Source organism: Dipodomys merriami, unplaced genomic scaffold (genome assembly GCF_024711535.1).
Source record: "Dipodomys merriami isolate MVZ:Mamm:240054 unplaced genomic scaffold, mDipMer1.0.p SCAF_153, whole genome shotgun sequence".
Classification (NCBI taxonomy): Eukaryota; Metazoa; Chordata; class Mammalia; order Rodentia; family Heteromyidae; genus Dipodomys; species Dipodomys merriami.
In genome coordinates, this window is record NW_027202860.1 from 1,872,243 (window position 1) to 1,936,537 (window position 64,295).

General features: G+C 45.3%; 2 protein-coding genes across 2 annotated transcripts; one reads left to right on the forward strand and one right to left on the reverse strand.

Moving 5' to 3' along the window:
- Positions 1-25,797: 25,797 nt before the first annotated feature.
- On the reverse strand, positions 25,798-43,070 carry Hhipl2 (HHIP like 2). Its single transcript, XM_070022744.1, has 9 exons — positions 42,750-43,070; positions 37,126-37,778; positions 36,128-36,271; positions 32,903-33,234; positions 31,373-31,499; positions 30,574-30,719; positions 28,972-29,053; positions 27,399-27,481; positions 25,798-26,268 (listed from the first exon to the last, which is right to left on the reverse strand). Exons 1-9 carry the CDS (start codon positions 43,068-43,070, stop codon positions 25,988-25,990), a joined length of 2,169 nt encoding a protein of 722 aa, XP_069878845.1. The 3' UTR covers positions 25,798-25,987.
- Positions 43,071-46,683: 3,613 nt separating this feature from the next.
- Positions 46,684-58,320, forward strand: LOC138827274 (alpha-1,3-mannosyl-glycoprotein 4-beta-N-acetylglucosaminyltransferase-like protein MGAT4E). The gene is made up of 7 exons (XM_070022756.1): positions 46,684-46,734; positions 48,070-48,240; positions 50,147-50,243; positions 52,147-53,297; positions 53,991-54,028; positions 55,945-56,009; positions 58,163-58,320. The coding sequence occupies exons 1-7, from the start codon at positions 46,684-46,686 to the stop codon at positions 58,318-58,320; spliced, it is 1,731 nt and encodes a 576-aa protein (XP_069878857.1).
- Positions 58,321-64,295: the final 5,975 nt, after the last annotated feature.

Genomic DNA, 64,295 nt, shown 5'->3' on the forward strand with positions numbered 1-64,295 from the left:
TTTTCTTTGTTGTTGTTCTTTTTTAATGTACTGTGGATTTTTTTCTTTCGTATGTTCTTCCTCCTATGGTATATCCCCTGTTGTCACTGTATTTGATTTTGGTACCCTGCCTCTTGTATATACATTTATCTAATTTGGGAAGGGGAAGAGAATAACAAAATGCTGAAACAAGGACACAGGGTGACCCATCGCAACAATGATACTCACAAGACACTATGTTAGAAATGAACTTTACAACTTTGCAGTGGGGGAGGAGTAGGGAAGGTGGGGAAAGAGAAGGAATAGTAGGAGAAAAACAAAGTAGGGAGTAACAATGCTCAACAAGAAATGTACTCATTACCTTACTCATGTAACTGCATTCCCTCTGTACAGCATCTTTACAATAAAATAAAGTTAAAAAAAAAAAAGAATGGTATTAAAGCCAAGCACTGGTGACTCACACCTGTAATCCTAGCTACTCAGGAGGCTGAGAACTAAGGACTGCAGTTCAATGCCAGCCTAGGCAGGAAAGTCTGTGAGACTCTTATCTCCAATTACCAGAAAAAAAATGAGTGGAGCTGTGGCTCAAAGTAGTAGAGGGCTAGCTTGAAGCAAAAGTACTCAGGGACAGCACCCAGGCCCCAAGTTCAAGCCCCATGACCAACAAAAAAAGAATGTTATTGAAAACTGGAAGTGGGGCTCTAATATTAGAACACAAACCTAGGACTACAAGGCACCAAGTTCAAACCCCAGTATCACCAAGGGGAAGAGGGATGAAGAATGGGTTAAAACTAGTATTGTTCAATACAAACATAGCATAAGGAACTTCGAATCTTTTAACCATTTATTAAACGAAGAAATAGCTAATATATTTTAACACTATAACAAATGCAATTCAATGGAGGTAGAAATAGTGATATTTATTTTGATTTACAATAAACATAGACTTTTGTTTATTTGGTCAGTTATGGGGCTTGAATTCAGGGCTTGAGTGCTGTCCCCAAGCTCTTTCGCTCAAGGCTAATGTTCTACTACTTTAAGCCACAGCTCCACTTCCATTTTTCTATGGTTAATTCAAGATAAGAGTCTCACAGACTTTCCTGTCTGGGCTGGCTTTGAACAGTGATTCTCAGGTCTCAGCCTCAATAGCTAGGATTACAGATATAAGCCACCAGCACCTGGCCATAGAAATGATTAATAAGACAGTTTACATTCTTTTTATATTAAGACCAAGACTTAGAGATATAGACTAGCCTCGTTTCAAATGCTAAAAAAAAAAAAAATAAAAACAGCAGGTTTTAAGACATCTACTCACTCCATGATGCAATTTTAGGAGGTAAAATGCAAATAAAGGGCATTACATATTAAATGTCATAATTGGGCATTAACAGGTCAGCAAAGTGAGTTCTTAGAATTTTATTTTAGAAGAGAAATTCAGTTGATTTAACAGTCAAAGCACAAGCTTTTAGGATAAAGAAAATGTTTATATTTTATTCACCTTACATAAAGACAAAACAAATTTGGGGAATAAGTTATCATTCAAATCTTATGGTTAAAGAATATTAGCAAATCAGAACCCACTTCCTCTCCTCCCTCATCTAAAGAAGCTTCCATCACACCTTGCCTCCTGTCTTTCCAGATATAACTGATACTCACAGGTCAGTCTTTCCCCAGGAGTTTCATTCCATCCCTACTGTATGTCTTCATGGTACATTTTCTATAAAAGCATCAGAATTTAAATAGTGGATTAACAGCAGGGCTAAAGTAAGAAGACACAGGCTTGCTGAAGTCATGCCCCCAGGCTACTCAGTAATAGGCAGCAGAGTGACTGATAGATATGGTTCTCACTCTGATAAATGAGGCCCATTAAGCCACACCCATTCAAGTCAGAGAGCAGACAGGAGCAGAAATTGTGCAGGAAAATACGGTACCATTTGATTCTTAGGATGAAAGAATATTAGAGGATTGAAATCACTTGCTCTCCAACCTCACCTAAGGAGAGAATAAAGTCCAACAAAGTCTCCTGGAAGGTCCTTGGAATCACTCTGACATCACACCTGCCTTCACACCTGCAATTCACCAAATGATGGTGTAATCTTTGCTTAGCACAAGTGGCATGGAAGACCATGTTCACAATCCTAAAAACACTAATATGTCCTAAAACAAAAGTCACCTGGGAAATTTATGGAAATGAATTAGAAAGAAGAGTTGGCTGAGTAGCTAGTTCTGCATTCCATGTTGGGAGGAAAGCAACTCCCTGACATCTTCCCTTTAAAAAAGGTAGTTGTACTCCACTCAGAATCTTTTTTTCTAGAAAAGTATTCTGCTGTAGGCAATGTAAGAGACTTCCATAAGCAAATCAGTCCATTCAACAGCTATGTCAACTTTTATTTCTAGCTGACTTTCAAACTAACATACAGGAGAGTGGGCTACTATATATATATATATATATATATATATATATATATATATATATATATATATATATATATATATATATACTGTCTGACTGGACTCAGACAGTAGTCAATCAGCAGGTTGATTTTAGGTAAAGGCAACTGTATGTAATCGAAGTCAAAGTAAAATTAGCAAGGTAAAAAGAAGAGTAGAGACTGACAGGTAACATCTCCTCCTACTGAAACAGGGGCACTGCCTGCTGTTGGTTGTGTGCTGTCAGCTCTGGGCCTTTCTTCCAGAAAGAGAGAAATAGAGAGCAATCCAGAGAGGCAGAAATACAGAGATAGAAAAGGAAACACAGAGGAGAGTTTATACAAATACAAGCATGTGATTTAAGAAACCCACTGAGAGAAAAAGCATTGTTTTTTTTTTTCATTTGGGATTTTCTGGTGTCTCCCTGTGGTAGTACCACTGAGACATGTTAAATCCAGTGATAAGTGTCACCCAAAATCTGGGGCTGGGAAGGTGGCTCAGTGGTAGAGTGCTTGTCTTGTATGCATGAGGCCCTGGGTTCGATTCCTCAGCACCACATAAGCAGAAAAGGCCAGAAGTGGCTCTGTGGTTCAAGTGGTAGCGCTCTCCTTGAGCTGAAGAGCTGAGGAACAGCACCCAGGCCCAGAGTTCAGGCTCCATGACTGAAAAAAAAAAAGAGTCACTAAAAATCATCCTTGACTCACTTAAGAGCCTATTTTGAATCCATCATTCATTCATTTGCCTGAGGTCTTGAACTTTTTTAGCATTTCATTCAGTGCTACATTTTAGAAAATTAATGTCCTACAAAATAGATTGGATGGAGGCTTTCCTCCTGTTTACTCTTATGCTGCCCATCTCAAGCTTCAAGGAATGCCTATAAACTCTGTGATGATGAGATCTGAGATCAAGTGTACATTCATGCCAAGTCCGTCCTAATCTTCTAAACTTCTAATTTATTTTCTTAACCTCTATGGACAGGAAAGCCAGAAAACAAGCAAGACTGAACTAGCTCTTATTGTCTCTGCCTAGGAAGTTATACTCATTCTTTGTTGTTACTCCTGTACCAACAAACTCATAGTTTGGTCAGTTAGGAAGGCCAAGATCAAGGCACCAGTAAATATGACCTCTACTGAGGGCCTACCTCCCGAGTTCAGAGATGGCCACCCTCTTGCTGTGTACTCACATGGTGAAAATGGGCAAACAATCTCAGCTCATTTATGAGGGATCCACCCTCATGACCTACTCACCTCCTAAAGCTCCTCCTCCTCTTAATATTGTTATTTTAGAGTTGGGGGATTAACTAAGAATTTGGGAGACACACCAACTTTTAACCCAGTGAGTTATTTTCCACTAGAAGTGACTTTAAGGATGTTAACTTTGCTGACTTCACTGTCAAGTAGGTTTATAAGACACTTCCAACAAGAAAAATGGAATGCAAAAGTGTTGACCAGAAGTGAAGGTGTGGTTCAAGTGGTAGAGTATCAGTTTTGAGGGGGGGAGCAGAGGAAGAACAGCAACATGTCCCTAGGAAAATAGCGCCTATCCAAAAAATTCTTCACTAAACCCTAAGTTCTTTGTCTTCTCCCTATTCATCATTTAATTTAAAAGCAAGTATTGCTTTTGGCAGAAAGCTCCATGACCCTCCAGGTTTGGGTTATATGCCTTTTTAGCCACACACCATAATTGCCTTTGTTCCCCAAACCAGATCATAACTCCTACAGCAGCCTTGCTCTTGAATATGTGCCCAATACCTAGCACAGAATCCAGAATAGCACAATAAATATGCAAAGAATGTACAGATGAGCTACCTAAATAATATTTTTTACCGACAAACCAAAACTATATAATATGCAACCTAGTGATTTTATAGTCTATTTGTGACTCAATCCCATAGAAACCTCCATCCTACCACAGTGGTAGCAGGACTTGCCACTTCCTACACCCCAGAAATCAATTCATCCCACTTCATAGTCATTCGGAAAAAAAGAAAGAAAAAATACTGAACTGATGATGTTATGGAAAAGCAAGGAAGTTTATATTCTTGCAAAACTCTGCTGTATACTTTGTTCTTCCCCATGAAATGTTCCCTCTTCTCCCATCACAACCCTCTCTCTGTAGCCTTGGAGCCCCCTGAACACAGTCCCTCCTTCCCACAGGCCTTCCCTACCTCTTGCCAGTCTCACATCCTATGGAGAGATATTTCACTCTCCCTTAATCTGTCCTTCTTCATCCAGTCTTATAAACTCTTCTGCTTGTATTTGCCCTTGTCAAATCTGCTCTTGTCCAAAAACAAAACTCTATATCTAAAATAAGGAAGTAGTCCATGATATATTAAGTGAGGGTAAGGGTCATGTCCACTTAACAAGCCAGACCAATTCCATAGGCAGTCTACTTTCTGATCTTCCAATCCTAAAGGATTAACTTTAAAAGATTTCATTTTATTCTGAGAGTTCTCTATCACCTATTTCCTCAGAAATGGAGGTGGGAGGGCAATAGTTTGAGCAAATATTATTTTAAAGCATGTTTCAGAAGAAAAAGAAAAGAACCAACCCTCTGGAGGTATGGCCCAGTTGATAGAGCACTAGCCAGTGAGTGAAAATGGCAGGTACTGAGTTTGAGTCCCAGTCTCGAACCTAAAACAAAAACAAAACATGTTTGAGTCACCTTGAAGTATCTCCTGCCATGTGGATATAAATAGCAGGCACTCTCATTGCCCTAGTAAAGACTCAACCAAGGGAGCAGAAGTAATAGGGGAAACATTTTGAAGGAGATTTATAATACAGGAATTGCTTGTGCACTTGTGGAGGGAGCTAACCACAACTGATATTGCTAGGACAAGGGATTAGCAAGGAAAGATCTTGATCAGGTTGGAACCCTAGACCAGAATCAAAGGTTGTGCTACTATCTGATCTGGAATATTCCCCAAAAGTTCATATGTTAAAGGCTTGGTTCCATCTTAGCACTTTGGGGATGTATTATGACATTTAAGAGATGGCACCAAATGAGAGATTGGTCACTGGGGCTTGCCTTTGGAGGGACTTATGGAACTTTATCTCTTCCTGTTACCTCATGCTATGAGGTTAGCAGGGTGGTTGTTTGTTCTGCCATGTTTTTTCCTATCATACACTGCTGCCTCACGATAGGCCCAAAGGAATGGGGCCATTAATTTATTGACCGAATCCTCCAAGACAAAGCCAAAAGAAACCTTTCCTCTTCATAAGTCAATTATCTCCAGTATTTGCTGCAGTAAAGGAAAGCTGCCTTATCATCTATGACCTGAATTCCTCCTTTTCACCTAAGGGAGCCTCAACCCATTACTCAAGGTTCCCATCTGTTTCAGGCTATTCATAATTCTCTCTTCCCTGAAATTGCCTAACTATCGGCACCAAGTATAGTTGCAATATACTGGCAAGACTTAGCTGAGCACTTGATTAAACAACTGAGTCAAGAGCCTAAGCAAGTTAACACATCAAAATTACATAAGGCTGAGTAAAAAAAAAAAAACATAAGGTAAAGAAGCACTTAGGAATCTTCCATGCTAAATGATCACTTATGTCGATTCCTTGACTTGTCATGATCATTGACTGAATATTATATGATGATCACCACTGTATACATTTCTTCAGCTTTTGTTGCTTTTGTTTTTCTTTGTTAAAGTACTATTTGAAGTAACCCCTCTGTACAGTATTTTCACAATAAAAAAGTACTATTTGAAGCAGTAGCTTCTATCTTAACCCATGTTAGTCATTAACCAATTGTTCTATATGAATATCTAGAGGACCCTGAATGGAGAAGAGAAAAATCTATACTCTAATACCTAGCAAGCATACCTGAAAAAATAGACTGACTGGGGCCTCCTTATCCCATCCAGCCCAGGGGGATGTACCTCTCACTTCCTCCCGAAATGCTCACCCAAGGACTCCAGAAGCCACACATTCGGTAGAAATATAGTGCAGGCAAGCATTTCTCAGTAGCACCATTGACATTCAGGGTAAATAATCCTTTGTCATCAAGAGCTGACTTGTGCATTGCTAAGATAGTTAACAAAAAAAAATTCCCAACTGGTACCCACTAGATGCCAGCCACACGCCCAACCCTTCAGATGTAGATATTGCCCAATTCCATAGGAAGGAGGTGGGGGTGAGCAAAATGCTCCAGTTGGGAACCACTGGTATAGATTAAAGAGTTCAACAGATCGTTTCTAAAGAAAATGATCAGGACTTACAGAAAGGTTATTTAGAAACTGAGGACCTCCAGTGGCCTCCCTCCAGTAGCCTCCCTCCAGTGGCTCCCTCCAGTGGTCTCTGTTGGGATATGGTGTTCTCTTCCTCACCTTCAGGCATGTGAGGTTCTCTCGTTTCCCTTCCTCTTGGCCTGGATAATATCTGTTTATCCTTTGGATCCCCTGACCCTCTCCAGTCTGGGAAAAGCTCTCTTCCTATGTCTTCTGAGGAATCCAGAGCATGGCTTCCCTGCCTATACCCCCCACCTGATGTTAGTTCCACAGCAGAGCGAGCTGCAGCCTACCTGCACTCTACTTTCTGCATCTCTTCCAGCACCTAAGGCTCTTGCTCACTGTGTGTGCTTTCTAAAATAATAAAAATCTAATTTATATTTGGTACGTACCATTTACCAGGCATTGGGTTAGGAGTGAAAATATAAATGATGACTATTGAGTGAAAACATCAATTAAGCTATATATTATCCATTATGTCCAGAATTGCACTAATTTTCTTGAGATTGAAAGTATTATGAAATGCATATGTAAACACCAGAAATTTTTTAATGTTATTGTATGGAATGCATTTTACATTAAAACTTTCATGAGTGTCATGTGTACATCTGTGATCTACAGGGGCCCCTGTAAGACATTTCTACCTTTAGGAGTCATTTGGAGAATCGACTCGCACATATCATAGATAGAGGAAAGATGGCTTGACATTCAGTACTTGACACAGCAGCAGATACCCATGCCTTTTCTGTGGCATAGACATGGTTTTAACATACAAGGAATCACTTTCAAAGCCCCAAACCATAGTTTAAAGGTTTCATTCCCCCGGGATTGGACTACAGTGAGCCCAGACAGTCATTTTTCTGTTACTTAGACTGTATTTGTAACCCCAGGGATTAAAATATTGTGGTATATGAGTCAAATCCAACCTAACTGATGAATCCTTTGCACTTTATGGCCATCATAGGCTATGACCAATGACCCTAGGAGCCCTCCCAATTCCTCCCACCCACTCATGCTTCCTTAACTTTCTACAAACAGCTCTGCATTTCTATGCAGATTCCCAGGCTGGAGTCAGTTCAGATGGCTTCTCAGAGCAATCTGGAGAAGGGAAAACAATCCCAAGCACAATTTCTCCAGCACCCTCTGTTCCTAGTCAGCCCAGTCCTTTGGTGGTAAAGAACTGACCTAGAAGAAGGGAGCCAGGCTGGATTGCATTCAGTCCTCAGTGGCTATTTTGAAACCACAGAAGGAGAACAGATGGAAAAGTAACCTCACATGAATATTCATAAAGAGAAAATCAATTATCTACCTTCTGTGCCACCTGCCCTTTCAACCCAACTTAGCCCACAGCTCTGAGAGGCAGGGAGGGAGGGAGCAAAATACACCCCAATCACCTCCAAGGCATTCAGAGGCCAAGAGTTCAATGCCAAAGCTAGAATTTGGGCACTCTTGACTTGAGAAGGTGGAATGTTTTGTGCCTGTGACCTTTGCATAAAAAAGAAGAAAGAAAAAAGAACTAATGCCACCGAAAGATGGCATGGGGTGGTAAAATTAACAAAGCTTTCCAAGTTGTGCTGGCCTGGGCTCAAATCACAGCCTTTACTCTTGCTTGACTCTTTAGCTCTGATGGCAATGGGCCTGTCACTCCACTCAGAGCTCATTCGACTTTACCAAACACAGGAAGAATAAGACTTGGGTGTATAAGGGTTATAGGACCTTAACAAAGGAACTGGGACTGCACATAGCACTTACACATGGGGCAAATGAAGATTTGTTCCTCCTGCCTCCACAGACGAAGTGTCAAAGGGAAGAAACCACACGTACAAAAACCAAGTCTTTTTCAAGAAATTGCCTAGTGACAGACAAAGATTTGTGATTCCTAGGGCCTTGCCTTTTGTCTTGCCTTAGGGTCGCAGTTGCATTCATAAGAAAATCCTTTGGAGTGGGGGAATTTATGACCTGATCCCAAGCTGAGGCTCCAATCCCATACTATCCCCAGGCCTTGGAGCCAAGAGAAACTATCACCTAGACCTTATGAGACTGGATATTTATCTGCAGCCACCCCTCTAGGTTTTAGGGTCAGAGTGTGGGTCCATCGTTAGGAAGCTAGAGCAACCTTGATTCGGTTTTAATGAGTCCAACCCTAGATCTACCTTCAAACAGCTATCTTGATGTGAGCAGAACTTGATATCTTTCCAGGGTGGGATCAAGTTCTTTATCTTTCTCCTAGGCTCTGGGGCGGGGGGGGGGGGGGGGGGGTGTACGCCAGTTCTGAGGCTTGAACTCGGGAACTAGGCACCGTCCCTTAGCTTTTGTGCTCAAGGCCAGTGCTCTGCCATTTGAGCCACAGTGTACTCTGGCTATTTTGGTATGGGAGATGAGTCTCACAGGCTTTCCTGCCCAGCTATCATCCACATGAAATTTGGTTAACCCGGGAAGGATTATGTACTGGGTCTTTCCTCTCCTCTGCTTTCTTTAGGCTTAGGAGTTTACAGCTCCCCCTCACTGACTTGGAGACACCTATCCAAAAAAAAAAAAAAAATGCCTGGAAGAGCTAATCACTTGTGGCTCACAAGTGTAATCCTAGCTATTCAGGAGGCTGAGATCTGAGGACTGCTGTTCAAAGCCAGCCCAGGTAGGAAAGTGTATGGGATTCATCTCCAATTCATTACCAAAGAGCCAGAAATAGAGCTCTGGTACACGTGGTAGAGCACTAGCCTTGAGCAAAAAAGCTCAGAGACAGCACCCAGGCCCTGAGTTCAAGCCCCAGGACTGGCATGTTCACAGACACAAAACAAATTAATGGACCATTCACTCACTCACACTCACACACACACACACACACACACACACACACACACACAGAGGTATCCACATGTGTGAATAATAAAGTTTTCATTTAGACATGTAAAGTGTGTCTAAAAAGTGAGAAAAAATCAAAATCAGCAGTTACTAAGTTAGAGTATTCTCAGACATGTACCTCAACATTCTCTCCAACAAACTCTATGGAGACTGCCTCCTTACCTCCACTTCTCAGTTTCCCTAGGCTTAGAATTCTTGTCCATTTTCAGCAGGTCTCTGTGACTAAGTTTTCCTATGTACTCAACACCCTCCTCAATTACAGGTTTTTGTGCACCCATATTATACTGAACCCTCTCCCGTACTGGAGATCCTTTGCACTATCCAATATCACTTCCTCCATCTCCAGTGTTTCATTCTTGAGAGAACAAAACTGGATGGAGACTCTGCTCTCACTCCACATCTAGGACACATCTCAGTCACATACGCACACACTTGACCCACTGGAAAACACCCAACCACCACCAATACAGTACTTAGAGCCTGATTTTTCCTCCCTTGGCCCATGAATGAAGTTACCTGGTTTATTGGGGTCCCTGCTTGGGCCCCTTCCCGTCATTGCTCACTAACCTTCGATTTTGAGTCTCTTGTCTGCCACAAGGGAATGCAGGTTTAGTCCAGCCTGAAGGCTGATATAACAGGGCAGCAGAAAGTACCTCCTCCTGGGGGGCTGGAGGTGACATAAATGATTCCAGATGATTTCTCCAAGCGACTGGAAATGTCTCAGGAAGTTGGGGTGTCCGGTAGGGAGAAGAACACCAACTTGAAAAGAACTCAACAAGCAAAGTTTACTTGTACGGAAGAGCATGCTACTGACAGGAAGCCAAGTAAGCAAGTACACAGGTGGTGTGCCTCAGTTTTAATCCCTAACCACATTACTGCTCTTCCTCTGATTGGTCAGAGTCCCAGTCCTGCATGTTTGTCTAATTTGAAAGGGATTTCGCCTGAGCAATCAACTAAAACCATGACACCTTTCCGAAGCATGAACTCAGGAAAACAATTCTTCTTCAGCTGATGCTCTACCACTTGAGCCACACCTATGGCCCCTAGAAAAATAATTCTCATAGCAGGATGTGGCTTAAAACAGTTTCTTGTAAGATGGTGCTACCCTTAACATGGAGGTGCTTGTGTCAAGCAACTACTTGGACAGAATGGATTCTAACTTCTACAAACAGCGGAGCCAAGATCAAGCACAAGGACCCTGATTCGCACACAGGCCTACTGTCTGTGGCTACACACTTAGTCACACACTGATGTATCTGCCGTTTTTTACCTTAGAGCCCCAGGCCCAGTGAGAGACAATGGAACCAGTTTCCACTTTGCTTCCCCAGGCTTATATTCCTTGGCCCAACCATTTCATAAATCCATCCCAAAAGCTGGACTACAGCTTCCTACGATGAACTCAGGTTTTCAACCTAGTCCTCTTCCTATGGGAAGGGGGCAGAGGTGGAGAGAGTGGCAGTTTAAAAATTGGGGTCCTCTTCTTTGGAAGAAAACCATTTCTATTCTTGAGTGCTCCTGATTTTCCTCTAGGCAATCTCCTTTTTTCTGTCTATTTTCTTTTCTTTGTAACTCTGAGTGTGTGTTTGAAAAGCAGAAGGTAAATGGAAAAGGAGGAAACATGTATGTGATTGACTGTCCCATCAGATAAACACTGGGGCCAAGGCCTCTTGATTTAATTGTGCAGAGAGAGAATTGAAATATTGTAGGGAATCTGTTTTACAGATTCCCTAACCAAACTGCAAGCAGGAAGAAAATATTGGAGTCACCCAGGTCCCTTTCTACCTTTCAGTCAATCAGGTGGCCATCTACAAGCAAGGACATGACCTAACATTCCAGAGCCATCTGCCACAGGGGGTTCTGCTTCAACATCACAATATCTCTCCTTCACAGACTATGGGACAAAGCTTGACCGTATTGCAAGCAACGTACCTGTATTCCCTCCTAGCCAGTCTACCATCACACTCCACACTGCCTCACAACCCTCAGGCAGACCCAGCCCTCTGCAAGTAGAGACTGATGTCTTAGAAGAGAAAGGACAGACAGGAAAATCAGGAAGCCATTCCCACAAGCCTCCCTAACCTCCATCAATTACATTCCCCATTTCACCTATCAGAAACACCTGCCCGACCCAACATATTCAAAAATTCCCACCTTAGCAGTCTTGAGAATGACCTCTAGACAAAGCCCAAGGACAAATCCATTAAGCTTCCAAGCTGGTGTTTGCCAGCATCACACCTGGGTCTCTTCCATTATATTTCCTTACAGTCAGGCCATCGAAACCACCCTGAAGAAAGCCATAGAGCGCTTAAGACAAATAGGGGAAAAAATGAAAATAAAGGCAAACAAGGTGCTGGGGGATGCTAGTCAGAGTGCTTGAAAGGCTTTTCCTGTGCCCCACTGACTCAGGCCCAGTATTTCTCAGCAGCACTGGCCCTCTGGAGTGTCAATGAGAAACTGGAGGATTATACAAGGGAGAGATGAATTGCCCCCTGAGAGCCATACAGAGGTCAGCGAGTTACTTTGTCCAGCTTTAAATCTATGGGGTGTGACATCTTGGCAGACAGGGAGATCTCCCTTATTTTCTTTTTGATAGCAACCCTGGACATATTACAGCCTGGCTCGCTGTATGTATTCAGGCCTCGACAGCTCTGCAGAATGTCTCTCTCTCTCCACACAACTAGGGCATTCTCCCTTGCAGCAGGCAACCTGAAGCTGGACACAGCTCGCATTCAGGCTCCAAGAGAAAGGCCCCTTAACCACAGCTGGGGGGGAAAAAAGGTTCATTTTTCTGCTTGTGAAGATTCTAGAAGTAAGGACTCTACCCACCCCCCACATCTACAGAGTGACTGGTTAAGAGGGTGAGCAATTGTGTTCATGTCCAACGTCAGAGGCTGGCACTTGGCTTTGACCGAGGTGACTAGGGACCCCATCAGCCTATCCCTAAACTGTCATTCAGGGAAAACAGATTGGGGGATTGAATCCAGCCCAGGGTGCTCTCCCAGACATAGTTTGCTCATCTGCAGAGCGACTGAAGGAAACATGTACAATTCTCAAGGTAGTCAGGCCTGCAGAAATGTTTCTCCCAAGCTCCTGTATGCATTACTGGCCTCAAGGCTTCCTTTCTCCTTTTCCTCCCCTACCATCAGCCGTATGGGGAGCCTAGTGATTTCCCTCTGATGGGAAGCTCCTCCCTAACTCTCACTAGCTATGGAAATCTCATAATTGCCTTTGCACGCACTATTACCTCTGCTTGGAATGTCCTCTTCCTCGCTGCCCTTCTGTCCAAAAAGACATCCTCAATTCTGTGCTCAGTTACCAAGCCTCTCAGGCCTCCAAGGTCCTGTGGAATCCACTGTCCCCACCCCACCCCTGCCCACCCTACCCAGTAAGTCCTTCTCACGAAGCCTTTCCCGCACTTATTTGCAACTACATGTTCATATGAGTCCCCCCAAGAGACCAACCCTATTCATTTCTGGAGTATTCCGTTCTATTCATCTTGATTTTTATGAGTCTCTGAACCTCGGCCAGTATAAGCATTTCAGCTGAACTGAAGGCACTAACCAAGGCCATATTCTCTCCACTGAATTCAAATCTCTCCAGAGTCCAGTATCTTTCAGCCAGGGGGATGTTCCTACCCCTGCTTGTCAGCGTGGAGCTGATGAAGGGTGCCCATAACCCCTATTGGTTTCCTGTCAGACCTCTCTCTTAGTTAAATGTCTTGAATAGGCCACATAAAGAAAACTTTTTTTAATCATGCTGTGAGGCCAGGATTTGGGGACAAAGCCCTTTGTAACACTGGGAATGCCGAGAACATGCTGGAAGAGAATCAGAAGACTCGGCAGGTCAGCCTCGGGGTTGACTCTTGGTAAGTGATGTCCTCAATGCTCTAAGCATCAGCCTGGCATCCCCATCTTCAGATGCTACCATGAAGCCTAGGTCGGCCCTAGCCCCTGACATCTCCTGGGCAGAAGTATTTCTCATGGGGGGAACTGGGAGGGAGGAGCAGAGATTGCCAAGGAAGTAGGGTGCTTCATCAGACATTTTCCCCTTGTGGGATTCTATTGGCAAAGTATTTTCTGGCAGAAAATACCCTCCAGAGTATCAACTGATAGAAAAGAGGTAGGAGAATTGCCTAAAAGGGGAGTACTAAGCTAGGCACTGGTGGCTCACGCCTGTAATCCTAGCTACTCAGAAAGCTGAGATCTGAGGATCGCGGTTCATAGCCAGCCCAGGCAGGAAAGTCCTTGACACTCTTATCTCCAATTAACCACCAGAAAACCGGAAGTGGTGCTGTGGCTCAAGTGGTAGAATGCTTGCCTTGAGCTGAAGAGCTCAGGAACAATGCCTTGGCCTAGAGTTCAAGCCCCATGACCAGCAAAAAAAAAAAGGGGGGGCAAGGGAAGGGAGGGGAGAACCATAATAAAGACTAGGGGACTCTGTTACTCCATCTAAACGTCACTGGACTTCAAGCCCAGTCAGCTCTTCATCACAATCCTCCCAGAATTTATAGGGTCTGGCCACTTTTCAAGCATTTCTCTTGGCAAAGATCCCTACAAGGTAGATGATCTTGACTGTATCTACAGGAGAGAAAAAGAATATTCAACTTGCACCTGACTTGACAAATCCCCTCCCACCCCTTCTGTGCCTCCTTGGTTAAAAATGAGAGAGGCATTATGAAGTGTGAAAGAGAAATCTGATCTGTAGTTACACGGATCTGAACCAAGGTTCAAATCTCAGCCCCACTATTGACTAGTTGTGTGACCTTGAGCAAGGTCAGGGAGTTTGTTTAAGCCTCAGTCTCTTCATCTGTACAATGAGCAGGGGGGAAAAAGGCATAGTTCAGGAAGCTCACATAAGAAAGAGTTCAGATCATGTATATATAGCCTTTAGAGAGGTTCAATGTATGACTCTCCAAGGGCCTTATAGTCTAATAAGCCTAGAAAGTCCTTAATTAAGCAAATTTAAGTCTCCTCCTTCTTGCAGTACTTCTCAGAGGCTTTAACCTGCTAACATGATCTATAAACTTTCATGAAGTAATTAAGTCTTCAGGTTTCCCAGACCAGTGTGACCACAGACTCCTCCTCATGAACAATACATAGGGGCCAAGTTCCTTGTTTTTTAGGAAATGATGCTTCACCTGAAGAAGAATATGCCATCTCGGATGATGCCCTTATGTGGAGTCTCTGTGCACATTGTTCCCATTTAGGAAAACTATAAGCAAAAGGAAATTAAAACCCTCTGATCATATATCAGAATCAACTCCAGGAAATGAAAACAAGAGGCTTTTTTTCTTGCTTATTGCTTTTGTTTGCTTTCTTTTTTTGTTCTGTTTACTTGTTTATATGTTTTGGGGAGTGTAAGGGGGGTGCAGAATGGAGGGACAAAGTGTGAGCAAATGAAGCGAAGGTACACTAGACTCTAGGTTAAAAATGAACTATACAACTTCTGTGTGGGAATGGGAGGGAAAAACTGGGAGAGAACAAGGGAAGGGGTGACATTGTCCAAAAAGAAATGTACTCTTTACCTGACTTATGTAACTGTCACCCCTTTAGAATAACAATAAAAACATTAAGCCCAGTGTATCCTAGACATGCAGCATCCAGCATTACCCCTGCCTCAGTCTCCACAGTTCACCTCCCTGCTGATGGTCTCAGCACTTGCTGCTCTGGAAAGAACTAAAGCCAACACTAAGTGGAGAGCAGGGAATTGTAAGGCCTTGGTTTAGTCTGTGTCTGAGTTTACCTACTACCTACCTGGGCAGGAACACCTGGGACCATTTGTGGCTGCAAGGAATTAACTAACTGATTAACTCTGCACAGCCCTGGAGAGGAAGCAAACTAAAGACTCTACCACCAACCAGCTAAGAAAGGAATCAAGAACCAGAAGGGTTAAGCGAGACAGGAAGCTACCATCAGAAAAGGGCCCAGGCTCCTGAGCCTGAAAGTTCACCCCACAAAATGAATTCTGTGAGCACCACTCTGACTCATCAGCTCTGGGTCCTGGCATGTAGAGAAGACACCAGACACAGTTGTCTTCAAGGCGATGTCAGTTCACAGAGGAAGGGGACCCGAAGGCACATTGGTCCTCTGATCACTATCAGGAATGAAGAGCCACTTTTGTCCAAAAAATAAAAAAGGCCTGCCTAGACTCTTGCCTAATCCCTTTCTGCCTTAGTTTTTGGATTCGAGTCAAGGACAGTTTATCCCCGAATGCAGATGACAGTACCAGCCATCTCACCTTTACCACTGTCCCCTGAATCCAGGGCCACACTTAATCCTGTTACTAAGTCAGATGCAAAGCACAAGAGCATTGACCTGCGGAGACAGGGGAATTGGGGGAAAGGAATTATAAGAAGCAAGGTCAAGGTCACCAAGGTTGGGACTCAAAATGTTGCACCCCACCCCCACGCTTGCCCTCATTCCCACATCTCTGTTTGCCCCTCCCTGTTCCCACCAGCTTTTTAATAATGTTCACCTCCTTGCCCTGGACAGCCCTGGCCCCCAATAAGGCCAACGATCATTAATTCAGAGTGAAGAGCCTTCTGCAAACATCACATGAGAAACCCTGAGAAGGATCTTAGCCTCACACCAATTCCTCAACTAGTTCTCCATGGCCAGATGATTCAGTCAAGGTTCAGACTGGTTAAACCCTACGGAAGAATGTCCAGGAAGCATGCATGCATCTCCTGCGTGAGGCTAAAAGTACCTGGGACAATGTAGCTAACCTACCTCTGTTGCTGGCATCTGCCTCAGCCATTGTCATGTTGTCCTCCAAGAATCTTTTCATTACCACTGGGCACGTCAAATGTGAAGCTCCTGTGACAAATGCTTCCCATTTGCCGGGAAGCGCTTTACACACGGGGAACTACCATTGCAAGACTATTGCATCACAACACAACTCCGTCTGAGAACACAGCCTGTGGGTCCAAGCTCTGGCTCCACCCACATCAGCATCATCCTCGTGGTTTAAGAAGTAACTCAACTTCCCACCTGCTCCAGGACCCTCTCCTTACCTCCCAAATGCTCATTCCTGAACTGAAGGACACACACCATCTCCTCCTACTGGACAAGATGACATTGGTGACTCTTTCTTCATGTCATTCAATGACATCTGTCTGCAGAAGTCTTCCAGACTCAAAGGTTTCATAATTGGACAAAAGCAAGGATCATGGACTACGCTTCCTTGCATCGTCATTGGTTTTAGCACTTCTTATAGAAATGATTACTAAAATAACTATTCATTGATTAAGACCTAATGATCCCTAGTAAGTCACACTAGGAAGAGCGTGGATCTGAGCTTAAAACCCTGGGTGCACCTTTTTCATGCCACATGATTAGAGACAAGCCGTCCTTGAAAGTGGCTCTGAATCAAGACTAATTTCAGCCACCTGATGGAGGTTGTAAGTAATGAGATCAAGTATATAAAGCACCTAATCAGTACCTGAAACATAATGTGCCCACAACAAATATTAGTTCCCGGTCACCCTATCTGAAACTGATGACCCAGAATGACAAGGGACAAACTTGTCAGGACATAGACAAAGTTGTACAATACACCTTCCATTGTAAAGCTCAGTGGTCCCATTCCAAGTGTTACACTGGACAAGGTGTGCAAAAACTAGAAAAGGGACTGGGGGACAGTGCGGTGCTAACAAATTACGTCAGGTAGCATGTCTGACCTCAGAAAGTACAGGAAACTAACTGACTGCCCCTCTGATGCTTCAAAAACAGGAGAGTTCAGTCCTAAAGAGTCGCTGGTCTAGAAAGCTCTGTTTATTTACCCCATGTTTAAGGGGGATGTGGGGGAGCTAATCTGATCTAAACCAAATGGGGAAAGATTGAGGGTTACTCAGGTCTGGACCTGAAGGCTCACATCTGCCATGGATGTTGGCTAATTTAATAACTCACCATTAGGAGAGTCACCACGTGGCACACACGGTCAATCCCTGCTATTTATAAGCTGATGAACACATACAACTCAGCATAAAAATAATGCTGCATCTTCGTGAAGGAGAGAGAGCACAGAGAGAGAATCCAGAGAGGCATGTAGGTCCTTTGAAGTATCCTTAAGGACTGAGCGAGAACTCATAGTCCATTCTTTACAGAACAATCCCAGATCCTCATAGGGTTCATTTCCTGCCACCTGCTTTATCCAGTTGAACCTGAATTCGCCTCCTGATTCTCACCCCCCATCCCTGGATTTTGAGGGGAATGTGCCTTTGCTTTCTCATACGCACCTCATTGTCTTGACACCTTGCCAAGGGCTGTAACCGCTACCCGGAGGAAGTTCTGTTCCCCGAATACTGGGACCAGACCAGCTGCTCCACTATGATGGCCATCCTTACCTTATTCCAAGCCAAAGGATTGAAGAGCAGGAGAATAGACGTTTGTAACCATCCACTAAGCATGCGGAGTAGGGAGCAAGTAAGATCACACATTTGCAAAAGTGAAGAAGTGATTTAAATACTGGAGTGGGCATTGACCATCCCCACCTTGGAGATATATTATTCTCTCTCTCTCTTTCTCTCTCCCCCCCACTCTCTGTCCATTTAACAGCAATTTGGAGGTCAAAATGGCACATGGCTGTGTGTGTCAGCCTTCTTCATTTCCAGAGGTGTGGGCTCATTTGAAGCAGTTCATGGGCAGCCTTCCTTCCCCTTGTACCCAAAGCGACAGCTTCCAGAAACTGAGATTTCCAGACTCACAGGGCTCAAGGGTGGCCCAGCCAGGCTGCAAAATTATTCATTCTGAAGGTGCCATCCACGCCTTGTCTCACCCCACGCTGGTGGGTACCACGTGAGAAAAGCCAGCCCATCAGAATCCAGCAAGAGTCAGTGGGATCCTGAACACAGGGTCCTCAGGTTACAGCTGCACCTTGACACAAGTCACCACACAGTGGCCAAAGGCCAGCCCCAGCACTGACAGGAAAGCTACCTGAGTGACAGGGCCCTGTACTCTCTGCACGTGTCACGACAGAGGACGCTCAGTGCCAGATTCCAGACACCTACAACTGAGCCCCAGCTGGTTCACATTTGCTGGGGAGACCAGGCCTGCTGTGAGACTTCATTTACTCGTGCATTTTAATCATTTGGTATCTGTCGCCAGAAGCCTGCCGGCAGTAAATGCCCTTTTTCCATCCGTTCAGGCAAGACGATGTTACCTGCCATGGTCATGTTTGCTTCTTGGGCTGCTAACTTATTGTAAGATCTAAATCTTTTCCTGTATTTTTCACTTCCCGGGGTGTCTGTACTCTTCCCAACACTGACAGGAATCATTTGCAGGAGGGACAGGAGCATCCTCTTATGTGATGACCTAGCGCCACCTAGTGACCACGCTCTCAACAGCAACCAAATCGAATAATATGCCTCCTCCTGAGCAAAAATACTGTGTGTTCTTCAGCAGAGGTTTTACATGCATTCTTCTCACCTAACAGAGCTTGCCAAGAAGCATTGTTTTTGTTTTCTTTTTTTTGTAATATATCAACTAAGACACAAGGCATCAGCAAGAAAGCTGAGGGAGGGTTTCACATGCCAACCCTCTTTCATACTTTCCCAACTTGGGTGGCTGTCATTTATAAATGATGAGCTCATGAGAGACAAGTTAATGCAGCCACCAGGTGCCCAAGGCTCAGCTGTGGAGAAAGACGGCTTTCCTGCGGGATATGATGCAATCATCCTGTCTTTATTTAACCTTGCAGACCAACATCTCTAAATTTGGGGTGTAAGGTTGTCCTCACAGCATCTTTATGCTATGGTCTGCAGGGTAGCACAGCAAGTACCAGCACGTGACCGAAATGGGCTTTTCACAGCCCCCCAAATTCATTGCTCCTTTTCTCACTAGTTCTAGGAGCAAACTTTGTCACCCTGGCTCCACACAACAGCTGTAAACCTCCAAACTCCCCATCCTGAGTAGGTTTTTAGACTGGGATTTCTTGGCCTTGGCATCACTGGGTAGAATTAGATGGTGTCTTCACTGTGATGTTTTGACAGCACCTATGACCTCTGCCCCAGCCCCCCCCAACCCCACTCCTGTTATAATAATTGAAATAGCTCTAGACATCGACACACTGTCTCCAGGTGGGGGTGCAAAATCACCCCTGAGAATCACTCAGATACCTGGACTATCTTCAAACAGTGATCCTCAGATCTCTGCCTCTCAAGTAGCTAGGATTACAAGCATGAGCTTCCAGTGCCTGGCAGGTGACATTTTTTATTCAAGTAGCCGGTAACACTACCCGGTAGCCAGAATTGAGGCCTTTGGGACTAGTGAACCCTGAGTCTCAAACTCCTGATTCTATCCTAGGAGCCCACTCTCCTGGATACAAGGCCATATCTTCTTCCTTATGAGGTCACTGGGATCTTGGGAACACAGAGCTATTCTGGGGAGGAGTGGCTAGTTTCTTTGTGTCATGCGATTGTACACACACACACACACACACACACACACACACACACACACACACACACACACACACACACACATCTTGGAGACTTCCCCGCCTCTCATTTTCCACCACCAAAAGGCCCTGGCGCATAACCAATGTGCTGTGGTCCATTGGGTGTGGAAACCTAAGGGAACATGACAGAAGACAGCTGCGTGCCCCTGAAAGGCGATCTTCGTGGCCTGGTTGAACACTTGCTGTCTGACTTTAATAAGGTTAATTCTAATCCCCAGTCTGACAGGACGTGAGCGAGCCCGCCCCCCTCCCCCACCCTGCTTTCTGAATGCGACTTCTATTTCAGGCCTTCTATTTCAGGTCTCAAGGAGGGTGCTAACGTCTCACTCAGCAGGTGTCTCTGGGCACAATTTTGGCCACATCTATGGGACCCTGAACAGGAGTCCTCTGGTCTTCATTCTAACCCTGTCACCAGCCTTCACTGCTTCTGCCAGTGACCTGCCTGACCCAGGACAGCTTCACGGGGCATTCCCAGATACCTCCGACAATAAAAGCTGTGAGGGCAGAAGACAGAGGGGCCAGCAGAATGAGGGGAGCGAGGAGCAGAAGTGGGGGCACCACACAGAAGCCAGGGAGAGCTTGTCTTTTATCATTTTATTTCTTCTTGGTAGACACTTAAATATGTCCAAAACTGATGGGAGGGACTCCGTTGAGAGAAATAAGCTGGACACCCAAAGGACAAAGGATGTAAATGGCCTTTGGAGAAAGATTAGGTAAAATCATGAGGGTAGAGCCCCCATGATCATGAGAGAGAAATACGCACTCACTCCCACCGTGATGCGATGCTGTCAGGAAAACCCTCACAAAAGCCTCAGCCGTGATGTTTGCACTTCCAGCCTACAAAACCATGAGCTGGATAAACCTCTTTTGTTTATAAAATTAGCCTACCTAAAGTGTTTCATTTCAAGTCATGGAAAGCCAACTCATTCACTAAGGCCTACCAGATCCTGAAGCCCCCAATCTTTCCATTGCCCTGTCTAGGGTTCCTAAACTTTGACCTGGAAGTGATTAGCCTTTGCCTCCCCTGAGCAAACTTGACTTCACTGTCTCAGAGCTCATAAACAAGCAAAAGGTTCCAGAGAACCCATCCAGTGAAACATTATCTGATTGAGTTAGTTCTGCCTGTCAGGTGTCAAGGTGATGGAGCCAAAGGTGTGTGTTCTCAACGCTTTTCAATCTTCACTCACTGACCCCTCTCAGAACAACTTACACACAGCAGCCCCCATGACTCTGCCTACTGACCCAACCCCCAGCCCCAATGACACCCTAACATGTCTGTTGCACAGCTATCTCCAGACTCAAAACTAAAGTCCATCCATCAATCCCATCTAAAAGTCTAACAGTCTGGTTAAAAAGACATCCAAAAGAGGGTTCTGTGGTGTGGAATAGAATCAAAGACCAAGAGGACATTTTTGTCGGTCATTTTAGTGAGTGGGTAATTCTTCTGGGCCCAAATAATGCAGGGGGAAGTCACCATGGAGGTGTCCACAAGAGGTCAGACACTGCTCATAGCTTCTTGCAAGGACATCCATCTGGAGACAAGACCACTGAGGTGGAGAGAAGGGCTGCGTGCCAAGTCTTTCTGGAGGCTCCTGCAGTCCCTGCCACTAAGGATCTAGGCCAATAGAATTGAGAACCAACTGGGACCAGAACTCCTGACCTGGGAATCCCAGTTTCCAAGAGTCCCAGGTGCTTTGGGTTTATGTAGCCTCTCTGCCAATCTCTGGAGCCAACAGAATAAGCCATAAGACACCTGGACCAGGCAGCCAGCTTTACTGGATACTAAAACCAGTGACTGATTTTTGTCTTCATTCATCCCCTCTAAAGCCAAATGAAAACCTTGAAGGCCAGGATCATACACAACTTGTTCTTGAACATCCATGACACCATGCCTGATCACATCATGTTCTATGCTGCTGGAAACACACGGACACCTCCCTAATCCTACCACCTCCCTGGGTTTGGAGTTTAAAAAGAAAGAAAAAATGAAGTGTCCTCTACTTCCTGCCTTTCCTCTTCTTTGTCCATTGTCCCTCCTGCCCTTTGGGCCATCTGTTCTGGGTGAGGTCTCTGGCATCGGGCTGCTGTGTCCCTTGAACGTCTAGCTGGGTTGTAGGAGGTCTTAAGAAGGTATTAAATTCCCTCCAATCCTAATACATTTTGGAAGTACTGAAATGCAAGGGGAAAGAAGTGCTGCTGGCAGCCAGGGCATCTCTCAGAGCACAGGAATGAGATCCTGGGGTTCTGAGGCTTATTTCTAACCCTTTCCCTGGGGTGTATCTGTGGCATTAAAAGCATGAACTTAACTCTGGGCAAGGTCCAGTGGGGGGTGAACCTGCAGTTGCACTTTGAGACCAGTGTGGGGCGCTGTGGCACCATTCCCAGTCTCTGCTGCCTGCAGCAGCTGGTGCATGGCCCACTCCCCGCGCAGGCCTGCGTGTGGCCAGCCAGGCTTGGACACCTGCCCACCCTGTGGCTGACACGTGTCAGCCCGGACCTGTGAGCCCAGCTTAAGTACAAGGTCCTGCCCTTCAAAAGGGTGGGGGAGAATCACAAAAGAAAAAGGCCTAGCTACTTGAGGAGTTTGCAACCTCTCCTTCTTCTGCCTGGATTCCAGACACCCACAGGATGACAGTCACTGAAGGAGGGATGGAAAACACAGAAACGGAGGAAGAAAAAGAATGCAAATTACCCCCACGAAATGATTTTTGATTGATTACATGTTGAAGCCATAAAATTCTTCAACATATTGGATTAAATAAAATACATAATAAATAATTGAGCCTTTGTTGTGTGTGCTGGTCCTGGAGCTTGGATACAGGGTCTGGCTCTTTCCCTAAGCTGCTTTTGTACAAGGCTAGCACTCTGTCGCTTGAGCCACAGCTCTACTTCCAGCTTTTTTGGTAATGTAGTAGAGTTAAGAGTCTCAAACAGGAGGATGGGAAGGTGGCTCAGTGGTAGAGTGCTTGCCTGGCATGCATGAGGCCCTGGATTTGATTCCTCAGCACCACCTAAGCAGAGAAAGCCAGACGTGGCACTGTGGCTCAAGTAGAACATTAGACTTGAACTGAAGAGCTGAGGGACAGCGCCCAGGCACAGAGTTCAGGTCCCACAACCTGACTCTCAAACGTTTTCCTGCCCCCAGCTGGCTTTGAACTGCAGTCCTCAGATCTCAGCCTCTTGAGTAGCTAGGATTCCAGGCATGAGCCATCTGGGCCAGGCTGAACCTATTTTTAATGTGGCTATTAGTAACCTTCTAACTACATCTGTGTTTCTCCTTGAGCCAGAGTTATCTTTCTGTTGTGTGGTACGAGTTAGGGAATCAGAGTCCTGTGACCTTGTCTTCAAGTTAATTCTTAACCCATGTTCACTCAGTAAACAATGATAAGCAGAGAGTATGCAAGAGTTCATACTGGGCCAAACAAGCGGTAAGTACTACCTTAGTTGAGATGAAATTCAATATTTCCTCAACATAATCTTCAGTTCTCCAAAGAGCCAAGATATTTCTTGAATATGAATGAGCTTGGACAGAGAGATGTAGCTGGAAGGCTTACAAGACTATCCTGACTTGCAAGGTCTGAAAAGCACACTCTATAGGATCCTATGTTGCAGGTTATTTGGCACCTTCCGTGGTCAGGCGACCTGCTAGGAGTGCTGTGGGGTGATGTGTTCAGAATGCCTCAAGGAAGTGAAAAAAAAATGATCCAAGAATCTATGATGACGGCAGGGGAAGGCGAGCACTCCAGTGAGTACCTTTCTACAAAGCCATTCTAGATCTTCCAATACCTGAAGGCCAAGACCACCTACCTTCGGCCATGAAGTAAGAGAGTTCGTAATTGTGAGATGGCTTAGAAGCCTTCCAAGTCCTTGCCATTTCTTCCCCATTCCTCCAACACCAGAGCAAACGCCTGCACACCTGTATTTTTTAACTTTCTGAACTTTGCAACACCATAGGCTATCTGGAACTGAACTCTACACATTGGCTATGCTATGCTGTAAAGTTTTTCTGACAGTCCTATCTCCATCCATGGCATCATTAGCCAGCCATCTTCCAGAATATAAAGGCACTTTGCCAGAGAGAACACTGTCTCTTGCCCAGATTCCTAACATGTCAGAAACACCCATTCATTTCCCTTCTCTAGACCCACCCACTGTCCTCCTGTTCAAAACCTGTGTGAAAATGGCTTGAGGTTGGTGAAGAGGGCCTTTTATTTGATACTTGAATTTTGAACCCTTAGCCCCACCTTGAAGTCTTTGAAACCAGACCCTACCTTTGCTGTATGTGTTTGAAGAAAGACTAAATGGGCAAAGTAAACCAGAATGGATGAATGAAGCAGAGTGAGTACAAATACTTGGTCCAGAGGAGAGAGCCGATCTCTCTGAACCAGCACAATTTTCAGACATCTTTCAATAAAGTGACCCAGGATTGAATCTCCCGCCCCCCTTTTTGATAATATCTTCATCTGAGAAGAGCTAAAAGTGGGAAATATTACAGCTGGTCGTTAATCAATTTCTATCCTGAGAGCACTCCTAAGAGCTACAAAGGATCTGGGTGCCAGTAACTCATATCTATAATCCTAGCTACTCAGGAAGTCGAGATACGAGAATACAGGTTTGAAGCCAGGAAAATCCATGAGATTCTTATCTCTGATTAAGCACCAAAAACCTGGAAGTACAGCTGTGACTTAATTTATACAGTACCAGTCTTCAGCAAAAAAGCTAATAGAGAACATCTGAGCCTTAAGTTCAAGCCCCAGTACCAGCCCAAAGAGGGAGGGAGGGAGGGAAGGAAGGCAAGGGAAGGGAAGGCAGAGGAAGGGAAAAGAAGGGATAGAGAGAAAGAGGGATAAAGAAAGAGAGAGAAAAGGAAAGAAGAGAGAAAGAAACAGAGAGATAAAGAGAGAAACAAAGAAAGAGAAAAGGAAAGGAAAGAAAAGGCCAAAACAAAGATGGACAAAGTAAAGAAAAACTACGAGGAAAAAGAACAAAATATGTAAAAAATGATTTGCAAAAAAAAAAAAAACCTGGTGAACAGCACTACTTCTTTTAGAACGCAGGAGAGAAAAAGAATCAGAGTCTTCCCAGGTGTGGACTAGACAAGATTAGGCAACCTAAGCGGGGGAAAATGCAATCTGCTTCTAGTCTTTAAAGAAAAAAGGTCTATCTGGAGTATGTCAAGCCCTACCCAAAACAGTGCTCAGGGAAATCCAAAGTCCTTAACCCGCTGGTCCCACAGGCTTTTCTCCGAAGCCTGATAACCAGCACTGGACTGGACGCTCTCCATGAAGGGAGGAAGCTCAGGAAGACAGACGTGTTTCCTCTCCTACTTCCTACTTCCTCCAAAACCTGCAACACAAACTATCATCCTTCACCAACAGGCTGATGAAGGGGCCCAGGTTCCAGTCCAGCTGATCTGTTCCCAGTGGCCTCGGTACTGTGGCCAGTCAGAGAACCTCAAGTAGCTTCATCTATCTCATCTTTAGCGCAGCCATACAGCAACAGTTAGGGAGCAAGGTTCGGAGGTTTCAAGATAAAGCAGCAGAATAGACGGCAGCTCTGTTTATGGTGCCATTTGGGAAAGCCAACTAGGACCCGGAGGTTCAGAATTGAACCTTTTTATTCTGTTCCTGAGTTTCAGACTGAAGGAAAGGAAGTGACCATTTCAGGGGGACTTTCCTGAGAAGGCTGACATGCATGGGCCTGCTCCCAAAGGCTGCATTAGGCAGCAGAGGGTAATATGATCCTTAGGTAGCTATGAGGGGACCGCTAGCTTCCCTGATGCCAGAAAATCATCCAGGAGCATAAAGAAAATGCATGGCTTAAGCAAATGTGGTTTATTATCTTGGGCTGTAGGACTTTGCAGGACAGATGGAGACACACTGGTAGAATTGCCAGGAGGTGTACAAACTACGGCATGGATGGCACACAGGCCCTGAGGGAGTCTGGGCCTGCCCCATCTCCAGCCAGCCTTCCCAGCCGCCATGTTTAGAGCAGTTTTCATTTTCCAGGCAGTCTGCCTCTTTCCGGTCACTGTCGATCCACTGGCCTCTGCTGTGCCAACCCCTTCAGCTCACCACTGTGGGTTTTCAGCCTCTGCTTCCTCTTGCCCTGGGGACGTGGGGACCACACTCTGGCTTTCTTCCTTGTTCCTGATCCTTGCAGTGTTTTCTTGCTGCTCGTGGCTGAAGCTGGCTTCCTGGAGGAGCCCTTCCTGGGTAAGGCCCAGGCTGGGCTGGAAGGTAAGGTTGCATTTGACGATGGTCTAGCTGCTTTGTCTGACTGTTCCTTCAGCAAGTCCAGGACTGTCTCTGAGAGATACACACTTACTTAGGAAGTGAGTTAAGTCTGAGAAAGAAGTTACAGAAGATGCACCACCCAGGAAACCTTTCAGTATTATAACCTTTTTTTTTAAGAGACAAGAGTCTTGCTGTGTTGTCCAGGGTGACCTCAAACCCCAAGGCTCAAGGATCCTTCTGCCGTAAGTCACCCAGTTAGCTGATACTATAAGCACAAGCCATTGTGTCCAGAATTGCATGAGGGCTTGTCAATACCAATTATCTGTATTAACATTTGTAATTCCCTTCTCTGACCTACATCTAAATATTTCCCTTTTTTGATGGGGTTTCTCTGGACAGATCCATCAAGATGGATCTTATGGAATCTTATAGAAGAGAGTCCCCTCTTTATAAGTCGTGTGTGTGTGTGTGTGTGTGTGTGTGTGTGTGTGTGTGTGTGTGTGTGTGTGTGTGTGTGAATTTGCTGGTACTGGGGCTGGAACTCAGGGCTTCCCTTGAATTCTCACTTGGCTTAGTCACTTAAGGCTAGCACACTACCACTTGAGCCATGCCTTTTCATCTCATTTTTTTGCTAGCTACTTGGACTTTCACAGACAATTCTGTCTGGGCTGACCTCAAACCTAGATCTTCAGATCTCAGCCTCCTGAGTAGCTAGGATTACAGGCATAAGCCCCCCAATACCTGATTCACCCACCTCTGTAAATCTTTCCTGATTCCCTACCCTACCCTACTCAAGGGTGAAATCTTCACCCCAGGGTCCCCTAAAGTGCCCTGGTCACTCTTTTTTTTTATAATATCCTCAAGGCTATATTTGTTTCTTTGCCATCTCTCCTCCTGTGTGATTTTGTGCCACTACAGATCAGAGATTTTAAGTAGTCAGTTTAGCAGAGTATTAGCCACAAATTCAGTACTAATAAATACTTGATGCCAAATGAATAAATATATGGATGAATGAATGGATGGATGGATGGAGGACAAAGGTCAAAGTAGAAGTAGGTGTCACTACCATTTACTCTGGCAACAGAAGAGGAGATACAAGTAATAACCCTTATCCAAAAGACAACTCTTAAGAGAGAAAAATTAAGTCCCTCCACCCTGGGTTTACGGAGGACACTGATGGTCCTCCCCAGACTAAGACTCACTGGTGAATGGCCTGAACTGGATCCTCTTACTCTTGGTTTTCACCGGCACTGGCTTGTATTTGCACTTGCCCGGGGGTGCTCTCCTAAAAACCAGACAGGAAGAATGAGAACACAAGACTCTGAAAATCAAGGCCACCAGAAGGCACACATTTGCAAGAAGTGAGGTCAGACCTTAGATGGCAAGGAGAAAAGCGTGGATGCCTTGGGGCTCTCCAGGTCCTTGGGAGACAGTGGCGGGCTGTGGGGGCAGAGGGGCGGGGAATCGGTGACACATGCCATCAGGTTCAAACTCAGGTGACCCAGGTCAGGAAATCTTACCAAGTGTGAAATCCTACATCTACAAAGTCGAAGTACAAAGTAGGAATGCATATTCTATTTTACGGAATGAAGAATTGGCCAATTCTGGGATCAAAAATAAAGCCGAAGGTGGGGGGAAATAACCAGCCCTTTCAACATGAATGGGGAAGGAGGGAGAATGAAGTCAAGAATTCTTTGTTTGGGGCTGGGAAGTTGGCTCAGTGGTAGAGCACTTGCCTTGCATGCCTGAGGTCCTGGGTTCAATTCCTCAGCACCACATAAGCAAAAAGAAAAAAAGCCGGAAGTGGCGCTGTGGCTCAAGTGGTAGAGCACTAGCGCCAATGGCTCATGCCTGTAATCCCAGCTACTCAGGAGGCTGAGATCTGAGGATCACAGTTCAAAAGCCAGCCCAGCAGGAAAGTCCATGAGACTCTATCTCCAATTAACCACCAGGAAACCAGAAGTGGCACTGTGGCTCAAGTGGTAGAATGCTACCTTTGAGCTGAAGAGCTGAGGAACAGCACCCAGGCCCAGTGTTCAAGCCCCACAACTGACAAAAAAAGAAAAAGAACAGTAGGTCGAAGGGGGCTGAGCATGTTGAAAGGGTGGCACTGATCAAGATGCACTGTACTCATACACTTTGTCAAATGGTACCTCCTTTGTACACCTACTTAAAGATAATAAAAATAAATGAATACATACATGCATACAACCAGGAGCTGGTGGTGCAGCTCATTGGTAACACTCATACATGAAGCCCTAGATTCCATCTCCAGCCCCCCAAAAAAATCAAATAAATAAATAAAATGTGAAATAATACTAACAAATAATAGTACCTATCTTTCAGAGAGATGGGAAAGACTAAATGGGGTCTGTGTGCCTAATACCCAACCAGGGACTGATGAAGAATGAGGAGCCAAGCATGGAGATACCAGCTATGATCCCAGCACTCAGGAAGCTGAAACAGGAGGATCAAGAAAGATTTTTTTTCCTTTTTCTTAAAGAACATAGGAGCTCCAGGGGCTGAACTAATATGGGTTGTGAAAAGAGTCTCATTCCAATTGTAAAGACACTATGTTCCAAATATCCCATCATTTCTACTGACACATTGTTCTACACAATGTGTTTGCCCAGATCCCTTTTCATCTGGTGCCTGGATGTGTTTCTGTAGGAAGTTTTGGTAATTCTGGGGGACTAATTACTGTTTTTATGACCTGCCATGGAGATATGATTAAGAAAATACACCAAATGGGAAGGAAATGACCCCAAATCTCACCTTGAAGGGTCCACGAACTTGTAAATAGATCCATGTGGTGCATAGGCACTTGGGTAGGTGGTGGCCAAGAAGTACAGCTCCCCTAAGGAAACAGGAATCACACAGCTGGAGGCCCAGAAAACAACCCAAACCAGGCTGCAGGACGCCCCACCCCTGGGGCTCCGGACCCCTGACTAGCAAGATACCCCACCCACGGCACTCTGGGCCCCTGGTTGGAAGCCAGGCCTTAATTGGCTGTAAATTCCTTGGGGGGAAATTCTACATATGAAGTCCAGACTACCAGCTCACAGGCTTACAAGCTCAATACAAAAACAAACAATAATAAAGGCAGAGTTTGAAGGTTCCATTAAAAGGTAATTTCATCTAAAGCCTGTGGCTCTTATATAAAATAATGAAGGAATGCTCAGATCTAAAAGATGCCTCTGCTTGGGAAAGAACAGGTTACGTGCAGAACGTGCAAATTCATTCATGAACCACAGGAAAGCAAACACCTCTAGAAGGGGAAAAAGAAAAACAAAACACTTGCCTAAGGAGCAACTGTACTGGCCCTAGCCCTGCCCTTGGGCTCAGCCTGGCTTGGGAACACCTTGGCAAGTCTACTTCTCAGAATTCAACCAAGGACACTGGGTCCTGTTTGCCCAAGTGTACTGACTGGTTTTCAAAAGTGTCCTGTTTTGTGAAAAGCCTACAGGCACAAGCCAGGGCCACCAGAGCTAGAGTTCTGGGGCCTCCAAGAGAGGAGCAAGTCACAGAAGACAGTAGCCGGTATCTCTGGGCAGGCCTACCTCTGGACTCCACTGTCCAGGGGGTCCACCTTCTGGGAAGATTCTACAGAAGAGAGTCTCACCTTGGCGCTAACTTCACAGGATCCATCCGCTCTCCTGAACAGCACCCTGCCAACCTGTGGTTTTGCTGTAGTTTTTTGTATGTTTGAACCTAGTTGAAACTCACCTAGACTTTTTTCTCTATTAAAATGGATTGGATTTTCCAAAATACCCTCTGTTCTTATATAACTAAATAAATAAAACATTCTCTTCAAACTATCTATGCATCAGCTGGCTGAGCGGGAAGATGCAGTAGCTGGCTGGATCTTTATATCCCACTCAACTGAAGGTCCCCAAAGCTGAGAACGGAAGGAAAATAAAGACTTAGGAGTTCTTCCAGGCCTGGCTTTACACCTACAGAGAATCTGAGGACTGAAGGGATTCTGGGAGATCATTTTCTTTTATTTTTTGGCATGGCTAGGGCCAACTATTGACTCTGTAAAGAGCTCTGTATACACCTGTGTAAAACAAAATGGAATTTATTTAAAATTGGAATGTTTTAATTTTAATCTTCAAAACTTAAACATAACTTTTTGGGACCAGCGGTTCACACCTATAATCCTAGCTACTCAGGACGCTGAGATATAAGGATGGTAGCTCAAAACCAACGCTGGGCAGGAAAGTCTTGGAGACTCTTGTTTCCAATTCACCACCAAAAAAGTCAGAAGTAGAGTTGTGACTCAACTGATCAAGGTCCCCCTGGCTAAGGAAACCTTTTCTTGCCTCTGATTACTGAAGTTCGAGTGAGCAGAAATCAAGTGCTGTGTGCATGTGTTACCTGCTTCATCTTCAGCGAAGGATATGATGAACTTGCTGTAGGTGCTGCTCAGCCCTGGGAAGGCGCAGGATGCGGTGCTGCCCAAACAGATGTCCCGCTTCTTCCATTTCTTGGTTTTCCTATCTTCCTGCAACGCCATAAGTCGACTAGATGAAAAACAAAACCTTGTGTTTTAGGAATCCATTTGCACTCTGCAAGATCTTTTTCCAATGAGAGTCAGAGAGTCTTGAGGACCAGGACTGGTTCTTTCATAAAGACATCAATAGCCAGCTGCCCTACACACACCTACACACACCCCCCACACACAGCTGCTTCACGGATATTTTAGACATACCCTTGCCCTGGAAGGGAAGCTCTTTTGCTTTTATTTTCATATTTTTGTTGGTATAATTAAGAGAAAAATTCGATATAATTTTACAAACGTACACACTATTACCACTAACCATCTCAGGGTATAGAACATTGGCTTCATTCTTTCTTTGCCTATTGCCTGTAAAGTTCCCCCTGTCCCTGTAGAGCTAAAGGTGGCCACTCATCGCAAACTAGTGACAACGGGGGGGGGGGGCAATGGGGGAAGGAGATGGGAAGGGATGGGAAGGGGAAACAAAGGAGGAGGCAACAATGCTTGATAAGAAATGTACTCATTACCTTGCCCATGTAATGGTAACCCCTCTGTATGGTATTTCCACAATAAAAAGAAATGGATGCCTTACCTGACTGACGTAACTGTACCCTCTGTATGTCACCTTTATAGTAACAGTAATTTTTAAAAGGGAAAATAATGTCAGCACTTCCTTACCCACTCATGAAGTCCCCAAAGATGTAGAGGCCATGAAGGTTTGGGGACTCACACCCACGGTAGACAAAGCCGCCAGTAACTGACTTCCCCACTGCATGGCCATACGCATAGATGGGCAGAACATCATCTGTCCAGAAACAAGGAACGAGAATGAGCATAAGGGCCCAAAACTGGGAATCTTTCCCAAAACTGGGAAAGAAGAAAGAGGGAGATGGTTAGTGTCATTGCCTGGTAGGCAAATAAATGATGTTAATTTTTTGGGGGGGGATCTGGTCGTGGGGCCTGAACTCTGGGTCTGGGCGCTGTCCCTCAGCTCTTCAGCTCAAGGCTAGCGCTCTACCGCTTGAGCCACAGCGCCACTTCTGGCTTTTTTATTTTTGCTTATGTGGTGCTGAGGGATCGAACCCAGGGCCTCATGCATGCAAGGCAAGCGCTCTACCACTGAGCCACATTCCCAGCCCAATGATGTTAATTTTTCTCAGCAGAACAGCTACAATCTTTATACCTCCATGATTGTTGGCTAAACCAAATCTCTCTCTTCCACGTCTCTATCTACCCATCCCCCACTCTCTCTTGCTCATGCACACCACACACACACACACACACACACACACACACACACACACACCTTAATTAGCTTTATCTTCTATTGTAAAATCAGGAAGCAGCAACTCAGAATTACACCAGCCTAAAAAGCATGAGGCCTTGAGTTCAAACACCAGTACCATCAAAAAGTAATAAAATGAAACAAAATGGTAACCCCTTCATATAACTAAAGATAATAAAAATATAATAAAATAATCAGGCAACATAGCATTGCATAGAATAAATGTTCCAATGGTCTGAACAGAGGAGGTTGATTTTATAGAAAAGGGAAGAGCCTTAAAACAGCTGAAACATGGAGGAACAACGGATGAACAAATGTATCAGGGTGTCCACCGGACACCAAGTTGAAAAGGAACTATACAACTTGTATGTGGGGATAGGAGGGGGAAATTGGGGGAGAGAAAGGGAAGGGGTGACAATGTCCAAAACGAAATGTACTCTTTACCTGATTTACGTAACTACAACCCCCCAGTATATCACCTTTATCAAAACAACTTAAAAAGAAAGCTGAAACAAAAACAAAATGCAAAGCAGCAATTTGAAAGTTACTCTTCTTTTAGGTGCGTGTATGTGCACCAGTAATGGGGCTTGAACTCCACGCCTCACACTCTCACAAGTCACAAGGCTTTTTCCCTCAAAGCTGGCACACTTGAACCACTTAGGGCTTTTTGCTGGTTAATTGGAGATAGAAGTCTCACAGACTTTTCTGCCCTGCTGGCTTCAAACCTTGATCCTCAGATCTCAGCCTCCCGAGTAGCTAGGATTTCAGGTGTGAGCCACCACAGTAGTCATTTCTGATGAGTATCTCCAAGGTGTCTGGGGTTAGAGAAGCACATTCACAAACACCCTCAGGTCTTACTCCCATCCCTCCACCTCCAACCCATTCATTCATCCAAGAAATCACGCAGATGGCTTCTTCCTTACCCAAAGAGGCGTTGTGACAGAGTTTTTTGTCATAACATTCAAATCCTTCCTTGGCCCTCCAGCCATAATTCCCGCCTTTAACAATGAGGTCAACCTCTTCAAACTTGTTCTGGCCGACATCCCCACAGAAGATCCGGCCTCGGCCCTGGCGGGAGACTGGGTCCCCTCGATCCACAGAACAGCGCCACATATTTCTGACCCCATACGCATAGATGGCAGGGTTGGCCCCTGGCTCAGAAACAAAGGGGTTGTCCCGAGGGATGCGGTACTGCTTGCCGTGGGAGCCGGCCCCGTTCACATCGATCCTTAATACTTTTCCCAACAAGGAACTTCTGAAAGACAGAAGGCCAGGAAACAGGTTCAGGTAAGCATGGACATCATATCACAGGAGACTCCCTGCAGCGAACCTGCTGGGAATCAGATGGGAAAATGCAACTTTTTGTTTGTTTGTTTAATATTCACAAGATATAGCTGGATGCCAGTGGCTTGCCAGCCTGGGCAGGATAATTTATGAGAACACTATCTCCAAAAGAGCCAACAAAAAGCAGGACTGGAGTCATAGATCAAGTAGTAAGAGCACCAGCGATGGATCCTGGAGGCCCATGCCTCCGCTGTTTCCTTAAGAATTAACTTGAGGTAAACAGGTAAACAGGAGCTGGGCTTCCATGAACAGCACTGAGATGGTTTACTTCTGAGATTTCCTCTCATGAAAATGTCTCCCTCTTCCCACTTCCCTCTTGCACAAGTTTTTGGTTTTTTGTTTTGTTTGTTTGTTTGTTTGTCAGTCTTGGGGCTTGAACTCTGGGCCTGGGTGCTGTCCCTCAGCACTTCAGCTCAAGGCTAGCGCTCTACCACTTGAGCCACAGCGCCACTTCCAGTTTCTAGTGGTTTATTGGAGATAAGAGTCTCAAGTAATTTTCTGCCCAGGCGGGCTTTGAACCGTGATCCTCAGCTCAGCCTCCTGAATAACTAGGATTACAAGCATGAGCCACCCGCACCCGGCTTCTTTTTTTTTTCATATATATTTTTTATTGTAAAAATACTGTAGAGAGAGGTTACAGTTACATGAGTAGGCTAATGAGTACATTTCCTATGGAGCATGGTTACCCCCTCCTTTATTTTTCTCCAACTGTCCCTTTCCACCCCACCTCCCAAACTCCTCCCTCCCCCCCTACACCCCCCCCACCAAGTTGTAAGGTTCATTTTCAACATACTGTCTTGTACATCTCATTGTTACAATGGGTCAACCGGTATCCTTGTTTCAGCATTTTGTTATTTCCCTTCCCCTCCCCAAATTAGAAAAATGTATATACAAGATGCAGGACACCGACATCAGATACAGTGAAAACAGGGGTTATACCATGGGGGAGGAACATATGAAAGAAACAAAAAAAAATCACGTGGTACATTATAAATACATTAAAAACAACAGCAAGAAGGATAAAACCACTTGTGTCCCTATCTTGGGGTTCATTTTGGTTGGCATCATCCTATATGGTCACATGTATCATCTTATATGGTCACATGTACATAGCTTTTGAGCTTTTCTGCTTGTCCTAGACATATACTAGTTATTGCAAATAAGGGAAACCATGGGACCTATGTTTCTTTGGGTCTGGCTTACTTCATTGAATTTTTTCCAAGTCTCTCCATTTCCTAATAAATGGGGAGGTTGTCATTCTTTCTGATGGAAGCATAGAATTCCAGTGTGTGTGTGTGTGTGTGTGTGTGTGTGTGTGTGTGTGTGTGTGTGTGTCACATTTTTTTGATCCATTCATCTACTGAGGGGCATCTGAGTTGGTTCCATATTTTAGCTATGGTGGATAATGCTGCAATAAACATAGCTGTGCTGGTAGCTTTAGTGTGGTCTTGTTTGTAAACATTTGGGTAAATGCCCAAAAGTGGGATTGCTGGGTCATAGGGGAGCTCTATATGGAGTCTTTTGAGGAACCTCCACACTGCTTTCCAAAGTAGTTGAACAAGTTTACACTCCCACCAACAATGCAGTAGAGTTCCCTTTAGCATCCAGCTTCTTGCATGAGTTTTTATGTATTTATTAATGTGTGTGTGTGTGTGTGTGTGAGTGAGAGAGAGAGAGAGAGAGAGAGAGAGAGAGAGAGAATGTGTGTGTGTGTGTGTGTGTGTGTGTGTGTGTGTGTGTGTGTTTGTAGGATAATGGCTTCCCCATTTGAGGCTCAAGAACTACTAGGCAAAGTTGGATGTGGTCATGTTCTAAGTAACCCTGTCCACTTTTTTAACTATGAGGATGGTTGCGTCCAGCCTGGTCTAATATGACTTCTTTGTAAATAAAAAGCTGATCTTATTCTTCTTCAGATAGCCATGTGGCCAGAAGGAACAGAAGCTTTTGAAAGCTCTGCCAATAGCTCTGGCCTCTGGGCTTCCATCTCCTCATCGATGAAGCAGATGATAGAAACGCTGCATTGTGGTGTGGTTGGGATCCTAGGGATAAATGATGGGTGTAGAATTTCATGCACTTCCTAACTCATAGTAGGCATTGGACAAATGTTAGCTTAGTGGGAGTTTTGTTGTTGTTGTTGTTGTTTGGTTTTATGCTGGTCCTGGGACCTGGACACGCACTTCACACTCAGTACTTTTTTGGTGGTGGTGGTGGTGGTCATGGGGCTTGAACTCTGTCTGGGCCACTAGAGCCCTGGATGGGTATCTGTACATATACCACTTGAGCCACAGCGCCACTTCCGGTTTTCTGATGATTAACTAGAGATAAGAGTCTCAAGGACTTTCCTGCCCAGGTTGGCTTTAAACTGTGATCCTTAGATCTCAACCTCCTGAGTAGCTAGGATTACAAGCGTGAGCCACTGGCTCCTGGCCATACTCAGTACTCTTGACCTCTCATGTGTTTCCTAGGCCTGATTCACCCAGCTCAATGCCACTGTTGAGTTGAACTGAACTGAGGGCTTGGTGTCATATATACTGTTTTATTTAAAATTTTGAATTCTTCTCTGCATGGCACTATGAAAGTCACAGTGAGCATTCATGTAATAGTAACTACCAAAATATACTGTGTCCATTCATTAGAGGACAAAACCACAAAGTCTGCTCCTCGCACTTGCCTCAATGCAGGAACGACATATTGCCTTGAATGATTTGGGTTTGACTCCCACCTTGGGAAAAATACTGTACCTGGGGCTCGTTCTCAAAAAGCAGAGGCCCAAGCCTCCCCAACACCATCCCCATCCAGCTTACTTGTTCTGAGCATTCCCAAACTTGCCGAAGGGATCTCCAGCCTGCCCTCCATCCCCAGTGAATATGTACAGATACCCATCCAGGCCGAAAAGAAGTTGTCCACCATTGTGGTTTGAAGCTGGCTCTTCTATTTCCAAGATGAGCCTGGAAAAGAAGATAAAACTAGGCATTAGGCTCTGACACAAACTAATGCTGTCTCTTCTTGGAATGTCCAGAAGTGCTGGGACACACCACTAAGACCAAGCCAGCCAGGATCTAAAGGTCCCACCCAAAGCCGTAGCTTTTGGCTCTTATGTCCTTGTGTAACTTTCTTGGGCCATTTTTCTTTCATATCATGACTTCATGAGCTTAGACTGGCAAGGATTAACAATCACCCCTTTCTAGAACATGTACCTTACCCTCTGTTCTACCACAGTTCTCCATCCCTTCCTTTGAGAAAGTTATCCTGGCTTCGTCTATCACTTCTTCACACTCTTTCCAATCTGTCAACCTGTCTGTGATAGACAAGCCAGAAGGAATATTGGGGGGGAGGGCGCCGTGTAGCATGGTGGAGTGCATTGAGCATGCATTCAGGGTCAGCCAAGTCCCTGTCTAACCTGCATTAGTAGCTTTACAGCCATGCACTACTGTTACTATAAGATTGAGAAATACCACATTGGAGGTAAAGGGACTGGAATCTGGGCCCACACAATAATCAAAAACTGTTACTGTATTCAAAGTGTTAATATTACCTACAGCCATTTCTACAGCCTCATGGCGGCTGGCCATGGCTTATCTCCTGGAAAGGCAAGCAAGCACGGTTCTAATTAGCGTACTTCACACTGATGGCCGCATCTGATGAAATGCTTTGACTCAACCATCTAACTTGGGCTGTCCTCCTTTCTCAGCATCTTAAGCCGGTGCTCCAAAATCAGTCAAGCCCCCTCTCTGTTCTCTCATAAGACAGGCATGCATCGTGTACACAGCACAGCGTTTGAGATTCTCCCAAGATGTCTCACCTTTCTGACGTGGGGTCAGCTCTGTTGGGATCTGTCTGAGAAACCTTCATCTCACTAATCCGGATCCTTTCTACCTTATTCTTGCCCAGGTGTGAATAATAAATATAGAACTTGTGGTTGCGGCGGAACTGGGGATGGAAAGCCAATCCCAAGAAGCCTCTCTCATCCCCAATCCAGGGTGTGGTGAGCACGATGCTCTTGAGGTCCAAGAAGGGCTGGAGCAGGCGACTCCCATCCGGCAGGTACACCCACACCACCCCCACCTGCTCGGCCACAAAGAAGCGGTGGGTGCCATCTCCTGCATGCACCATGGAGACTGGGTTCCTCAGCCCATTGGCTACCTCGGCCAGACAGAGCTGCAGGCAGCCCTGACGGTCCTCAGCCACCACACCTAGGTTGCGGTTGAGATGGTCATTCCTCAGGACATTGGGGAAGCAGTAGTCCTGGTCAGGGAGGTTGAGGAGGTGACAGAAGCGGGCACCATCTTTGTCATGGGAATCCTGGAGGCCATGGTCACCGGTGAGCAGGGAGATGGCAGAGTGGCAGTTAGAATGGAAGGCAGAGCAGTAGTCAGAGCAGAGACCTGGCAGGTTCCGAAGGGGCGTCTTGGGGTTCTCAGCGTCATAGAGGTGGGCTGCATAAGGCGAGCATTCCTAGGGAAGAAAGGGAAGATTGGTCTCAGTTTGAGCAAGCGAGAGAGAGAGAGAGAGAGAGAGAGAGAGAGAGAGAGAGAGAGAGAAGTAAAGAAAGAAGTGAAGGAAGGAGAAAGAGAAAGAGAAAGCAGAAGGAGGGAGGGAAGGAGGAAGGGAGGGAGGGAGGGAGGAAGGAAGGAGGGAGGGAGGGAAGGGAGGAAGGGAGGGAGGGAAGGAGGGCAGGAAGGAAGAGACAGAAAGAGGAAGGAAGGAAGGAAGGAAGGAAGGAAGAAAGAAAGGAAGGAAGGGAGGGAGGGAGGGAGGGAGGGAGGGAGGGAAGAAGGGAGGCAAGGAAAGAAATAGCCTGGAGAAAAGAAAAGAAATGGCCTAGAGAAAAGAATATCAGGATTCTTCAGATTTTGTTACCAATTACTGGCAAATCACTTCTCTGGGACCCAAATTCTCTATTCAGTTAATATTTATGGAAGGAGAAAAAAATCAAAAGCCTCTTAATTGTCCCAATGAAATCCTCTTGGATTCCTCAGGTATGCTAGTTAAAAAACTACTACAGTCACTATATTGTCTAGCCTTTCAGCTAAGCTCTTAACACTTAAGATTATAGGAAATGATTAATATTTTTTGGGGGGGGGTCCGGTCGTGGGGCCTGAACTCTGGGCCTGGGCGCTGTCCCTCAGCTCTTCAGCTCAAGGCTAGCGCTCTATCACTTGAGCCACAGCGCCACTTCCAGCTTTTTTCTTTTTGCTTATGTGGTGCTGAGGAATCGAACCCAGGGCCTCAGGCATGCAAGGCAAGCGCTCTACCACTGAGCCACATTCCCAGCCCATGATGAATATTTTTAAATGACAATATCGTCAGGTTCTGGAAGCCTATAATCCTACTCAGGAGGTTGCAATTAAGATTATGTGAAATGATAATGATGAATAAATACTTTTAAAAGAAGAGCTCATGTGGCTCAAGTGGTAGAGTGTTAGCCTTGAGCTGAAGAGCTGAGGGACAGCGCCCAGGCCCAGAGTTCAGGCCCTGCAACCGGACCCAAAAAAAAAAAAAGAAAAAAAGAAAAAGAAGAGCTCACCAGGCACAAGTGGCTCACCCCTATCATCCTAGCTACTTGGGAGACTAAAACCTGAGGGTTGAGATTATCAGCACAGGCAGACAAATCCTCAAGATTCTTATGTCCAGTTTACCAGCAAAAAAGATAGGAGAGGTATGGAGGCATAACTCAAATGATAGAGTGACAGCTTTGATCAGAAAGAAAGAAAGAAAGAAAGAAAGAAAGAAAGAAAGAAAGAAAGAAAGAAAGAAAGAAAGAAAGAAAGAAAGAAGGAAAGAAAGAAAGAAGGAAGGAAGGAAAGAAAGAAGGAAAGAAAGGAAGGAAGGAAGGAAGGAAGGAAGGAAGGAAGGAAGGAAGGAAGGAAGGAAAAGAACAGGCACTTATGTTCAAGCTCTAGTACCAGCACAAACTAAATGAAAAGATTATAAAATTTCTTAGTGTTTCTCTTTGTCACAAATGAAACAATGTGACAAAAGTTTCATCTTATTAAATCGAGATACTATATATGCATTTCAATTATTTCATGTTCCACCTTTTCCCATGTTTGAACTATTTCATAAGTAAAACAATCTCAATAAACATTTGCTATATCACTCCCAGAGACTGAATTCTAGTACATTTTTCATATATTAATTTTTGTAGACTTTGTATTTAATATATGTAAAACATTCTGCTGGTAATAAAACATATTTATTGGTTGGTGCTAGTCCTGGGACTTGAATTTAGGGCCTGGGAGCTTTTTTACTCAAGATTAACACTCTACCACTTGAGCCACTGCGCCACTTCTGGCGTTTTTGGTGATTCATTGGAGATAAGAGCTTCACAGACTTTCCAGCCTGGACTGGCTTCAAACCATGATCCTCAGATCTCAGCCTCTTGGGTAGCTAGGATTACAGGCATGAGCCACCAGTGCCCAGCTGAATTAAACATATTTGAATAGTGGCTTTAGGTGAATGCAATTGCTTTGAACAAAAATTGTAAGGACCAAGGGCTACTTGGCCCTCCCTTGATGATAGCAATTTGTAAGCGGTTTAAAGGGCAGCGTTTGGGGCTATGCAGTGGAGGCAAGCCCACCAGCCCTACAGCCCCTGATAACAGCAGCGGTTCCTGCAAGCCGGGGACCTGTGCAGACCTAACTCACTTATAGTAAAATGATGACACTTCCTTCTGAGTTTTTCTTCTGTTCTTACTTCCCCCTGACTGAATGTCTCAGAGCCAGATCTTGGTTTCCCAAGCAGAACCCAGAGACGCCCCATACCACCCCACATACACATCATGACTCTCCATGGGCTGTCTGCTTCAACTGAAAATACTTGTGTGATCTGTTAGTATGAAGTCAAAGAACCTGCTCTTGAATCCATCTGAATCCATGCTTTCTGGAGAGACAAGCAGACTGAAGCGAGGATGAAATAATGACAAACTAGGGGACAGAGGAAGGCTGTGAAATCTCATGACACTTTTGGACAGCCATTTGGGGCATGCAAAGTTGATTATACACGATTAGCTCAACAGTGAAATGTTTTTCTCACAGGGCAAGAAAACTCATTATGTAACTCAACTCTTTTTTTTTCTTTCATTTGTGTCCTGGGACTGGAGCTTGAACTCAGAACTCAGGGCTGTCCCTTAGCATTTTCACTCGAGCCTTTTTCACTTTACCACTTGAGCCACACTGCCACTCCCAGTTTCTTTGCTGATTCACTGAAGACAACAGTTTCCCAAGTTTATCTACCTGAGCTGACCTCAATCCTCAGCATCCTGAGCAGGTACAATTACAGGCATGAGCTACCAGCACCTGGCTTCTAATTGAGTTCATAGGAAACTGCCAAGTAAATTGGCCAGGACTGCTGTTACTCTACTAGTTAAATGAAGGGAGGACTCGGGGCCTGCTGGACAAGCACTCTACCACTTGAGCCATGTACCCAGCACTTTTTTTTCTTTAGTTTATTTTTTTTGGGGGGGGGGGTCTGGTCGTGGGGCCTGAACTCTGGGCCTGGGCGCTGTCCTTCAGCTCTTCAGCTCAAGGCTAGCGCTCTACCACTTGAGCCACAGCGCCACTTCGGCTTTTTTCTTTTTGCTTATGTGGTGCTGAGGAATCGAACCCAGGGCCTCATGTATTCAAGGCAAGCACTCTACCACTGAGCCACCTTCCCAGCCCCTTAGTTTATTTTTTTGATAGGATCTCAGTCTTGTCTGGCAATGGCCTCACACCACGATCACACTACCTCTGCCTACCATATAATTGGTATTACAGGCATACACCACTACATCCATCCCCTAAAATGATTGTTATTCCTCAGGTACCTAAAACAAGAGGGCTGCTGAATGTAGCTTTCTAAAACCTTACCCACATTGATCAAGATGCATTGTATTCATAAACTGTTTCAGTGAATGGCTCTCCTTTGTCTTAAAGTTAATAAAAATTAATATAATAATAAAAATTAATCATTATAATAATTTTAATTATAATAAAAATTAAAAATAAAAGTTCACTTAGCTGTAAAAGACTATAGCTAATAAAAATACAAATTATCTGGGTATTGGTGGTTTGTGCCTATAATCTTAACTACTCAGGAGGCTGAGATCTGAGAATCACAGTTGGAAGCCAACATGGGCAAAAAAGTCCCCAAGATTCTTATCTCCAATGAACCACTCAAAAACTGGAAGTGGAGCTGTGGCTCAAAGTGGTAGAGCACTAGCCTTGAGCAAAAGAGCTCAGGGACAGCACCCAGGCCCTGAGTTTAAACCTCACAATCTCTTTCTCTCTCCCTCCCTTCCCCCCACTTTCTCTCTTTCTCTCTCTCTCTCTCTCTCTCTCTCTCTCTCTCTCTCTCTCTCTCTCTCTCTCTCTCTTTCTCTCTGTCTCTCTCTGTCTCTCTCTCACACGCACATAAACACACACACACACACACACACACACACATACATACACATACACGCAAATTAATAAATAAGTTAAACTTCACCCAAGAGGGAAGGGGAAGAGGGAAACATTTGTACCAGAAGCAATCTCAGAAGTAAGCAATCTCAGTGTTGTTCATGAAAGCCCAGCTTCTGTTTTCCTGGTTATCTCAAGTTAATTCTCCAGGAAACAGCAGAGAGATGGGCCCCTGGGCCTGTATTCTATGTAAGGAGTCAGGATGGCCAGTGCACTCTGGAATAATGACAATGATGGTAGGGGAAGAAACAGGGACATGAAGAGATACCCATGGACAGTTGCATAATTGCACTGATGTGCAAGAGGGTCTCATGCACAGATCAGAGACCTGCTTATATCCCAACCTTTCCCATAGTCGTTTCTTTCATCCACTCTCTGCACCCCTAAACATCCGCTTCCCACAAAAACAGTGTGTGCAGCCTCACCCTGTTACATTTCTCGGCCCAGTTCAGCTAAGTCGATGCCTCCCAGAGATGTGGATTTTGGCTGCTGGAGAACCCAGGGAATTGGAAAGCCTGAGTCATCACCAAGCCGTGGTTTAAAGCTTTCTCCATCCCGTTCTGTAGTACTGGGTAGACAGAACCCAGAGGAACCCCTCCACCCCCACCAACCTCCACTACCACCACCATAATACTAAAGCATCCCTGAGGACTGGACCCTTTAAGGTGCCATGTCCCCCTCCCTGAGGTACTTGGCCAATGCCACAGATGTGCCAAGCCTGGCTCTCCTCTCTAGGCAGGAAGGATACAGTCCATAGCTGCTCCAATAACTCCATGAATACCCTCAGCTCTGGCACCTGGAGAAAAACCCTGAGGCAGAGCCTTGGGGAACCCGTGGCCGCCAAAGGGTTGACCATGGCCTCGCTGTCCCTGTCTAGAGCCTGCAGTTTAAGGGTCTGACACCAGCAGGTAAGCTTCTCAAAGGCTCCATGTCCAAAGCTACTTCTCCAAACCCTCTCCCTCCTGGACACTCCACTCGGGCCTACCTGGCAAAGGATGTCTTTAATGTACCCTCCACACAGCCCATGGCCTCTCAGGTCAAAGTAGTTCATGATGTCCCAGTACCGGGCAGCGATGCGGCGGTCCTTGTGCTGGTCACAGCAGCCGAAGGACTGGTAGTCAGAACAAAACTCAAGGTGCTGGGAGGGCCGGAAAGGGGGCCCATAATCCAGGCACTGGGGATGTCCCAGCAGCAAACCCACCTGACCCAACAAGAATGCAAGGTAGAGGCAGAAAATGCCAGGAAAGAGCCAGGGGGGCCAGCAACTCAGACCCCCATACCAGCTAGGAGGGGACTTGCTCAGCATGTTGGCCTTGGCACACTCTGGGGGTGGCTGTGTTTGCTCAGAATGTCTTCCCTGCTCGGCCCAAGTTCCCTCCTCTTCTTCCCCTCCCCATCCTTCCTTCTCTTCCCTGCCACCCCCGCCCCAGTCCCTCAGCTCCGCCCTAAGTTCCCTGAGGTGGTTTCTGAGTAGTGTCTGTGCTATGGGAAGGTGGCCATCTCAGTCCCATCTAAACACAACGCTGGTGCCAAGTCTCAAGGCCAGCACCCAGTCCCTGGGGCTGCTGGGCCAAAAGGAGCAGTGGTGTCAGTAGAAGGGGTGCTGTGATCCTCGGCACTGTGCAGAATTCCTGCCACATTGCGGGAGCGGGGAGGTCAAGAAGTTCCCACTTGTTTACTGTGTTCACAGGCTGAGCAGCACACAGCACAACACACCCCAGAGGACAGGCTTTGGAAGGGGAGCATCTAGCATTCCTGCAGTGATGAGGGCAACCTCAAGGGGGCAATGTGGAGCTAAGAAAATGGAAGGGGAGCATGATGGGAGGCCAGGTGTGCTATCTAGTGTGTATTTGGAGAAGAGAGGAACGTCTGGTGAATTCCAAGGCACAGTGCAGGAGAGGGGAGAGGAGAAAGTGCAGGAGCGGCAGGAAGGCCTTAGTTCATACTGCTGTCATTCATTCTGCAGACTCTGCTCCTCAGCTTGTTGGTGCATCCTTACCTGGTAGAAGGAACAGAGGGAAACAAATATACTCCCTCCACCTCCTAAAGGTCACACGTGTGTGTGTGTGTGTGTGTGTGTGTGAGTGTGAGTGTGTGTGTGTGTGAGTGTGTGTGTGTGAGTGTGTGAGTGTGTGTGTGTGTGTGAGTGTGTGTGTGTGTGTGTGCGTGCGTGTGTGCTGGAAATTGAACCCAGATCCCTCTCCACACCCATTGCACCCAGCCCACCCCCACCTACCCAGGTACCACCTCCCTTCTGCCAGACCTGGGGTTTGACTTTGGTTTCCCTGGTGCCCAGGCTAATCCAACTGAACTTCTCTCCAGTTCAATGCTATCATCTCAACTAGCCACTTCTAGTGCTTTGGAGTGCTCCCTGTATGGTAGTCCCTGGGAAAACACACAAACACAAACCACTGGACTTGTGTCCTTGCTTTTTGTATATTGTTACAGCGTCTGGTTACTACTGCATGTCACCATTTATCACTGTGCTTTTGGCTTGGTATTTATTTATCTTTTCCCCCTGCTTTCTCCCCATCCATAAGCCTCCCCTCATCCCTTCTCCCCTTCCCAGTGGTGGGCTGTGGCTAGAGGGAGGAGCAATCCCTTGTGCCTAGCACCACGTAACCGATTGATAACTCACCAGTATTGGTTAAAAGGGAGTGACACCACCACCCAGACCCAAATTCTTGGAGTCTCATGTTTCAGGTCCAGCCACAGGTCCCCATTTGCCAAATAATGAGACATGGTGAAGGCAGGGAAATATTTATTACATGGCATGAATAGGCTTTGGAAAGAACTCTTATCAGTTCATTCTCAGCAGGAAGAATTAGGAAAGAGAATGAGGAAGGTATACATAATTAAAACACCCACAGCTAGATCACACAGGCATAGCCTGGTTGACCATGATCTTAGTCTTGGTTTCTGGGGGCCGTTCTGAGGACCTTCCCTTTTCACCACTTAAAAGGGGTTGGAGCAAATCATTCACTGCTGCTGGCAGGTAACAGGTGGCAGGTAGTAGGTGGTCTGTCCTGGGCTTTTGTTTTCTTTGTAGCAGTTCTACTGTTTGACACAAGGTGTTTATTCCTGATCAACCCTGCCTTTCCTGGAGCCCAGAGGGGATTGTAAAGTCACTGCAAGAAGGAATGGCTTCCATCAAAAGGATGCAAAGGGGAGGGGGCTGCCTGGGTGCCCAGCTTTTATCCTTCATTTACACAACTCATGGGTCCAGTGAAAGCAGCTTCTAAGTTGTCTCTTACTGGTGGGAAATTGATTGAGCTTGTATGATTCCAAATGAGGATAGAGCTTTGGGCAGGAGGAGCAGCAGAAAGGAATCTCACCACAGATCAGAGGTAGGGTTCAGGGGGAGTCCACACCGTGGGTGAATATCACAGCTCACATCAACTGTCCTCTCTCATTCCTCTGCTCAGAGTGATTCCTGGGAACCAGCAGCCCTTCCTTTGTTCTCATCCTGGTTGGTTATTTCTGAGGGACTTCGAAGCTTCCCAGTTCCCCCTCACTTCCACCTGGGGGCGCTGCAGCCCAGGAAACCAGTCTTGGTCCTCAGGGAGAAGGGCATTCAAAACCCTGTCTCAGGCAAAAACCGACCTCAATGACACCAAGGGCCAAACACAAGAGTGAAGTCAGCCAGAAGAAATCTATGGAGAAGAGAGAATGCATGTCCAATTTCTGGGACCATCAAGACTCAGACCAGACTTGCCCCAAATTTCAGTTTTCCAAATGAAACCCATTATTTTAGGCTTTTTAATGAATGCTCTCCCAACTTTTAGACATTCAGTCTCCAATCACAATTTTCAAACAGGGTGTAGGCCAATTGGATACGGCTGTGTCAGATGGCTTTAACTCAGGGCCTGGGTGCTATCCCTGAGCCTCTTTGTGATCAAGGCTAGTGCTCTACCATTTGAACCACAGTACCACTTCCAGCTTTTTTTTAGTTGTTTATTGGAGATAAACATCTTATGGGAACTTTTCTGCCCAAGCTGGCTTTGAACCATGATCCTCAGATCTCAGCCTCCTGAGATCTTAAATTGATTATTATACATAAAAATATATTTGAGGGAAAAAGTGTATATATTTGGGGGCAACAGTTATGCATATTATTTACCTTTTTTCTTAAAGAGCCAATATTTAAATTTTAAGTGTATTTTTTATGTAGCCCCAGCTGGTAGCTTACACCTATAATCTCAGCTACAAGGGAAGCATAGTAGGAGGATTGTGGTCTGAGTCCAGTCCTGGGCAAAAGGCTGAGAACCTATCTAAAAAAAATAACCTAAAGCAAAAGAGCTGGAGGCTTGGCTCAAGTGGTAGAGCATTTTTCTGGCAGGCATAAGGTCCTAATTTCAGAGGAGGAGGAGGAGGAGGAGGAGGAGGAGGAGGAGGAGGAGGAGGAGGAGGAGGAAGAGGAGGAGGAGGAGGAGGAGGAGGAGGAGGAGGAGGAGGAGGAGGAGGAGGAGGAGGAGGAGGAGGCGGCACAGGAAGAAAAAGGAAACAAGTAGTTTTTAAATTCTCTGGACAGAATCCACTATAGGTGGAAGACAGAATGACATAGGTGGAGTGAGGAGACAGTGGTAGCGTCACAGTGAGTGCCATGACAGAGAATGTGAAATGAATAGACACTAGTTAAAGACACCCGTTCAAGGACTTTTGCTTTAGAGTGGAACTCAGGAAAACCTTTTGGCCTCACCCCACATAGATTACAGCTCTGCTCATTCTTCATGATAGGAACAATCCAAGAGAGGGGGAGAAGTGAACATGTAGAAGATGAGGAAAAACACAAGGGTGAAGACTGGAGGTGAGGGTGTGGGAGTCTGGATGTACACGTCAGTGGCACTCCACTCACAGGAGGGAAGGAGGGAACCCACACGGCAGAGCTGCGAACCCACACAGCAGAGCTGCAAACCAACATGGCAGAGCTGCAAATCCACACAGCAGAGCTGCAGGGAAGTGAGGATGCAGTAGGGACAGGAGGCTGATTGTTAAAAGATACAGTGTGGGGCTGGGAAGGTGGCTCAGTGGTAGAGTGCTTGTCTCCTATGCATGAGGCCCTGGGTTCAATTCCTCAGCACCACATAAGCAGAAAAAGCCAGAAGTGGTGCTATGGATCAAATGGTAGAGCACTAGCCTTGAGCTGAAGCGCTGAGGGACAGTGCCCAGGCCCAGAGTTCAGGCCCCATGATGAAGGAGGAGGAGGAGGAGGAGGAGGAGGAGGAGGAGGAGGAGGAGGAGGAGGAGGAGGAGGAGGAGGAGGAGGAGGAGGAGGAGGAGGAAAAAGATACAGTATTTGCTTATAGATAGATAGATAGATAGATAGATAGATAGATAGATAGATATAAATATAGATATTTCAAGCCAGGCATTGGTGGCTCATGCCTGTAATCCTGTCTGAGATTTAGTTCTAAGCAAGCCCAGGCAGGAAAGTCCATGAGAATCTTTATCTCTAATTTATCACCAAAGACACTGGAAGTAGAACTGTGGTTCAAATGGTAGAGTGCTAACCTTGAGCACAAAAGCCCAAGGACAGCACCAAGGCCCTAAGTTAAGCCCAGGACAAGCACACACACACACACACACACACACACACACACACACACACACACACACACACACACACACACACACACACACACACACATGAGACAGTATTTCAGAACTAGAGGCATGGCTCAAGTGGTAGTAAAACAGCAAGGAGCAGAGGGATAGGGGAGCAGAGTAAGAGCACAGGCCCTACGTTCAGGCTCCAGTACATACACAAAAAGTATACAGCACTGCTGCTGGGCTTCAGGGTGAATGATCATTACTAGGCACTGATTGTGAAGCATGCACGTATCACAGGGGGTCCTGGACATGGGTCCCTCTGATGCTAGGGCCAGAGGTGACTGGGACATAAGAGGAACATCACAGAGGGAGCCAAGTTCAAGGGGCCTCAGAGGAAGAAGAAGAGGAAGAAGAAGAGGAAGAAGAAGAGGAAGAAGAAGAAGAAGAAGAAGAAGAAGAAGAAGAAGAAGAAGAAGAAGAAGAAGAAGAAGAAGAAGAAGAAGAAGAAGAAGAAGAAGAAGAAGAAGAAGAAGAAGAAGAAGAAGAAGAAGGAGAAGAAGAAGGAGAAGAAGAAGAAGAAGGAGAAGGAGAAGGAGAAGGAGAAGGAGAAGGAGAAGAAGAAGGAGAAAGAGAAGAAGAAGGAGTAGAAGGGGAAGGAGAAGGAGAAGGAGAAGGAGAAGGAGAAGGAGAAGGAGAAGGAGAAGGAGAAGGAGAAGGAGAAGGAGAAGTAGAAGAAGAAGAAGAAGAAGAAGAAGAAGAAGAAGAAGAAGAAGAAGAAGAAGAAGAAGAAGAAGAAGAAGAAGAAGAAGAAGAAGAAGAAGAAGAAGAAGAAGAAGAAGAAGAAGAAGGACAAGGACAAGGACAAGGACAAGGAGAAGAAGAAGAAGAAGAAGAAGAAGAAGAAGAAGAAGAAGAAGACTTGTAAGGTAACTAGCCCTGATCAACCCAGCTTCTCTTATCCATTTGCTCCCTTTCTCTCTCCTTCTCCCTCCCTCCCTCGTCCAGGAGCCTGTCAGATTCAGAGCTGAATCAAAACAATTCGTCAATAACATAGGAGAGTCAAAGGGGGACAGAGTTATATTCTATGTTTATAAAAATCAGTGTGACTTGCCGGGCGCCAGTGGCTCACGCCTGTAATCCTAGCTACTCAGGAGGCTGAGATCTGAGGATCGCAGTTCAAAGCCAGCCCAGGCAGGAAAGTCCGTGAGACTCTTATCTCCAATAAACCATTAGAAAACCGGAAGTGGAGCTGTGGCTCAAGCAGTAGAGCACTCACCTTGAGTTGAAGAGCACAGTGACAGCGCCCAAGCCCAGAGTTCAAGCCCCACAACTGACCAAAAAAAAAAAAATCAGTGTGACTGGGATTGCAAAGCCTTTTCATTCAGGGTTGGCATCTATATGTTCCTGGTCTAGAGAAAGCTATTTCCTTTCAATACAGGCTTGTTCCTGAATTACCCATGTGACAAAACATCTCTGCTTAAGGAAGCCAGGTAAGAAAAGGTTTAATCTGTAAAGTCCTAGTACTATAAATAAGTATGTTTTATGTCTTATTTAAAAATTATGATTTGAGGAGAAAAATAGGTTCACCTCTATCAAACCATTTACTGGGAAGGCAACCGCGAAAATGCACTCGAGCTGAGCCTGGGGTCAGGGCAGAGGTCTTGGCTATGGCGGTTTTCCTAGATGAGAGTCGTGCCAAGGAAGCAGGTGTATGTCAGTTTCCCTGTCACATGTCAGTCTTGGGGGCACAGGTGAGGTGATCACTTCTGATGTGATCCATAAGCTCCTGAGTTCAGTGTGTCTCACATGATCTGATACATTTGTGGCTATCATTCTTTATCGATATAAATAAAGTACATTTAAGTTTGTGTTGCATGATGTGCTGGCAGATGGTGGTACTTGGATGGACAAGTACCCTCCTGCTCCAGAAGTGCCATTCTGACTTGGCACTTCTTTTCCACATAGAGGAATTTAGGTCCAAAGTGTTGCTTTATAAGATGATGTCACTTGAAGCTAAGCATAGCCTTGAAGGTTCTGTCATATATAACAACATGGAGAAATGCTAAGCAAACCTAGCTTTCTCCTCAGTGGCCCTCTTTCTTTAGGTAGAGAATAAGACTTACATTTCATCTGATTCCTAAACCAGATAAAGGGCAAGTTTAGGCCAAAGTGAATCATGACCATGCTCTTAGATAGACTATTAGGGGAAAGGGTGGGTGAGGACAGAAGAGAAATGCTAGGCATCAGGAAGAGGACAAAAGTCCTCCAGTTGTATGTGTTGACTTCTTGTTCTAGGAACCCTAATCCAAAGCAGCCATGACGTGGTATCCCAACAGACACAGCTTCCTAACTGCAGTGGGCTTCCTACTCCTGTGGCTTTTCATCACTTTGAAACTCTTTGACGAAATTGAGCATAGTCAAAACCTGGTGATTATTAAAGACCAAGTTGCAACGTGTACTGTAGTTTGCAAACTAGGAATGGAGGGAGGGTAGGAATGTAGAGGCCGGGAAGATCCACCCAATGCACTTTGGCTCTCCTTTTACATTTCTGCCTGAGAGAAGGAGGCTCTAGGGTGGATTGGAGTGTGGACTTGAACCCCTTAGTCCATGAAGAAGCTGCATTTACTTCTCATGTGTTTAAGGTAAGGGAGAGAATGACTACTGCTTGAGCCCTGGGTCCCTTGGCCAATGGCCAGGCATCCTCAGACTGGCTTCACTTTGGGAAGAATAATTCAATCTTTTCCCCCTAGAGAAACTTATGGGATGACACTGGGGCATCAATTCTGTTCTTTTGTGAAAAGAGGTACATATTTTCCTTTTCTATCATCCCAGGAGGACAGCTATAACAGTAAGAAGAGCCTACGGCCACTGGAAGACTGGCACACCATCACCTTGAAATATTTAAGAAAAAACCAAAAGAGAAGAAAGAGTGAGTGCTAAGGAAGGGGAGGAGTGGAGTATTTCAGGGGAAGTAGGGTAATATAGCTGGGAAAGAATGAAAAAAAAGGGAAAAGAAAAGGCAGAACTATGCCCAGCAGTATTTGAATCTAATGAACAGTTCTTTCCCCTTCCCCCAAGATGTTCACATGTCAGAAGTTTGAGGAAGAAAGGAAAAAATTGTTTGTTGTAGTAAGAAAATGAAATCCAAGTTAACCACATATTAAATACTTCTGAACGCTTGTTAGTCTCATCAACAGAACATAGTCATATTGGGTAAACAAAGAGCATGACTCACCTTACTTTATGTAACTTAATATTTGGGGCTGCAATGATAATTGATTCCCTGGACATAGAAGACTGTGTAGCTCCATGGCATCAAAATGTAAAAGGAAAAGTACTAAGTAAACCCTTTAAAAGGAAGAGCTGTGATTGAAGTTGTTTATGTGCACGTTTAAGTAAGGGAAATCAAACAATAAATAAAATGTGTAACTAAAGAAAAAGAATCATTGAATTTTTGAAGTGTACAGAGTAATTAAGAAGGTGCAGACAGCCAGGCACCAGTGGCTGTAATCCTAGCTACTCAGGAGGCTGAGATCTGAGGATCACGGTTCAAAGCCAGCCCAGTCAGAGACTCTTATCTCCACTAAACCAACCAGAAAACCAGAAGTGGCTCAAGTGGTAGAGCACTAGCCTTTAGCTGAGGGACAGTGCCCAGGCCCAGAGTTCAAGTCCCACAACCAATAAAGAAGAAGAGGAAGAAGGAGGAGGAGGAGGAGGAGGAGGAGGAGGAGGAGGAGGAGGAGGAGGAGGAGGAGGAGGAGGAGGAGGAGGAGGAGGAGGAGGAGGAGGAAGTGGAGGAAGGTGCAGACATTAGGTTCGATAGAGAACATTTGTATAAGAGGGTCTTGAAGTTGCATCGTCCAACTCCCTTAGCTTTATGGATTTAGACCCAAACCCTGCAATAGAAGTACCTGCTCAAGATTATGCATCCAGTGATAGAATTGATTAGAACTGTAGGCTCCTGGGCTGAGGGCATAACTCAGTGGTAGAACACTTGCCTAGTGTGCTTGTCAGGTTCAATTCCCCAGCACTGCAAAAACAAAAAAGCTTAGGCTCCTGATTTCTAGGTGAATCCCCTCTTAAGATCTTTCTTCAAAGGAAACCTTTTGGAAGGTGAGCTGAGTAGAAAAGAAAAAGAAGTATACTCACTACAATAATAGTGCTTATTGAGTACTTAAACTATGTGCTTCAAAGTTTGAGGTTCAAATACTCCAAGAAACCCGCAAGGACTCAGCATCATATAGCTAGTACTTCTCCAACTCTAATATGCATACAATTCTCCTGATTTCATTAAAATGCTGGGGTTGGCTGAGAATGTGGCTTAGAGGTAGAGTGCTTGCCTAACATGCATGAAGCCCTGGGTTCGATTCCTCAGTACCATATAAACAGAAAAAGCCAGAAGTGGTACTGTGGCTCAAGTGGTAGAATGCTAGAAGTGAGCAAAAGAAGCTCAGGGACAGGGCCCAGGCCATGAGTTCAAGCCATAGGGCTGGCAGGAAAAAAAATTCTGGGGTTGAGATTCTACACATCTAATAAGCTTGAAATTGAGGATGATGTTGCTAAGTTATAGGGCACGCTTAAGAGAAGCAAGGATGCAAAAATCCCTTCAGCCAAAGAACAAATGAGAAATGGGAGAGGGGGTCCCAAATAGCACCTCCCTCTCTATAATCCATTTTTGTCTAGAGAGTCTCTTTTGAAGCCCAAACTTGTAACCCTCCTGCCTTAGCTTCCACAGTGCTAGAATGGCAAGCCTCCTCCACCGTGCCAGAACCCTATAACAATCCTCACCACTACTGCCCGCTGACAACTGTACCTGCTTTCCCTCTTCTTAGCATGGCTGACAGTGGGGATCTCCTCAGTGTCACAACAAAATCAAGGCCACCTGTTGGACACCTTGGCTTCTTTATATCGCACCTGTTCCCCAGCTGAGAAGAAGCATCTCACAGTGCTGCTCCACCTAGCAGATGCCAACTTCACCTGGCTCCGACAAATGGTCTCCCACATTTCAAGACTCTACAGCTCACAGATCTTGGCAGGGAAGTTGCTAGTGATCCATGCTCCCCCTGACGCCTACCCCACTGTGGATGCCACTCAGAATGAGACCTCACAAGGGCAATTCTACTCCAAGCAGAACACGGACCATGCCTTCCTCATGAGCTTCGCCCAAAACCTCTCTCCTTACTTCCTGCTACTAGAGGACAATGTCTTTTGTGCCCCCAACTTTGTCACCCATCTTTATTCAACAGTGGCCACCATGAAACCCAACCCATGGGTACTCTTGGAGTTCTCTAACATGGGACTCGTTGGCAAGCTCTTCCACAGCAGGGATCTTCCGTTCTTGGCCCAGTTCCTGCTCCTATTCCACAAGGAAAAACCCCTTGACAGGCTGATCCTTCACTTCCGTACCCTCCTGGGGCAGAAAACCCCTCTGCTCTACAGACCCTTCCTCTTCTATCACAGGTTGTACCGTCACCCCTTTGGTGACAAAAATGCCATGAACATTCAGGAGAATCCTTACGGTCCTCACATCCTCCCTGCAGCTGTTTTCACAGACATGAAGGTTTCTGATGTTCATGTGCCCTGGGAGGCCTACACACTGGATGAGTCATTCTTTTGGACCTACAATGTTAGCACAGGGAACCATTTGACGGTGCTTTTGAACCATCCAGCAAACCTGAGAAGAGTGCAAGTGATAACAGGAGCCATCGTGGATGGAAAGTACGCCCTACGGAAGGGACAGGTGGAGCTAGGCTACCACCCTGATGGAATGCCTCGGTCCTGTACCGACTTTGTCCTGCTGGGCCGTCTCCAGCAAGGGCTGATAGATCGGGAGATTCTTGGGGACAGTCTGGGGAAGCACGTGAGCTGTGTGAGGGTGGTGGCGAATGCTAACCAGGCTGGTGGTCTTATAATTAGACACATTTACCTCTGGAAGGAAAATGCCAATGAAAGAAAAAGGATCCTGAAAGTTAATGATAAAGCAGTATGACAAAATTAAAAGTGCCAAGCCATTTTGTTCTAAGCTGTAAGAGTGACGGGCGGGGGGTGAGGAGGCCTGTGGGGAGAAACATACAGTGAATGAAAGGTAGAAAGAGAAGAATCCATCTTTCTTTTGGTACCACTAAAACTCGTATTCCTCCCTTTTTCTATCTAAATGGATAACTCTTTAAGAAAGCTTTTGCTAGGCAAAAGCAGCTTAATCTAATTTGGGGAAGGATCTTGGTTAGGCCCAGAGATTTTACATTCCTGGGATGTTTACTTCAGCTAAAATAGTGTATGTGCATGTGTGTATACTTTCATGTTTGTATGTTCACAGATACAGATGAAGATGTAATATGGTGAAAGGATAAATGGGGGGATCCTTTTAGAGGGTTTGAGGGAACAAACTCAGGGCCTTGCACATGCTAGGCAAATGCTCCTCCACCAAGGTACATCCTCAGCCCATACAGAGAGCAGAAGGGTCTTTTCTCTTTTTTATAAGACAGGGTAGCCTCCTGGGTGGTGTGATTACAGGCATGAGCCACCTTTCCAATACAAAGTATATATAATATTTATACAGAATATATAGATATGCATGCATGAGAAAGAGATTACATGGAAGTATAGGTCCAGGGGATTGTTCAACCTTATCCTACCTAGTCAATGATTCCTGTTGCATTACCGTGTGCAACCAAAGGTGGCGCACCAGCAAGAAGCTCCCTCCAGCTGTACAAAGTGAGTTCTGAGAATTCTGGAGTCACCGCGAAGCTGCTAGTAGGGCTCAGCATCTCCTCTGCTCATGATCTCTGTCATCACATCTGATTTCTGACCTTCCACCCTCAGATCAACCCTTCTGGGTGTATAGCCTTCCCTCACCCAGGTAGAAGGCTAAGGTCATCTCAGACAGCTGTGGAGGCTCAGGTGTTCTCTGTTACCAGCCACTTAACCCTGGCCAATTTGAATGGTAGCTCCTGTGGGAATGGGGACAGTGAAGGGGGTGTACAAGCCCCTTCTCAGACTGGTCCAGTAGCTGTCTTCCCCAATGGGCCTCCCCCCCCCTCTCTGTTTCTCTCTGTGTGCTAGTTACATCCTTTGTTCAAAGTAAATGCTTTGTATTCCCCCGGCTTGCCTTTATTTTGGTGGGGAGAGGGAGTATTTGTGCCCCTTGGCAGTCAGTTCCTGCTGAAAGACAATGGTAGGAAGTCCGTCTCTCCTGGATACCGAGGAGCCCACACAGCTGCTGGGTACCATCGTGAGACTATAGACCCCTTGCCCTACCTCCTGAGACCCAGCAGTAACCCCTTTTTTTGTAACCCTTTTCCTTCCAGGTTTTTCATTCACCAGATTGCTGAGTTCCAAATCTGTACCAACCCCCTTGGAGGGAGGATCTCCAGGTCTCCTCTGTAAAACCCCGAGGCTCTCGGGGGTATAAGTAGGCACTTCTTTGGTGACTGACGTGCAGTGGGAAATACAAAGGCTCTGGTGCCTCTCAAACTGGAATTTCAACCCTGGCTCTATTTATTAGCTGGATGACCTTAAAATGGTATTTAACCTCTCTGAGCCAGTATCCCATACCTGTAAAACAAGGATTGCACCTACCACACCAGGTTGACACATGAATTCAAGACACTCAGGGACCCTAGCACAAGTGTTAAGTCCTCAATGTTCGCCAAGCATGGCACCCTCCCACCACCCACCTCTCCAAGGGAACCTCTTGAAAGGACCCACTACCCCAGGGTTCTTGTTGCTCCCTGTGATGCCTCCTGAGGCTCCAGGGCAAATGCACACCTGGCCTGGGGATTTGGACTGCCCTGGATCTGAATGGGTCTGAATGGAGAGCCCCAGACAAGTCCAGGCAGGTTAGGTATCTCTATAGATGCCAGTCCTGTCCTAGGAGAGAGGCCCGTTTGTCTCCCTCACTGACAGGTCTGCAGGATTCTCCCCTTTTCTGGTTGGGCTACTGTAGGAATCCTGAGCATACAATATTGTGACCATAGGATTAAGAGATGGGACAGAGATAGAAGTCTGGATTTCCGGGGTTTTCCATGAGCAGTATCACCCCCACTCAGGGAGGTAATGGATACAGGGGTGCCTGCCTGGTAGAGGAAGCCCAAAGGGTAGGGTGATGTGTTCTAGATGTGTGAAACCATTGCCCCTCTAGGATTCCAGATGTTCTTATTCATGAGATGTCTCCACAGGGTTGCTGTGGCAAACAAATGAGATTATAACTCTAGTGGTAGAGCTCCACCATTAGGAGCAATGCTCAGAGACAGTGCCCAGACCCTAAGTTCAAGCCCTAGGACCAGACCAAAAAAAAAAAAAAGCTAAGATTGAGTTTGGCTTTTGATACGAGAGACTCCACACTCATATACCTACTGCTTTGGTTCCTTCTACCTGAATGGAAGACTGCTGCCAAATTTCCCAAAATGCCATCATAATGTACACTTGACCTTGTCTGAAACACTGTTTTCTCACTTTCTATTGGTACTCATTTGGATTCTGAGTGGGGAAGGAAACACCACCTCTCTAGTTAGTAAGCTGCTGCCACACTGTGCACAAGGCCCGCACTTAGTGGGGGCCCTTCCATATTAGAGATGCTAAAGAAGGAAGTTTGGATGATGAAGTTTACTTAGTCCTCTCTTGGATTTTAGGCCTCCAGAGGAAGGGATGCTGGGAGAATCCGTGGCACCTAATTATAGTGATTCCCTCTGGGATGGTAGGTCACTGAGAAGTGACCTGGCCCATCCATGGAAATCATGTCAAAAACTCCAATAAGTTCGTTCTTAAGAGCCACAGAAATTCAAGCATTTTGGTGGGAAAAAAGTTTGTATTTTGAGTTATCGAGATTTCAGTGGAACCAAAGCTCTGAGTCTTGGTTTACTGAATATGGCTATATATTCAGTAAATGATAATTGTGTGTGTGTGTGTGTGTGTGTGTGTGTGTGTGTGTGTGTGTGTGTGTGTGTGATTTTCCTTGAGCCAGGCACCCATGGCTCACACTTGTCCTCCTAGCTACTCAGAAGGCTGAGATCTGAGGATTGCTATTCGAAGCCAGCTCAGGTAATAAAGTCCATGAAACTCTTATCTCTAATAAAACTACTCAGAAAAAGCCAGAAGTGGCACTGTGGCTCAAGTGGTAGAGTGCTAGCCTTGAGCACAAAGAGGCTTAGAGACAGAGCCCCAGCCCTGAGTTCATGCCCCAGGACCAACAAGAAATAAAATAACAAGTATTTCATAAGAAGAAAGAAAGGGAGGAGAGGGGATAGGAGTGTGGGAGCTGGGGGAGGGAAGGGATAGTGGGACAACAACAAGGAAGGGGAGGGGTAACAATGATCCACTAGTAATGTTCTCATCGCCTTACTCATGCAACTGTAACCCCTCTGTACAACATCGTAATAAAATAATTTTTTTTAAAAAGAAATGAAGAAAGTTACCTCTCCAGATAAGATGAGCTCTAAACACAGGTATAATTTGGCAAAGGTCTGTAATCCTTTGTATATTCTAATATATAGCCTAGTAAACAATTAGGGCTGATTTTCCTTTGGGGTTGACAGTCTGATGTTTGATGTCTAAGCTGTAGCAGGGAGGAACTAATAAAAAGAAATTACATCAAAATATGAAGGGAAGAAGGGCCACATTCATCTTCACAGTAAATGTCAATATCAACCCAGAGCAAAGGCTCTCAAACATGCTATCTGAGATGCATCCAAAGTAATCCAAGTAGTGGGTTAACTTCTGTAACTTTTTTTTTTGGTTGTGGGGCTTAAACTCTGGGCCTAGGTGCTCTTCCTAAACTCTTCAGCTCAGGGCTAGCACTCTACCACTTGAGCCACAGCATCACTTCCAGTTTTCAAGTGGTTCATTGGAAATAAGAGTATCACGGATTTTCTTTCCCTGCCTGGCTTTGAACTGTGATCCTCCTAAGTAGCTAGGATTACAGGTGTGAGCCACCAGCGCCCAGCAACTTCTGTAACTTTTAACAAAGAAGAAATTACTGTGGATAATTAGATGAGCCATGCAACCAAGCCCCTCTTGGGTACTTATATACTTTCTTGAATTAGAGAAACAGATGGCTTCAATGATCAGCATGAGCATCTGTGGTCCTGTCACCACAGTGGATATTGCCCTGGTAGAGAAAGAAGGGAAGAAAGGGATCCTTAGGTAGGAAAGAACCTAGGCAGAATGCCAAAGAGGAAGAAATATGGTACTGTAAAGCTGGGAGGAGTAGAAGGTAGGGCATGGATGCACCATGGAGTAGGCAAGAGGCACACTGAGGTGTGAGGGGAGCAGCACTAGCCCTCTGCATGTCCTGGGACACGTGATGATGCTCATACCTGTATTAGCACAGAGAAGGCAGTACAACAGTCACACCCCAGCCAAGGCTGGTTCTCGTGGGAGAGCTTTTATAGTTGGGGTGCAGCAGTTACTCATGGGAAACCTGTTCCAAAGCTACTTAGCAACTGTTCTTATCATCTAAGCAATGCCAGCCAATGGGTCCAATCTCACCCTCTAGACAGACCAGAAACTTTGATGTTGCTCACGTCCTTGGTGAAGTGCACATTCTCCAAGATGAACATGTCAGTCACCAGCCAGTGCTCTGCAGGAGACTGCCGGCAGGGTCGGCATGGCTGCCAGCAGCCAGCACTGGCTTCTTTCTCTTGGAAGGAAGGAAACACTGCAGAGGAAAAGATCACAGGAATGTCAAAGCTGAGCCAGCTCACACACGTTATCATGCTCATTCTACGGATGCTTCCCACTGCTCCCTGGAAGCTTTCTAAATGGGAAAAGGAGAGAAGCTGGCCATCTGAGTAGGGTATAGATGAGGGAGGATGTAGGCTGCCTCTTCTGATGCCTGCCCTGATGCTTCAGATATTGAAAGCAGCACTATGGCTTCAGATATTGAAAGCAGCACTATGGCTTCAGATATTGAAAGCAGCACTATAGCTTCAGATATTGAAAGCAGCACTATGGCTGACAGTTTCCCCGCTGCTCTTATCAGACTGCAGACCTACCTGACACACTGGTAACCATACCTCCTCAGCCAATGTGAATCTGTTCTGTCCTCATTTCAACATGGCAGTCCCACCATGGGTATGTAGCTTTGAGGTGACCTTCTCAGGAAGTCTTCCCCAACCAAAAAGTCTGAGTTAGCTTTCCATACTTCCTACTGTATCTATTTTTTTAAAAAAGAACTGAGTATAAATGATATATAAACCATGCATATATAAAGTATATGGTTTCATATGTTTTAGCACACGTATATGCTGGTGAAATCACTACCCTAATGAAGAATATGAACGCATCTATCACTTCTAGAAGGTTCTGTATATGCCACTCCTGCTTTTTAACTTATCATTTTCTGAAATTTTCTTAATTACTGTTTCCCTCTGTTACTGTATCTCCATTCACAGGACAGTAATTGTTATAGAGCAGGAACTCAGTCATTTGTTAAAAGAATGGCCAGAAGGAGATCTGGCTTTGATCTGTTCTACCATTGTGATAAATAACACTAGACTTACCTTATAAAAAGGAAAATCCAATGTGGTATATATATACAATGGAATTCTATGCCTCCCTCAAAAAGGCAAAAGTCAAGAACTCTAACAACAACAGATGCTGGAGGGGATGTGGACAGAAGGGAACCTTACTTCATTGTTGGTGGGAATGTAAACTTGTTCAACCACTTCGGAAAGCAGTATGGAGGTTCCTCAAAAGACTTCACATAGAGCTCCCCTATGACCCAGCAATCCCACTTTTGGGCATTTACCCAAATGTTTACAAACAAGACCACACTAAAGCTACCAGCACAACTATGTTTATTGCAGCATTATTTACCATAGCTAAGATATGGAACCAACCCAGATGCCCTTCAGTAGATGAATGGATCAAGAAAATGTGGTATACACAAAGGAATTCTATGCCTCCATCAGAAAGAATGACATTGCCCCATTTGTTAGGAAATGGAAAAACTTGGAAAAAAATTATATTAAGTGAAGTAAGCCAGGCACAAAGAAACACAGGTCCCATGGTTTCCCTTATTTGCAATATCTAGTATATGTATGAGTCAAGCGGAAAAAGTCAGATAATGTGATGTTAGGAAAATGAACCCTTAGATAGGTATTTTAATGTTTTTTTTTCTTTCATGCATGTGTTTCTAACGCATTTATAAGATTATTTCTTTGTTGCTTTATATGTCCCTCCCCCACAGTATAACCCCCGCTTTCAATATATTTGATGTCAGTATAACTTGTGGAGGAGATGGGGAAAAACAAGTCGTTTAAGGATTCAGGTGGACCTGTTGCAACAATGAGAAGTACAAATTGTCATGTCAAAAACGAGCTTTACAATGTCGGTGGGGGGGGAGGATTGGGGGGAGGGGGGAGGCTGGGAAGGGAGGTGAAGGTTAAACAAAGGAGGAGGCTGCAATGCTTGGTAAGAAATGTACGCATTATCCTGCCCATGTAATTGTAACCCCTCTGTACAGTATGTTCACAAATAAAATAAATTTAAATTAAAAAAAAGAAATGTATGCATTATCCTGCCCATGTAATTGTAACCCCTCTGTACAGTATGTTCACAAATAAAATAAAATAAAAAGAGGAAAAAGCTAAAAAAAAAAAAAAAAAGGAAAATCCACCTCTAGATCCTCAGGATCTTGTCACGTCCAATCTACATGAGTTTTCTTGATCACTGGGAGAAAGCCCCGGTGTGCGGCACATGTTCACAACACAGACTGCTGTAATTTCCTCCGTGTGAGGTGTTGGCACACTTGTAACAGCCCCAGTGACTGGGAATCATTACAGCTGCTGTCCTATCACTTCTCCCCATCCACCTTACACTCTGAAAAACTCAGCTGGGCACCCGTGATTCATGCCTGTAATCCTAACTACTCAGGAGGCTGAGATCTGAGGATCACAATTCAAACCCAGCCAGAGCAGAAAAGTCTGTGAAACTCTTATCTCCAATTAAGCACCAAAAGCCAGAAGTGGAGCTGTGGCTCAGCTGGGTTGAGCACTAGCCTTGAGAAAGAAAGAAAAAAAAAAAAGCTCAGGGACAGCGCTTCATGCATTTCTCCAGACTTATTTCATGGCTGGAGCAATCCTTTGGTCCCTGCAGAGATGAGTAAGTTCTAGCCTTCTGTGATGAGCTGCCAGGAAGCTTTACGGGGCTTCAGTTAAGGAGTCTGATGCCCTTCAAGTTGAAAACGTTTGTTCTCTGTAAGGGCAGGAACTTGCTTTGGGTTTTGGTTATTTTTTTTTCCTTGAAGTATATGATACACAGCAGGGGAGATGGAATAATAACTGGTTATGTCTCATGAGATTTTTTTTAACTTCCTATCCACATCATATTTAGAAATTATGTTTTCCTAGATTTAGTATTCAGGGAAGTAAGGTGAAACATGTCTGGGAATGTGGCTTAGTGGTTAGAGTGCTTGCCTAACATGCATAAAGTCCTGGGTTTGATTCCTTAGTACCATATAAACAGAAAAAGCCAAAAGTGGTGCTATGGCTTAAGTGGTAGAGTGCTAGCCTTGAGCAAAAAGAAGTGCAGGTACAGGGACTAGGCCTTGGGTTTATCAAGCCCAGGACTAGCAATCAAACAAACAAAACAGTAAGGCAGAACACAATGACTGAAATAAAAGGAAAACTGGGTTTAATTAGTTGAGTTGATAAAATCCAGAAAGAAGAACATGATTGTTTCCAGTGTCCTTTTAAACAACAGGAAATTTCCAGAAACATTGCAGTCATGGGAAAACATCCTCCCCCCACCCCCACCCCAGACACACACACACACACACACACACACACACACACACATACATGAAAAAGAAAAAGGAAGAAAATCTCTTCATGCTGTTTTAAAAGAGAGAAGGGACAAACATGCATAAAAACAATCCATAGGCTCCTTTCTAGAACAGTAGCTACTCTTTTCAGAAGCATGAAGATTGATATACAACATGAAGACTTTAATTTGCTCACGGTTCTTGGCAACACCAATTTGAAATATGGTATACAAAAAATTAAGAATTTAAAGATCAACTATAAATTCCTCTAAGAAATCTCTTAGAGGAATCTGTTCATTTATAAAGGTAGACAATTTTGTCATGGGAGGGGTCCAGGAAGCCACCTCCATTATATAATTGGCACAGTGCTAAATGTTTTCACATAAAGGTTTTCCTCTCTGTTCTTCACTTTTTCAGAATAAGCAACCTGAAGCTCACAGAGGTGAAATAATTATTGCACTGTTAATGAGGGATAAAAATCACAATTTGATGCCAAGTATGTGTTAATTCCAGGAACTGTGTTCTTCCCACCATTCCATGATTCCCCTAACTTGGTAAAACAAACTGACTGGGAGGCAGAGGCAGGAAGATCCACTGTTTGAGGACACACAGCCAAACCCTGTCTCAAACAAAACAAAATGAACAAAACCCTTGGAGAGCTATAGTCTACTCTTTGGAACTCTTACCAAGAGAACTGGGGAGCACCATCTTCTCTAGACTGGAAGTCACCCAAACCTCACAGAACAAGGACAAGAATAGTCCTTCTTCCTTCCTTTCTCTTTCTTTTTTTTCTTTGTTTCTTTCATAAAAGGAATCAGCTTTTGGAGGAATAGGTGCTTCTTGCTTCCGGACTGTACACTTCACCATCACTTCAACAACACGAAATAATAAAATCATCTGTATACTTTTAGAAATCATTTTAAACAACAAGTGGATATGATTATTGTTAGGTTTTTAAAAAGAGGTAGCCGAGTAAGAACAGCACTAACACACACGTGGTATTCAGGTAAGGGGTAGGTTTATTCAGTAGACCTGCTGGGACCACTCAAAGTTGGCACTCCATGCAGCTGGGAAAGGCCAAGGAAAGGGAGAGCTGGGAAAGAGAGGAAAGAGAGAGAAAAGAGATTGAGAAGAGCTAGACAAGAGCAGAGAGAGAGGTAGCCGAGTAAGAACAGCAGAGAGAGCTAGAAAAGAGCAGCCAGAGAGAGCAGAGAGAAAGCAGAGAGAGAAGAGAGAGAGCAGAGAGAGAGCCGAGAGCCGAGAGAGCAGGGAGAGCTAGAAAAGAACAGAGAGAGGGCAGAGAGAGAGCAGAGAGAGCTAGAAAAGAGCAGCGAGAGAGAGAGCCTCTGGGCCTGGGCTAGGCCTTATCTAGGGTATGGGCAGAGAAAGGTGTGGCCACATCAAATTCAGATGTGACCTCTTCCAGGTGTGCCACTTGCCTAGGTAACACAGGTACTGGATGGAGACTTTGCTGCGAGGAGGGTGGAGTCTGCTGGCCATCCAGGAGCGGACCTTACAATTATATGTTCTAGCTGGGCACAGATGGCCTATAATCCTAGCTACTCAGGAGACTGAGAGTTGAGGAACACAGTTCAAAGCCAGTCAGGGTAGAAAAGTCCATGAGACTCTTATCTCCAATAAGCTATTCAGAAAAAGCTGGAAGTGATGCTGTGGTTCAAGTGGTAGGGCACTAGCCTGGAGCATACAGAGGCTCAAGGACAGCGCCCAGGCCCTGAGTTCAAGTCCCAGAACTGGCTATATATATATATATATATATATATATATATATATATATAATTTATATTATTATATTTATTTTGATAAAACTTTTAAGTTTTATTTTAATACGTTTTAATTTTAATAAGTTTATTTTAATAAGTTTACCAAAAGAAAAATTTTAGCTTTCTCACTTGTAGGAATGGTGGCAGGAAGGGTATTAAAAAGACATAACCTATGCCAGGCTCCACCTTTAGCTACTTGGGAAGCTGAGAATAGGACTGTGGTTAGAGGTCAGTTAGGGTGCACATGGAAAACTTCTCAACCTATAACTGGGTGCAGTGGAGTGCACTTATCATCCCAAGTTACGTGGGAAACTGAGATCAGAGGCCTGCAGTCCCTGCCAGCCCGGGTAGACTCAGTCTTCACAGAGGAAAGCTCGCAGGGCCTGTAAAGGAGTGGGAAGCACCTCTGTGGGGGGAGAAGGGCGTGGCCCCATCAGGCTGGCAAGCATCAGGTGATAGCACCCTTCCTTCAATAAAAAAGACTAACTTGAAGAAAAAAATGTCTCAGAGATTTTTTTCCAGAATTTCAGATATCTAACCAACATGAAATATGATTCATCTTGAACTGATCTTGAATTCGCTGTGTACCTTGGAAAAGTGTGCACCAGGAGTTTCCTCCTCCTGCTGACACATGCCCTGATACGCGAAGTGGGCAGGGGACCTGGGCAGAGCAGGTAGGAAGAGACGGGGGCGTGGCCTCTTGCTCGAGGGGCGGGGCTAAGGGAACTTGAGAGTAGGGGCGTGGCCTTAGGAAAGCTAGGACGTTTGGCACCGCCTCCCCTGGGGTTGGGTATTCACGTAGGCAACCTCCCACCTGTCTTACCGGTCTGCCTGAGAACAGAGCCGTCCCTGGCCACAGCACCTGTAGACACAAGCTCTTCCTGCGGCTCGGCCAATTCCATCCCCTCCTCCCTCACCCCCTCCCCCGCCCCAACCTCCTTGGCCAGCACTGCGCACGCCCAGTCTGTCAACGCGCTCTTTCCGGCTCCTGCGCCTGCGTCCAGCGGGAGCGGGATGCAAACGTAGGAGCACTGAACACTGCACAGCCTGCAGTGGCTGGCCCTGGACCCTGCTGCTCCATGATCAAGACCTAGCCAACATCACTCAAGGATGGCCATGCCTTTGCGTTTTTTGAGACTCAGCAGTCTTAGGAATAAACGGGGGTGGGAGGTAGTGCGGCGGGATCTGGGTCCCACATTACCTTGGTCTATAGGTCGCAAAAAGGGAAGGCCAAAGATGTGTGAAAGACTTAAGTGCTAATCTCTGTTCTAATCTTAGTGGCCATTTATGATGAAGAAAGCTTTGGGGAATTTTCCAAATCGTAATTTTCCTTACAGGATTTACATTCATGCTATTCTTAGTTACTTTCAATGGTCTATGGATCCAGACCAACTCTAAAGCCACCGCTCTTATTACTCTATATTCTCTTTGCACCACA

What these genes read in the sequence shown, in the direction of transcription:
- Hhipl2 (XM_070022744.1), bottom strand. Translation starts at nt 43,070, where the DNA reads ATGCTGAGCAAGTCCCCTCCTAGCTGGTATGGGGGTCTGAGTTGCTGG. An exon ending in TTAAAGACATCCTTTGCCAG is followed by an intron (nt 37,779 to 42,749) that starts GTAGGCCCGAGT and finishes TTTCTTCCCTAG; the next exon opens with GAATGCTCGCCTTATGCAGC. An exon ending in CTGTCACAACGCCTCTTTGG is followed by an intron (nt 31,500 to 32,902) that starts GTAAGGAAGAAG and finishes GTTTCTGGACAG; the next exon opens with ATGATGTTCTGCCCATCTAT.
- LOC138827274 (XM_070022756.1), top strand. Translation starts at nt 46,684, where the DNA reads ATGGCAGAGCTGCAAATCCACACAGCAGAGCTGCAGGGAAGTGAGGAT. An exon ending in AGAAGAAGAAGACTTGTAAG is followed by an intron (nt 48,241 to 50,146) that starts GTAACTAGCCCT and finishes CTATCATCCCAG; the next exon opens with GAGGACAGCTATAACAGTAA. An exon ending in GCTCCCTCCAGCTGTACAAA is followed by an intron (nt 54,029 to 55,944) that starts GTGAGTTCTGAG and finishes CTTGGATTTTAG; the next exon opens with GCCTCCAGAGGAAGGGATGC.